The following is a 72,089-nucleotide window of genomic DNA, read 5'->3' as shown; positions in this document are numbered from 1 at the left end:
TCTTGAGAAATAATTTCCAAGGTCTTATTGAATCCAAAATGTCCCACAGTAGGAAAGTCGTATTGAGATTGGAGAACTCGGAGTCGTGTTGATCCATTTGGAATATACAACCACTCTTCAAAGTACAAAAGATCTCCTTCCACCTTGAACTTGTTATTATTGATACGTTGCATGATATCGAGGGCTACAAAATCTCCAATAGTCGCAGTACGTACCTAGTTGAGGAAATTAGCATCAATTGGCATTATAGCAGAGCAAAGCCTGAATTGTTTCGACTTCAATAATGTTGTACACTGTTGATCAAACGCTACTTCTCTAGCCTTTGGTGCTAGATACAATCTCCTTGATAATGTATCGGATAGTCTTTATTGCTTTCCTAGCCAATAAATAATAACAAATCAAACTTGGGTAGCAACATATTCTATTGAGCTTGATGACAATTCAAAACCCGAGCGGACATGAAGTACTCCAAATTCTTATGATCCGTATATATGGTCACCGGATGCACAACTCGTTCGAGAAAGTGACGCCTGTCTTGAAAAAAATCCATTATTGCAAGAAGTTCTTTATCATGGATCTCATAGTTGATCTCGACAGCAGAAAACTTTTGAGAGTAAAACACAATCGGATGAAGCTTCTCATTTATGCCTAGCTACAAAAATACAGCTCCTATAGCAAAATTTGAAGCATCGATCTCCAAATAGAAGGCCTTTGTAAAGTCCGGATGTACTAAGATTGGAGCCATAGTAAATGCCGTCTTAAGATCTTGAAATGCTTTTTTCGGTAGAGGTCTCCATTCAAGCTTGTCTTTACATGTCAACCGAGTGAGCAAAGCAATAACTTGAGAATAATTCTTGATGAAGATTCGATAGAAGTTAACAAAGCTAAGAAAGCATTGTACATCTCTAATCATCTTTCGAACTTTCCATGATACGATTGCTTCTACCTTCTTAGGGTCCATCTTCAAGCCTTTTGTAGTTGCAATGAATTCCAAAAATTCCATCTCAAGGACCAGACAAACGTGTTTCTCATGGTCTTCTATATTCATGGAAAATATCAAAATATCATTTAGATAGATGACAACAAAATTGTCAAGGTGCCCTCAAAAGATATCATTCATCATGTGTTGAAAGCCCACTGGAGCATTGGTAAGACCAAAAGATATGACATTATATTCAAAATGGCCATACCTTATACAGAAAGCTGTCTTCTATTTGTCTCCTTCCTTAATTTGTACGAGGTTGTAAGCTCTCCTTAGATCAATCTTTATAAAGATCCTTGCACGCTTAAGTTGCTATAGAAGACCTAATATCAAGAATAATAGATAATGATTCTTCTTTGTCACCTTGTTTAGACCTCGATAATCCATGCACATCCGCAGCGAGCCATCTTTCTTCTTTACAAATAAGATTGGTGCCCCAGTTGGCGACTTCAAATGACAAATGAAGTTCTTGGCTAGATTCTTGTCAATGTACTTTTGCAACTCTACTAACTCTGTCTGCGACAAATTGTAGATTGGACTCCTTCTTGCAAGTCTATGGCACAATCGTATGGTCGATGCTCTGGTAGCATGTCGACATTCTTCTTTAAAAACACGTCTTCAAAATTCTTATATTGCTCTAGTATATTTGCTGTCAAAATCTTCTCTCTGCTAGTTGGAGTTGCATAAATGACAAACGGTGTGCTTTCCTTGAACTATGTTACAAACGCTCTTGCTCCAATAAATAAGGATTTTTTGATTTGAGATCTTTTAACAAGCTTATTTTCAGAATATTCTATAGGAAATTTCTTCCTTCGTAATCTCCAATCTATGGATGGATTATGTATTTCTAACCAAGAAAGACCAAGAATAACAGGGTTTGACGGGGTTCTAATAATATTGAAAATAATATAACTACTATGGTCTTTAAACATCACCTCTATAGGTTTTGATTCATAGGTGATACTACTAGACAATAAAGGTCATCCATCTATTACTTCTACGTGAACAGATTTAGGTTTTCATACTAGAGGAATCTCATGACGCTTAACAAATTCTTTGTCTAAAAAGTAAGCAAATGCTCTTGAATCTAATAACGCTGAGGTTTTTAGTTTCTGAGGGCCAAAAGATAGAAGAATAGTAAAACAATGGGAATGCTGAGTGGAAAGAGAGGAATCTGATTGTTGTTGTGGTATTGAATTGTTTAGCTGCATGGTCCCTATTGTGGCTAGGCATCTTCGTTTTCTTGTATAAATGCACCTTTGGTCCTGACAATGCATCGATTTTGTTTCTTGGGGCAGTTTCCAGCTTTGTGGCCTTCTTCACTGTAATACAAGCATAGTCCTTCCTCCAAATGCCACATTTTTTTTTTTTTTTTTCTAGAATTAGGAATTTGACACGTATTGCATCAATTTACATGTCTTCCATCTATGAATATAAATTCAGGTTGCTTGCTAACATAGTTGGAGTGTGGTGAGTTGTATGTTGTCTTGAGTATTAGTCTTGGCGACGTTGAAATATGCGGTTATCACACTTTATAACTTGGCTAATGGCTTTGTTGAAGGTTCGCATATCAAGAAGAAATAATAACAAATCCTTCACATCATCACTCAAGCCCCAATAAAATTGACTCATCGATGCTTCCTCGTCCTAGTTGATGTCGCATACTAATTGTCTGAAATTTGATGCGTAGACTGACGTGGAGTATGCTCCTTGTCATAGCGATCGAATATTTATTGTAGCCCATCGCACCTTATTATGTTGGCCAAATGCTTCCCCAAACGCCTCCAAAAAAGTTTTGAAGTTGTTCAAAATTCACGATGTTTTTTCAAGCAAAGGAGCAAATCATGATAGAGCTTATCCCATGAGCAAAGTTCCAACCAGTCCAATATGTGACTCCTCCATTGGATAGCGTTCGGATTGTAAAGCTGTTATCAATCTAATTTGATTGACAAAACCTTGAAACTTGGAACGCATACTATTGAACTTGTTTGAAAGGCTAATTCGAGACTCCTTTCATTGTAAGATCAATGGTCCTTGTTGAACTAGAGGCAAAGCTGCTTCTCTTGGTGCTGAAGCTTGAGGCTAGTGAATCCTTGATTGTGCTATCTTGGATGCTCCATCATTATGAAGTCTTGCAATGATTCCTTCAATCTCTACAGTTCTCTGTGATAACGTAGCAAGAATATTCATAATGACGTCTAACTTAGACTCCAAACTTTCAGTCATACTAATATATTCACCTCCGGCTATTCTAAGAGAAGGAAAGAAATGACTCTACAAGAAGGCAGTATTGGTTTAGGAGAGGGTACTCCACAATCTCTAAAATGCCTTAAAACTTTCAAGAAGAGGGATAATCCACTCTCTCCAAGAAAGATAAGACTCCGATATTATAATAGAAGAAATATCAATTTAAAAGAGGGTAATCCGCAACCTATAAATTACCAGCACCTTCAAGCAGAGGGATAATCCACACTCTAATTAGAAGGAACTAGCTCTGATATGAAAGATGAGTGCAGTCTCGACAAACTGTCAGAAATTTAGAATACTAACTGGAAATCTAAACAAGAAGTTTAAGAAGAATCGACAAGAATTAGATTAATCAAATGAATAGAAGAACAATATTAGAGAGGTGAGCTAGAGCTCCAAGAGGTGTGTTGTCGAGATTGAGGATTTCCACAGTCTCGGCTTCTATATATACTACAAGCTAGGAAGCTTCTTAAGTAGCTTCTACAAACTAGGAAGCTTCTCAAGCAGCTTCTACGAGCTTAAAAACTTCTCAAGTAGCTTCTATAAACTACAAAGCTTCTCTAGAACCTTCTAGAATCTTCTACAATTTTCTAGTATATATCTTCGACATTAGGGCTAGCACTCTTTGCTAGTTTGTAAAATTGGTGTCATATCTATAATATAAAATTTGGTAGTACTTGGTTAATTAGATGTGCTAAGCATATGTGAAAGTTTGTAAAAATCTAATAGTGTAGTTGAGAAATAATTGGATTTTGATACAAGAAGGTATTGGAAGTTGGTAGTTTGGAATTGAGTAGGGTTTCTATGATCTCTAAAGATCTACCAATTGAATTAAGGTGAAATTTGGCATGATATTAGAAGGCTTAAATATCAAGCTACAAACCAATTTTGTATTGAAGTTAATAGTTGGAGAAAGAGAAATCACTATTAAAACATTTGCATCAACTTTCAAGTTGGTGGCTAAGTAATATTATTGCTATTTTTGGATGTTTTATCACAATTTGTTAATTGGATTGAAGTGAATTCTTTTCGAACATATAGAAGACTTATAGTGGCATTTTTTTGCTAAATTTTGCTCTAAGTGGATGGTTAAATTAGCAGCTACAGCTTGCTAAATCTTACTGATTAGGATTAAGATTTTTAAAGAAAATTCAAAATTACCTAATTATGAAAGTAACAAGATAATTGGAGTTTATGTATAGTTAAGATTATTAAGAAGAGTGTTTTGAGTACTTTATGTTGGATTTAAGTACTTTTTAATTAAAATTAAAATTATATTTTATTTTATAAAGATGAAACATATTAGGATTCTTGGATACTTATAAAACTCAATCTCACCTTCCACAGCCAGATGCCTAGTGCATTTTTAAACAAGATGACAAATAATATAATAATGGGTAGTAAATTTGTCAGAGTGATGGATAAATCAACTAGTAATGAAGATGAACTAAGAAGCATAAGGACTTAGAGAGACTTGAGCAGAAGTAGTAACCATCAAGTGAGGGCATGAGGATTAGATATTGCTCATATAGGTGAGATGAATTGAAGCTGAAGAATCATGGGAGATTGTGGTCTCAAGTAGATAGAGATTGTTTGTATGAGGACAATAAATCAATATTATGTCATCACAATCAAGTAAGCAATATTTTTGATTTTTAATGAATAATCCTCCATTATGCTTGTCATATTTTCTTGCAAATAATACGTTTTTGTAAAGATTTGATATATAGAGAGTGTTTTTAAGTTAGAAGACATGCCTATTTGTTAATCATATTTCAATTATACCTTTATCATAGATTAGTAATATTATTTTATGTCCAAGTTGCACTTTATTGTTGAAAAGAGAAAGGAATTCAAAGTCAAGAAAAAGATGATTTGCATGAGATTAATGGTGAGTGGCTCCCATATCAACAACTCAATTATTTTTTTTGATTTTATTAAGTTTGGAAGATCTTCCAAGCAATAAGCTTAGATGTAATAGAGATTTGCATAAAAGAAAGAAAGAAATTCTTCAACATCTTCTATTTTTTAGTTTGGTTTTGATTTTTTAGATAGATGCTATGTTAAGACAATATTTGCAACAACTTTGTTTTTATTTTTAAACAATTGGAGCCCCAATGTCCCATCTTCTTGTAATGAGAACATGAAGTTGTTGGTTTAGTTTTGACTTTAGTAAATTTGAAGTCTCTTGTGGTATTTTTTTATTGTAGGATGGAATTGCCACTTGTCTTTTACTTTGTAACCTACAAAGAGAGCTTGAGTTTCTAAAGAGGAGCCTTTCATGGCTATTTCTTCTTAGAAAAAAATTAAAAATAATATTTGAAGGATGGCAATTCTAATAGTTTTTAATATTTGTATAATAGTGCTATATTGAGATGATATAGATCTTATTAAAGTGAAAACTTCTATTTGGGATAGAATTATCATTTTTGTAGAATGACATTGTTAAAAAAGTGTTCTAAAATTATGCTAATGTTATGTGACAAATTTTCCTACTTGTATTTTTTGTGTCATAAACCTCTCTTGTAAGTGGACTTGAGTTACTATATCACTTGCTAAATATATAGTTTTGAGGGCTAACCATACTTTATTTGTAAATTGACATACTCCAACATGGAAGAAGATAGTGTTATTTATACAATTCCAACTGGTGATAAAAGAAACTTGATCTTTCTTTTTTCATGTAAGTATTATTGCTTAATTTGTTGGAGTGGACTTTATTGTAGCATTTGTGACTTGCAGTGGTATTGGTTCTTTGTCTTTGCTACACAAAATTTTTTACATGTCTTCAATTTTGAATTTTATTTGTATCTTCTTTCTCCAAATTAAGTATCAAGTGCCATTGAACTTTGACCAATTCTTAGTTGTAAGGCTATTTGTAGCCATGTTGTGCAGAAAAAAAGACTACCAATGCCATAGTTTCTGTGAAGAAGGTCTTCAATATAACCTCTTTTCTGTTTTTAATAAGCTTGTTTATTTCTTTTCTGAAATTTCAATAAAAATTTCTCAAAAAAATAAGCTGTGATATCATATTGAAACTTAGATATGTAAGGTTAATAAATGTAATATAAGTTCTATATAAGTAAATAAAACATATATTATATGTATATATTTGAAATGTGCCTGATACATGAGGCTTTATGCCATTGAAGTAGGTGCACCTAGGGCAGTTGCACCCATCCATATGAATGTAACCCTTTTATTTTGTGGACCATCAATTTAAGTGCTTTTTCTAATAGGTGCATTGTCTGAAGTGAACCAACTGTGGTAGTGGCCCCATGATAGAGTAGTTTAGATGGCCCCTTGGGAGCTAGTGAATATGCAATGGCCACATTGCTTCCAGTTCTGAATTGGGATGCTCTGTTATTTGAAACAAATTCTACATCAAGTAGCATCAAACTTAGGAGGTGGGGAGAGAGTTATGCCAGCCTTGAAATATTAGAAAACCCAGAGTTAGGTAGAGAAGTGGATTTAGTTCAAGTAGGATGTGAATCTGGGTCTAGGCCTGAACTGAACCAATCCTCCATTTGTGAAAAAAGCCACCAGTGATGTATATATTGAGATTATTAGATACCAATGAATTCCTGTATTAAGGCTTCCATGCCCCAAGACGACTATTTCATATAATTTATTATGATACATGAAAAATGGGTTATCAATTCAGTGGATGTCAATGTAAACACCATGTATGCATAAGTTGCATGTAATCATGTGTCCAATACGGGAAGATGCGATGCCAATAAAAAATAAATATGAACAGTCGATGCAAGACCAGCATGCAGTCACCTACACGACTGCCATCGGACTTGACCATGCATTCAGGGAGCATGTCTTGCACTTCTCAGAGTCTAATCCAATTCTCACCGAAGTGCAGCCTCTTCTTCGCTCGGCTTCGGCCTCACTGACATATTTCCACGGATCTTGTGTTAAGCTACCGTCATTTACTTCTCGTATTAATTGATGTTAGGTGTTGATATCCAGAGCTACCAATCGACAGAATGCTCGCTTGCTGAATAAAATATTTAATCGGATGTGCAGAAGCAGCGTTATCGGGATTGGAGCTCCTACTGCTGCGTTCAGGTTCTAGTTGATGTTGTGCCAAAGATCTTTACGAGGCAAACGGTCATGTGCGTGAATGAGAGATAGCCATCGATTATCTGTTCGGAGATTTACCATGCCTTATCACATCGTGGCCCGCACCTCGCATAACTGGGAGAGGGGAGGCGGACTTGTCCATCGCTTCCATAATGCCTACATCTGCTGCACCAAAGCGCTATGTTCCTGATGAGAGATTTTGAGTGCACTTGCAAGGTTTGTGTGAAGTTGAGATAGTTCCGCATGGTTATTCGTAAACATGACGTCCTCACCGTTATATTTTTACAATTTTATGCATTCATTATCAGCTTTACCAGGATTTGTGATACTCTTGCAAACTTTTGAGCATCTCTGGGAATGTTAAGAAATACAATTACATCGAGGGTACTGGAACAAAAACTAATTTTCAGCTTGAAAAATCAGGCTACGACTTCAACCCATAGGTCATGATTCAAGGGTCGTGTAAAAGCTAGACACTACTGCCCAGACAGATTTCGGCAACATTGTAACAAATGTTACGGTAGTGGCCATGGTGGGATATTGTAGCAGCTCTAACAGTAAAGCGCCCCATGAAGAATTCAAGGGCTTCGTGCACCTGCATTCTGATGAAATAAGCTGAAGAATGTGCAAACCACTTTAAATCGGATCAGAATAACTATTACTGCACTCCAGGATATTGATGCTCTACCTACCTTCTTGCTATCACCTTAAGTGATTGGAAGCAGCGTGGGATTCTGAACAGATGCAACACAAGCAAGAATAGTTGGAGTCTATCAAGGACACGGAGCACACAAGGAGCAGAGAAATTGGCTAAAAAGACTTGAAAGATGTACAAGATGAAACCATAATACTAAAATGTCAAGAATAGTACAAAATGTATCATGTGTGAGCTTTCGTGCCAGACTAACTCAATTACAAAGGGATGCCTGGGCCAGGAAAGTCGGGCACTCCACCCGGCACGTCGCCAGGTGTGGGAGGGCCAGGGGGGCTGCCAGGACCAGGGCCGGGGCCTGGCGTTGGCATGGGAGTCGGGGTGTCGCCTGGAAATGGAGGTGGGGCTGGCCCTGGAATTCCTGATGGCCCTGGTGATGGAGTCTGCGGAGGAGTCACTGGTGGTGGCAAGGGCGCTTCCCCTGGGGGCCTAATCTGTACATTCGGAATCGGAATAGAAGGCGCTGCGTCTGGCGGCAGCACAGGCTGGGACTGAGGGGGAGGAGTGGGCACAGGCACACCAGGTGGTGGGATAATGGCGGAATTCGGAGGTCGGATGGGTGGGCCTCGAGGGACTTCATCGCTGACGGTGAACATCGTCATCCTGGGGTTGAACTCAGGTGGCACTTGCGACGGAGAAGGAAATTCTGATGGCGATGGTGAAATACCAGGTGAAGGCGAAGGAGATGGCAGCTCTACTGGCACCGAAGGGACGGGCATCTCCGAAGGTCGGGAAGAGGGAAGCTCTGAAGGACCTGGAATTGGGAACTCTGGACCTTTGGTTGGAGGTTCCATCTCAGGAAATGGAGATGGTGGTACCTCGGTGGGGACTTCAGGAACTTTAGTGCCGGGAGAGCTTGGATCTGGAGCTTCTGAAGGGGCGGTGTCGGGACGAAACTCTGGAAATGTGACCGGAGTAGGAGACTCGGAGGGAGTAGGTAGACTTGGGTCCGGCACCGATGGCTGCGGGTCGATGGAAGGTGTCACATCTGGGTTGGGGTCGAGCTGTGGCCGAATGACTGAGGATACCTGCCTCCTTGTATCGGTATAAATCAATGCTGAAGACGGTCGTTGGGACGAGAAATGGACAGGGACGAAGGGTTGGAAGTCATATAAACAAACTGGCTTAAGCAAGGGCGCAGCTGATGATGTCCGCGGTTCGCAAGGTCTTGTAGCCACGACAGCCTTAGCCAATACGTTACCACATCTTCTTGAGCTGACCTTGTGCCTGCCAAATCTCCGCCCTGCCTTTGAGGTTGAGGTTGCAGATTTCTTAGCCGCAATAAATTCAGAACATGGAGCTGGTAGTTGCTTCCACAGAATTGTTTGGGTGGTGCATACTCTGCCAATCGCAAATATTCAATCCCGTCAATCCTACAAACCATTTCCTCCAAAAACTGCAAGAGTCTCGTTACACAAGATATTGCAAATTCATCTCTAATTGCATGTGGTGTGGGAGAGATTTGGCGAATCCCAGGGTGTAAGTAACAACAGACCATAAATTATCCGTTCAGTTTTTCGCAATGCAGGGAAGCGGTGAAAAGCACAGATATCTTTCGAGAAAATGAGGGAAAGTTCTATCAACACCTAGTTAATCCAGCAATCTTTCAATTCTTGGAAAGTACACCTCATCTGGTGGCAATTTCTAATGAAGACACATCAAGATTTCAACGGTAAAACTGAAAAATAAAAAAATAAAAAAAAAATTCCCTTGGAAAAGCTCTTGTTGTGTGAAACCCACAATGTACAACGCTAAATTCGTGACAAAGAGGCTAAATTCACGAAGTGAAGCAAAGTCACGAGCTGCCCTTTCTATTCCTTGCTATTCACTATTCTAGTTTAAGCCCCGAATTATACGAGCCGACAAGTGAGTCTGTTATTACCATCACATTCCAACTCGCTGCACAAGATTCATAAACAAAATTGACTTCGCATGCGCAAGGCGTAGGGAACAGGACCATACCTCAGGGATGCCATGGCTAAATCAAAGTCTGCAAGCAGTGGGGCACATGAGGGCTTCGTAACTTAGAATGGCGAGTGTTAATCTTGAAGCCAGAAGAATAGCCGCCTGAACAACGAAAATAATATGAAGCAGATGTAGAAGAGAAATACAACAGTCCAATTGGGCAGGAGCACAATGCGAGCGAGCACTTGCGAAGGAGAAGGAAATGGAAGGGAGTGGAGGGTGACGAGGAAACGATAAAGTGGGGTATACATGTGACAAGTGGAGCAAGCTCTTCGTATCCAAGTGGTGCTCATCCCTCATGTCTCGTATTCCCCACCGTGGCAGACGCACTGAGGGTCGCATAGCAATTCCATTCATTTCTCGATCGCAGGGTCACTCACGGTATCGACCATTAGATTCAACAACAGTTTGAACGGGTGTAAAGAGACTTTTCAGTCATCTCACAACTGACTAATGAATTCGCAGAGATAATAACCGACCTTAAACTGCTTCTGTGGTATCATAGACACCTTGAAGCTACTTGGGCGAGTCTGGTTTCTTCAAAATCATTCATTTGGATTGAAATAGACTACGCATTTTCGTTGCATGGGATCTGAACTTCGAAGGCAGATTTCATTTGTGTCAAATTCGCCAGTTTAGGCATCAAGAGGAGAGGAATGTTTGTTACGAAGGCATTACCATTTTGGAAACACCTATTCAATGGCAGTAGCCCTCTGTGCAGGTGAATGCTGGGCAGTCAACAAATTGCCAACTAACTACTATTTGTCTAGTTCAATCGTGAACGAATTAGACTGAAAAATTACTGACTATCAAAAAAACTACAGTCGCTTCGTTTGAACCAACACTCTATGTAGCATGACATTTTTTAGCCAGTTTCAGCGCATATTGATCATCTAGGATACATTTCCATATCTGTCTTCGTGCGGGTTTCGCTCAGCTGAATCAGAGGAGCCGATTCTTTTCCGCGAAAGCCACTTGAGTTTGTTAAGAACGATGAGCTGGTTGAATGTGACGGTGTTTCGGAGTGCATCAAACCCACCATAAACCCTGGGCCTGAAGTGATGGGAGGAAGTTCTATGTCGCCCAGCAACATGGCTACTACACGAGTCATGCATGGCCGGGTTGACGCTACCGCTTGTGTGCACAACAGTGCCACATGAAGAACTCTCAGAACCTCGTCTTCCACGTACGTATCCAAGAGTTTTCCATCCATCACGTATAATAAGTTATCCTCCGCTTCAAGTTTCCAAGCCTGAACACAAGAAGAAGATATTGAATCATGTCCACCACTATAATCAGTCACAATGATGACTGGTAGTGATCAGACTTGCAGTTTTATCAGCTTTCGGTAATTCACCCAGAGAATTGGCAAAATGATAGCAGTGGGAGGAGGATTGATAAACGTACCCATTCGAGAAGGTATGCTTGCTCTCCACGAATGTCAGTCCTAATGTTGAACCTTCCGCTCACTAGTTCAAGCAACACAATGCCGTAACTAAACACATCTGCCTTCTCTGTCAACTGACCCAGTAATGCGTACTCTGGTGCCACATAACCCCTTCCCAGCACGCACCAAACATATGCCAATATTAGTTCATTGGAAGTTATGTCAAAGAGCATTCCAAGAGAAAAAAGCTTACATTGAATAAACGGACTCTTTACTCTGGAAAGGCAGCAACTATGATTAAGCATTTCGAGAGCTACAGAGAGGATACGCGTGACTGTGCTTACAGTGTTCCCGCAACTCGAGTGCTGACATGACTTTGGTGATCCTCAAATAAGCGAGCCATTCCGAAGTCGGCTATCTTGGGGTTGAAGTTCCGGTCCAAGAGAATGTTGCTCGCCTTGATGTCCCGATGCACAATACGTGCCTCTGACTCCTCGTGCAGGTATGCTAACCCTCGCGCGGTTCCTAGAGCGATGATAAATCTTGTTGGCCAATCCATGGGCATCGCTCTTGCTCCTGCATTGAACGTGAAAGCGTGAGCCACATTTCTGGCATGGTCCTCAAAACCCTAATCTGAAGGATCTGACGAGGAAAACGATGGCAGCATACACGAACGCACCGAACAAAGTCTGATGGAGGCTCTTATTTTCCATGAACTCATAGACCAAGATGCGATGGTCTCGCTCCAGACAGCATCCTTTCAACTTCACGAGACTGCGGTGTTGCACAGCTGTGATTAGTGCGGCTTCGTTCAGAAACTCATGCTTCCCCTGGTAAGACTTGGCAGACAACGTCTTCACGGCAACTTCCGTCCCATCCGCTAGTACTCCCTACAGCGCACGAAACAAAGGAGCGTAAACATGAGCATTTGTGGGCACTCAAACCAGATAATTTTCCGAAACACATATGATGGGATGCAGAGCGCAATGTACTTTGTATACGACTCCATAGCCTCCTTCGCCAAGTTTGTTGCCTGGATCGAATGACCTTGTTGCTGCTTTGAGTTCAGCGTAGCTAAAGAGGTTCGGTTGCACTTGGAATTTTTGAATCTCTGCACCCAATCGAAGAAGTAAAGTGGTTTATGATCCATTATTGATTAACCAAACTCTTCAAACCAATCGCTCTGATAAACTACCTTCCAAGATGGCGAGTAGGAACAGGATTATGCAGAATTAAATCACAGCTTGGTCCAATTAGTAAACGCTACACACCAAGTTGATCCTCAAGGCGTAATGTTGTCCTGTTCTTTCTCCGTCGCACCACAAGCCCGCAAATACAGCATAAAACCAAGATCACCAAAACGATTGCTGCTACAGTGAGGCCAACAATCAAACCCACTGATGAACCCTTGCTATTCTTTCCCCCTGAAACTTGAGTTTGGCCTCCGCTCAACACATTATCAACAGAGATGGCTGACAAAAGAGGACCAAATGACCAATTCGAAGGTTGCGGGAGGCAGCAGGTGCCCTTCCCTGCGTAGAACAAATGAATGTCCAGCACTCCAGTAGTCACCGCGACTTGGAATTTCTCTTCATGCGCCACGAATGATCCTCCTGCCGTCTCACCTATGTCGAAATCTTTCTTCATCAACTGCCCCTGGAACATAATATGAACACGATCACAGTATAAGGTAATCGATCTGTTCAAAAGATATGGGCTTGTGATTGCCTAACTTCAGTAGTGAGCAACGGAAAGGAATTTTGTTACCTGCAAGTATATATCAAAAACTCGTCGTGCAAGATTGTCGTCACGTGTATACACTATCTCAGCGAAGGATAGAACCACGTTGTAGTCTCCATTTCGCAGCTGGGTAGCGTAGTACCTGAGGGACCCAAGCGACGTCCGTGCCGTTGCGTAAACTGTTTGATCCGCCGTTCCCGAAACAGGAGTACCTGATTTTACAAGGCTAGTGAAGCTAGCGCCTGGCACAAATCCTGTGCTACTCGCTGCCCAATGTTTTTTTGCAGCGAAGGCTGTTGACCCCAGTGTTGCCGTATCCTCTTCGTATTTTCCATGCACTGAACCCCCCACATTCACTGCCAAGCTGGTGACTGTAGCCAGCCCGCTTCGCACATTAGTCCCAAAAACTAAATTCCAATCACTTGCAGTTGAAAGAAACTTAGCACAGCAGTCATTCTGTCCTTTGGATAGCATCACACAGACCCATTGGTGTTCGGCATCTATATTTGCAAGCAACGAGAATCTCACCATTTCCAAGAGCAGAAATTACGCATGGAGTTTTTTGGTTCTGGCAGTTTAGCAGGGATAATCTGCACAAAGAACATTCCTGATGAATAAAGATTATGATAGATTTATCTGGGTAGTCGAGGTTCTTGTGGTGAAATTAGAATTCAATACTTTACTGCAAGCCCCGCATCAGCCTCAGGGAAAACATCAATGTTTGCGCCCAATTGCAGTCAGGTGCAGATCTAACAAGAATAATGAAAATCGTTTCATCGTAAAGGGATTTGATACCAGCTGATGAATGGAAAGAAAGATGACAATGGACTTTACAAAACATAAGCCCATCAATACGTGAAGAAAGCATTGCACCCATCCCAATGCAAATTCACAACACAGTTTTGGAAACATGAGCATCAAATTTATGAGGATGACTTTGCTTACTGAGGTTGAACTTGCGAGTTTACAGCAGTAATCGTCGAAAAATAATTAGAACCTAGTATCCTGTAATTCAAAATAACCATGCAAGGCAATCAATTGTATTTCCTTCGAAAAGGACAGCACAATCTAGCATACATTTACGCTAACACACACACACACACATATCTATATATATATATATATATATATATATTCAGCTAGATTGATACATAGATGGCTAGCTAGATTTGTGAGCTGTAAAACTACGAATATGAGGTCGGCTTTGAAACCGAGAGCCGAGTTGGTGGCGTACGTTGTAACTGTGGGTTTGTCAACCCATGATGGAAGAGTACCATTGAGAAAATTATACGACACATCCCTGAAAATTATACAAAACAACCACACAAGTTTTAGATTTCATGATCAATAGACCTCGTTGATTGGCTGACACAACTTACTCTGGTTCAATATTACTTTTTAAAACTTAGCGCCTTCAAACGGAAGTGTTCTTACACTTCTGTCAAGAAACTCAGTGCCCCAAGACCCTCGGGTAGACGACCTGTCAACGAGTTGCTTCCAAGGTACCTAGATACAGACCACACAATTTCTGAGTAAGAGCGATGAACCGCATTATAGCTTGACAACCGCGTCATTCTCGATGTGGTGCAAATGAATAAGAATTCTTTTAAGCAAGCCATTAGGATTATATACTCGTTCGAAGGCTCCGCCAAGTGATAGTGGAGTTGTGAACATCAACAATCGCAGGAGAGGTGCGGGAGTTTACAAGGTCTTCAAACTGGTGATTTCTGACAGCTGTGACGGTATTTCGCCTGATAAATTGTTGAAACTCAAATCTCTGCAGTGACGGAAAAGATTGCATCGTAAATAGACTAATCTCTTGCAGCAAGAAAAGATTGGCGATAAGGGTCATAATATACTCAAGTAGATGACTCAATCTGCTTGCGACACTAGAGGTGTTCCATGCTATATCAAGCATTAATGAAGGATGGCTGACTAACAGATATGACCGTGATGCTTACAAGTACTGCAGTTTTGACAGCATGTTTATTGTGCTGGGGATTGATCCAGTAAGTCGGCAATTTCGCAAATACCTGCACCAAGTACAGATACCAGTGAAGGAAGTAAGAAGTTATCCAATGAAGCAGTAGACATGCTTAAAAGACCAGAACAATCCTTCGCTTCACAACCTCTAAAACTGCGAGTTGTTTGTAAGTTTGAGGAACTTACAATACAGATAAATTCGACAGAGGTGTTGTAAATGTGGCTGGCAACGCTTTCCCTTCCGACAATTCGCCAATGTATCTGATGTGGAAGAAATTCCACAAAATTCTAAGATCACACAGGTTTATGACTTGCTATAGTTGAAGGACTGCTTCGATCTTCAAGCCGATCAGATCTTCGCAAATGTTGTCTCCACCATTCACAACGCTCAAGAATATAAATAACAAACAATAGAAACCATGATGGTTCAACACAGGCTTCACGAATAAGCAGTGAAAGGGCGATGGAGCTCACATTGCTTCTATGGAGGGAGAATTGAACAAACTGCTTGGAATAGGACCCTGTAGAAGTGGATTTCCATGAATTCTTCTGGAAGACAAGAACAGATAATACCATGGGTGAGGTTCGAGGGCCCAATACTGACACGAATGGGCCTGCAAGGAGATGAGTGTTTTTGGACCCTGCACTTCAAAACGGGCAAAACATCTTCACTTACACTTCAAGAAGCCCTGTGAAGTTCCCAAACACATCAGGTATTGGACCTGAAAGATTGTTGTCCGACAGCCATCTGCAGCCATGGAAATCAAACTATCAAAACAAATCAACGGATTCATGGCCACACAGCCAACTAGCCTGCCTAGCCTCTAAATGGGTTAGGTCATCCCTGCAGATTGTCGGTCTCGAACGTACTATTTTACAGATATACTATTTGGACACTTGGAGCTTGAGACTCATTTGGCGAAAGTAGTCCTACTTACAACTGTCTCACGGTTTGAATGGTGCCAATCTCGGAAGGGATTGTTCCATTCAGTTGATTACTGTCCAAATGCCTGCAAACGGGAAAACAAAAGATCCGAATTAAGAATAGGGAATCAAGCGCGTTGAACCTTCGTTTGTAAGTAAAGCTCAACGACGACAATGTCTGCCATTCAGAGAAAATTAGTGATTGTGTTCTGCTGAACAGCATCGATTCAATCATTGCACTATGTTTCAAGCTGTTCTCAACTCACAATAGTTGTAGAGCTTGCAGATTGCCAAGCTCACGAGGAATCGTCCCCGAGAAACCGTTTGTGCCGAGCGACCTGTGACAGCGGGTAGAATTAAATAGCTCTATTCAGAGATAGCAAAACAACGTCCATTTTTTTAGCTGTCACTTCTGAAAGGTACATTACCAACCATACACGCTGGTTTTAATTACAAATATAGAAAACTTCCCTACAGTTTCAACACAAATTCAATCCATTCTCCGCTCACGAAAAACGGCGAGGCTTGACTTGGAAGGGGGTAATATGGCTTACAGAGAATTCAATCTCGTGAGCAGTCCAATTTCCGGAGGAATCGGGCCAGTCATATTGTTATTGTACAATTGCCTGCGCCACAAAGTCAACAACATCATCAGAATAAGCTTCTAGCCCCAACGAAAGCCAATAAAGTAGAGGTCAGTGTCCCGCATAGATATCTACAGTAATGATAGAAGTGGAGAGTTAATGTCTCACAAAGAAGTCAAGTACGTGAGTTTCGTGAGGTCTTTTGGGAACGGCCCTTCCATTCCTGCCATGGAGAAATCTCTGCAAATAGCACAGTACAAGTGTCACACACACTGTGTGGCATGCAGCTTTGATCACTCAACTAATAGCTGCTTCGGTGGACTCGTTGTCGCGAAGTTAGGTTTTCAGGTTAGTGCAAGCGGGCAAAGAGGAGCTGAATTGCTCATGTGAGGAGAGCCCTTACATTCGCGTGATACGGCAAAGAGTGTTGGGCTGGCCAGTGTTGTCTGCAAAGTAGCAGTCGCACTTAACCTTCTGGGGGTTCCATGTCGTGCAAGGGTCCGAATCCGGAAACACCAAGTTTTCCAGATGGTAAGACAGAGCGACGTTCTTAATAAGCGCAGCTGCGCAAATCATTAGCACAAAATTAGTTTCTTCACTCTCGTCATATATAACGACCAACCCACAACGTCTTATAAAATTGTTGAGCTAGGGAAGTGGAATGGTTTGGAAGCTTGTCTCAAATATATCCCAGAATACAAAAAATCGTCTATGTAGTTCTATGATGTGTTAAGGTTTTGAAGTTACATTCAAGGCAGAATTTAAAATTTTACAAAACAAAGGTGATCCCTGAAAGCTATCGATGATACTATCCCGAGTCCATGCCTGATTTTAATCAATAATTTGGAGTAAGTTTTTCGGTGCGTCATACGTGAAATAGATTGCAATTACTCGTCATCCCCAATCATCCAGTCCCATCGAATCTTTTTGACACATTATATCGATTCCATGAAAGTGTGAACTTCGTCTTTGCATCAAATTATTCGGACGATTTCAGATTGCTGCCTAGGGTGGATAATCGCGAGGTCCACGCAAAAGAGCTGACAATTCCACACTGAACATCATAAATACCTTCCGTAGGATCGAGAATAGCGGTGCTTTGTGATTCTCCAGCGGCGCAATAATTCAACACCAGAAGCGTAATGATCGACACTGGACCAAAAAATCTGTGGCGCCTTGTTGTTCGATGCGGCTCCATATTTAACACTGCACCTGAATCCTCTGCAGACTATCCAAATTTCATTTCCCCCGCTGCCCCCAAGAGCCTGAGCAAACAGGTAATCCAATTTGCACACACGGCAGTTAAGGTACGAATCTAAGACCTGTTGAAGCAAGCTATGAGCGACTATGTAAACTGATGGGAGGTGCATAATTTTGGCATTGTTTCGTGGATCAAAGCCAGAAGAAGCCACGGTGTTCTGTGCAAAACAGCATGGACTTCATAAGCACATGAAAGTTGCGACGCAGTCACATAATTAGCTACGATCATTCGAACCAGACGACGTTCGAACCTCACGAACCACGATCCTATTCAAAGCCTAGCTGTGTAGAGAAGGCATGCAATTTCCTCTGGGGAGTACAAAGTGGTGACCGAGTGTGACGCGCACGTAGCTAGACACTCTGTAATCAAAAAGACCTTCTCGATACGCTTCGTTTCTATACCACGAACGATTACTACCTTTCGTTCTGTATCACATAGCTACCCAGTGTGACCAGTATTACATATAATTATATGTCGATTGCACCGCTATAAATGCAAGTTCATTTTATGCTCAATCATCGACATCTAGAGCACCAGTGGAGACGCTGACAGCTCTCTAAAGAAGTGGTCATTTTTCTAATCGACTGGGCAACTGCGAAGCTAGCCCACGTCGTCGATTCCCGTAGACATGAGTGTAAAGTTACCTAAGGATCCTCGAAGAATCACCAGATTGTTGATCAGATATTCATTTTCTCCAGCCTGCTCCCATCCTGTAACTCTTTCCAACACGGCAATTTTTGTTACACTTAGTACAAGAGTCCGAGAGTCATACACGGAATGGACAAGTTTGACTAACTATTCGAAGTTTCCGAGAGAGAACAGACACCGCCCCAGTCCGCATGTGCTAGTACAGTAGGTGCCCACGAAGAAGAGAGATTCACGATTTTCCCATCTAGCTTCACTGTCGTAGTAATGCCAAGCTCATGCTTATCTCACTTCCCACAACACCTTGTTTCAAGCTCAAATCTCATCATGAGCATAACTAGGAACAGTACCCATTTCATCACTACGGCAATTATACGATAGTCACAACACAGAACCACCGTTATTAAGGAAGCTGGCCCATTTCCAATAACTTAAGAATTTCATAATATTTGGAGTAAGTGTAGGATTCTAGGTGTTTTTACCCAATTTGGCTCAAAAATGGACTTTATTTAAATATTTGTTAGAATTTTATAAATATTCTTTTTGAATCAAATGCCAATCTAATTCCAACTAGTAGTGGCTTAGAAAATAAAAAATCATTCTTTTATGAAATTGAAAAGCATGGCATTTAATTATGCTATCAAGCTTCATCTAAATCCATACTACCTATGGATTTAATGAATTGAAGAAGCAACTGGAATTCAAACATCTAGTTATAAGTAATTGATGATTTTTTAGTGGGATTTTTGAAATCATTATTCTTTGTTTTTGCTCATCTTCAAACCTTGATTCACACATCTTCCATCTTTTGGCTGTGCTCTAACGGTTCCCTTAAGACCTCTCTTTGCCATTGAGTTGTATATGCTAAGGATATGGTATCAAAATATGTAGCAAACTTTTGAGGTTTGGGTAGATGGGCAACTATTATAATTGTAGCATACATTATATAGGGATAACATGATATTGAAACTATCTTCCAAACAAAAAATGAATGTCATTCATGAATTGCAAGCCATATATTGAAGGTCGCAATGAAATGTAATACTACAAGCCATATGTTGGAAGGAATAGTGAAATATAAATTGGCCTTATTATGTGTGTTAGAAATTGCAATGAAGTACTTAATTACAAGTTGTAGGGTGGAAGGTGCAATGAAATGCAAATTAGTCTTCTTATGTGTATTGGAGATTACAGTAAAGTGGCTGATTGTAAACCATTTGCTAAATCAATGCATGGCAATGATGAGGATGTATATTGCAAATCAATACATATCAAGCTTGTATCTTGTATTCAATCCAAATCTAGTGACTATGTATACTAAATAAGACGCACCAAATTTTGTCCTCTCTTTACACTCCATATTAAAATCTTAGTGCCAAATTATCCACATGGTCTCTATAACCCTCTTTCACTATTATACTTCATACCAAAATGTTGGTATTGAATCATCTTGATAGTCTTTACAACTTTCTTTGCAACCTGCTATACGTAAGCCTTTACATATAAGACTTGTAATTGTGCATGAAGAACTGAATATTGTGTCTTCACCTCTGCCTCTTTGCATGTAGCTTCTTGCTCTTGTACCTTATAAGCACATTCTTTTGTTATAGTGTCTTGTTCCCTAGCCTTGTAAGTGCGCTCTTCTATTACAACTTTTTAGTCTACAACCTTACAAACTTGTTCTTCTACCACTAAAATAGAATGAACTTCTCTTGAAATTCTCGTCTCCTTTAGATCTATCAATCTTTTTTATTTTTTTTCTTTTTGTCAAATTCACATTTTTTTTCTTTTATATTTAAGATTTAATTCTTAGATTTATTATATATTATTCATATATGCTTCTAAAATTAATATTAATAATTTTGAAAAATCTATTATAAGATCTACATTGCATTTCTTTAGGTTGGATTTTTTTATGATTATGAGTAATGTTAAGAAAGAAGGTATGGATTTTGAGATTTAATCCGCCATTTCTTTTGCCAACTCCAAATCTAACATATTTGCATCAACAAAAAAATAATCAATGGTGGAACTTGGAACCAACTCTAATTCTGCTATAATATCATGAACCAACAATGCAAGAACATCTTTATTAACCAATTCCATACTCCTACCTTCATTCTTTGCAAAATTTCCAAGCATGAAATTTCTTATCCAACTATTAAGGATAAGAACTTAAAAAAGATACATAAAAAAGTAAAAAATTAATCAAAGAGAGATCACAAACTAAAAATAATATATATATATATATATATATATATATTTATTTATTAAGAAACTAGAATGGCTATTGTTAAAGGCTAAAAAACTAAAGACTCTTGAAATTACACTAGAAGCAAGAAAAGAGTATACAAGAGTGAAAAAAGCTTCATTCTTACCTATAGATATATATATATATATATATATCTATATATTATCTATATAAGAGCTATGTGACTATATCCTATAGAATCTCCAATAGGTGTCTAATTTGTAAGACACATGTCTCAACTTGTATGGCAAGTTTTCTATATGTATGCCACTTCGTTAGCTTATACCACAAGCTATCAATACATGTAACATGTAACTACTTTATTGCTTAAGTTTCTAACCTATCAATCAGCTATAAACATGTTTAAAGATGAAACCATGTCTATGAAGTTTTTAGAAAGCTTTTCTATAATAAATTATCAAATTAACTTATTTTTATATAGTTCTATTAACTCATATTATCTAAATATCTATAAATATGTTCATGATACTACCGTCCTTTCTAAAGATGAATTCTACAAGGAATGGTGATCATATGTTGAGGAAGTCCAAGATGCGACAAACTGTATTTGCCACATATTTTGATCGTTGTTTTTTTTGAAGGTAGTTGATAGGTGTCAAGGACAAAGACTCAATGAGGGAAAATATACACAAAAAGGCTATCTCGATATAATAAGTCAAAATATAAACAAGTATGTATATTAAAAGGAAATTGGAATGGCTATTGCCACAAGACAAGAAACTAAAGACTCTTGAACTTGGACTAGGAGCAAGAAAGGAGTTGACAAGAATGAAGAAGCCTTCACTCTTGTCTCTATATATACTATCTAACTAAGGGCTATGTGGTGACATTCTATAGGACCTCCAATATGTGTTGACTTTGTAGGACACATGCCTTGATTTACAAGGCAAGTTTTTCTACGTGTGGGCCACATAGTTAGCTTGATCTTCAACCTAACAACATGTGTGGCACATGGCCAACTTGTTGACCACGTTTCTAATCCAAAAAGTCAATTAAAGACACCTATGAAGTCAAAGCAGCATCTAGGAAGTTTCTAGGAAGCTTCTATATTAAATATTATAGAATTAACTTACTTTTATCTACTTTTACTTACTTCTACCTATTTCTATATGTAATTATTAGCTTATATGATTATGGCCATGACATTACCCCCCCCCTTTTAGAGACGAGTTCCACGAGGAGCGGTCATCATATGTTGAAGAAATCTATGATGCGACGAATTGTATTCGCCACATATTCTGATCTCTGTTCTCTTCGAAGATGATTGATAGGGCCTCTCAACCATCGGTAGTGTCCCATACCAGGGCGGGAAGACCACCCAGTTATTTGATCATTGTTGAAGCCTTCGTAACTTCCTTCGAATACAATATTTGGAACACCATCAGGAGTTGTTCCTACCTCTAGCAAAATCACCAAACATCAGGAGTCCCTTCCCAAATTGTGATACCAAATGCGTTGTATCTCACCATCTATTCCAGGAAGAACATGTTATTCTTGAAGATCTTCATCTCGATTGCGTCGTCTTGAAGGTTGTGACAATCGTAATGTCTCGTCGTAAGGTCAGCAAACGAAGGTTTTTGAGTTGAATCCGGTGGTTGTTGGCTCTCCATCTAATTAGCATCACAAATGCAAAGAAGTTACAAACAAGGATAGGAAATTGAATGTTATCTTGCCTCAATCTTGTCTCTTTTATAAGAGAGATTTTCATCTTGGTTTTGATGGATGTCGTTGATGAAAAACTTTGACTTTAGCTGATGCATTTGCTAGATTCCTGGATGGCTCCCATGTGCGTTCACTAATATCATATCCGTGCCAATGAACAAGATATTTCAGCTTATTTTGGCGCCGCCTTGAGTCTAATATCTCTTCCACCTCAAATTCTTCATTATTATCTATTTCTATAGGAGGCGGTGGCATTTGTCTTCTTCCTTGTATATCCACTATCTTATATGGTTCAAGAAGAGACACGTGGAATACAGGATGGATCTTCATTGACTCTGGTAGATGTAATCGATATGCAACTGGGTTGATCTGTTCAGAAACAGAAAAGAAGCCAAGCCTACGATAGTCCAACTTGTCACAAGATCGAGTAGTCTTGATATTGCGACGAAGTAGCCATACCTTATCACCCACGTTGAGTTGTGGTTGCTCCTTACGATATAGATCTGCATTTATCTTTTGTCGTTCTTGAGCTTCCTTCAATTGCGTCTTTATTATTGCATGTAACTCTGACAACCGATTTGCCATATCTTCTGCTGCAGGATTATCAACTTTTGAAAAATCAAAAGTATCAAGTCGTGGATGATAGCCATAATTGGTAAAGAAAGGTGTTTGTTGCGTGGAGGAATGTACCGTATTATTATAAGCAAACTCTGCCAATGGCAGAAGGTTTGTCCAATCATCTTGTTGGTAGTTGATGGTACACCTTAAATACTGTTCCAAGACTTGGTTTACGCGCTCTGTTTGTCCATCAGTTTGAGGATGGAAAGCTGAAGATAGCTTTATGTCCACTTTTAAAATCTTGAAAAGGGTCCTCCAAAATCTTGACACAAATTGAGTTCTCCTATCCGATATGATATCTTTAGGTAATCCATGATAGCGATAGATATTATCAATGAAAAGCTTAGCTGTTTCTTCACCTGTGATAGATTTTGTACATGGCATAAAATGTGTGTCAAGGACAAGAACTCGATGAAAGCTAAAGAGTAAGTGAGATTTTTTTCAAAAAGAAATAGGACAAAATAGAAATATGTATATTAAGAAAGAAACTGGAATGGCTATTGCCAAAATACAAGAAAACTAGAGACCCTTGAAACTAGACTAGAAGTAAGAAAGGAGTTGACAAGAGTGAAGAGGACTTCACTCTTGCCTCTATATATACTATCTAACTAGAAGCCACGTGGCGATGTTCTATAAGACCTCCAATATATGTTGACTTTCTAGGCCACATGCCTTTGCTTGCAAGGCAAGTTTTCTATGGATGGACCACGTAGTTAGCTTGTTCTTTAAGCTTCCAACATGTGTGGCACATGGCTAACTTGTTGACCAAGTTTCTAACCTAAAAGTCAACTATAGACTCCTATAAAGTCAAAGCAGCATCTATGAAGCTTCTAAGAAGCTTCTCTAGAAGATATTACACAATTAACCTACTTTTATCTACTTTTACATACTTTTATCTATTCATATAGGTAATTATATGTATGTCTGTGACATTACCCCCCTTTCTAGGGACGAGTTCCACGAGGAGCGGTGATTATATATTGAGAAAATCTAATATGCGGCGAATTATATTTGCTACATACTCTGATCTTTGTTCTCTTCGAAGATAGTTGATGGGTCCTCTTAGCCATCGATAGTGTCCCATTCCAGGGCGAGAAGACCACCCTGTTATTTGATCACTGTTGAGGCCTTCATAACTTCCTTCAAATAATACATTTAAAACACCATCAAGAGTCGTTCCTATCTCCAATAATATCACCAAACATCGAGAATCTCTTCCAAGGTCGTGATACCAAACGCGTTGTATCTCACCATCTATTCGAGGAAGAACATGTCGTTCTTGAGGGTCTTCATCTCGGTTGCGTCGTCTTGAACGTTGTGACAATCGCAATGTCTCATCCGGTAAGTCAGCAAACGAAGGTTCTTGAGTTGAATCCGCTGGTTGTTGGCTCTCCATCTAATTAGCGTCACAAAATGCAAAGAAGTTACAAACAAGGATAGGAAATTGAATGTTATCTTGCCTCAATCTTGTCTCTTTTATAAGAGAGGTTTTCATCTTGGTTTTGATGGATGTCGTTGATGAAAAACTTTGACTTTAGCTGATGCATTTGCTAGATTCCTGGATGGCTCCCATGTGCATTCACTAATATCATATCCGCACCAATGAACAAGATATTCCAGCTTATTTCGGCGCCGCCTTGAGTCTAATATATCTTCCACCTCAAATTCTTCATTACTATCTACTTCTATAGGAGGCGGTGGCATTTGTCTTCTTCCTTGTATATCCACTGTCTTATATGGTTCAAGAAGAGACACGTGGAATACAGGATGGATCTTCATTGACTCCGGTAGATGTAACCAATATGCAACTGGGTTGATCTGTTTAGAAACAAAAAAGGGGCCAAGCCTACGATAGTCCAATTTGTCACAAGGTCGAGTGGTCTTGATATTGCGACGAAGTAGCCATACCTTATCACCCACGTTGAGTTGTAGTTGCTCTTTACGATATACATCTGCATTTATCTTTTGTCGTTCTTGAGCTTTCTTCAACTGCGCCTTCATTATTGCATGTAACTCTGACAACCGATTTGCCATATCTTCTGCTGCAGGATTATCAACTTTTGAAAAATCAAAAGTATCAAGTCGTGGATGATAGCCATAATTGGCAAAGAAAGGTGTTTGTTGCGTGGAGGAATGTACCGTATTATTATAAGCAAACTCTGCCAATGGCAGAAGGTTTGTCCAATCATCTTGTTGGTAGTTGATGGTACACCTTAAATACTGTTCCAAGACTTGGTTTACGCGCTCTGTTTGTCCATCAGTTTGAGGATGGAAAGCTGAAGATAGCTTTATGTCCACTTTTAAAATCTTGAAAAGAATCCTCTAGAATCTCGACACAAATTGAGTTCCCCTATCCGATATGATATCTTTAGGTAATCCATGATAGCAATAGATATTATCAATGAAAAGCTTAGCTGTTTCTTCACCTGTGATAGATTTTGTACATGGCATAAAATGTGCCATCTTGGTGAAACGATCTACTATCACAAATATAGAATCATAAGATCTTGAGTTTGGAAGATCTGTGATGAAATCCATAGAAACAGAAGACCATGGTTGTTCTGGTATAGGTAATGGCTGAAGAAGTCCGTAAGGTCGATGTCGAGGAATTTTTGATCTTGAACAAATATCACATGATTGTACAAAGTCTTTGACTGACTTTCACATTTGTGGCCACCAAAAATCTCTTGATATGAGTTCCAGAGTCTTATTATATCCAAAGTGCCCTACTGCTGGAAAGTCATGACGTGCTTGAAGAACACGCAAACGTGCTTTTTCTTCTGGAACATATAGGCGTCCTTCAAAATATAATAGATTATTCTTGAACTCGAACTTAGAAGAATCATGAGACTTAGAAGAATTATTCTCGATATCATGAACAAGAGGGTCTGAGGACATACTGGACTGGATTTGCTTGAGAAAAGTTGAATCAACAGTTAATGTTGATTTCACTGCTCGGAGATGAAATTGCTCCGGTTTCAAGAGGACCGTTCTTTGTTGCTCAAAAGCTGCATCTCCTTCTTTTGGTGCAAAATAAGAACGTCTAGACAGGGCATCGGACAAACCTTGTTGTTTTCCTGACCGATAAGTGATAATGAAGTCGAATCTTGACAAAGACATACTCCAACGAGCTTGACGACGATTCAACACGCGTGCTGACATGAAATACTCGAGGTTCTTGTGATCTGTATACACAATGACTGGACTAGAAGCACCTTCTAGATAATGACGCCATTCTTGAAAGGAATCCACGATTGCAAGAAGTTCTTTATCGTGGATCTCATAATTGATCTCGGCTGCTGAGAATTTTCTTGAATGAAAAGCTATCGGATGAAGTTTGTCATCTGTTCCCATTTGTGATAAAACTGCACCCAAGGCAAAATCCGATGCGTCTGTTTCCATAAAAAATACCTTGGAAAAGTCAACACGATATAAGACTGGTGCAGAGACAAACGATGTCTTCAAGGCTTCAAATGCTGCTTCCGCTTCTTGATTCCATTGGAATTTATCTTTACTAGTCAAGCGTGTAAGTAGAGCTGCAACTCGTGAGAAGTCTTTGATGAAGATCCGATAGTAATTGGCAAATCCCAAGAAACATTGGACATCTCTTACAGTCTTTGGAATCTTCCAATCCATGATTGTTTGGACTTTCTTAGAATCCATCATAAGACCATCATTTGAAATGATGTATCCTAAAAAGTCAACTTGAGTAGTGTGAAATACACACTTTTCCATCTTGGCGTACAATCCTGCATCTCTAAGTTTTTGTAATACTTGACGAACATGTATTTCATGTTCTTCAACATTCTTAGAATAAATCAGGATATCGTCTAGGTAGCAGACGACAAAATTGTCTATGAATTCACGAAATACATCATTCATGAGATGTTGAAAAGCAGCTGGTGCATTCGTGAGTCCAAAAGGCATGACATTATATTCAAAATGCCCGTACCTGGTTCGAAACGCAGTCTTCCATTCATCTCCTTCTTTGATCCGTACTAGATTATATGCTCCTCTTAGATCTATTTTTGTATAGATCTTAGCTTGATTTAACTGGTCAAGGAGTCCTGATATCAAAGGTAATGGATACCTGTTCTTGATTGTGATCTTGTTGAGTCCTCGATAGTCAACACACATTCGTAAAGATCCATCTTTTTTCTTTACGAATAAAATTGGAGCTCCTGCTGGAGATTTTGAATGGCGTATGAAATTCTTCGCTAAATTCTCGTCAATATATGTCTTGAGTTCAGCCATCTCATCTTGCGATAAACTGTAAATTGGTCCAAATGGTGGCAGAGTTCCTTCCTTGAGATCGATTGAACAATCGTATGGGCGATGCTCAGGAAGAATATCTGCATTCTTTTTCTCAAAAACGTCTTGATAATCCTGATATTGACTTGGAATGCCACTTGAAGTCTTTACGCTTTCAGAAATAGGTGCAGCATAAATAGCAAAAGTTGATCCTTCTTTTGCTGCGTGTATAAATGCTTTTGCACCTATAAGTGCGAGTTTTACTATACTAGACTCATGGTTTTTTACTTGATTAATAGAACTGTTACTAATGCTCTGAGGAAAATCAAGTTTACGAGAAATCCAATCTATTCGAGGATTATACTTTTCTAACCATGATAAGCCTAAAATTACTGGATTAGAGGGAGATCTAATTATATTAAAAATTACGCAACTACTATGACCATTTATTACTACATCTACAGGAAGTGTTTCGTGAGTTACATCTCCAGAAGACAACGGACGACCATCTATGACTTCTACGTGTACAGGTTTAGTTTTTTGTATTAATGATATTCTATGACATCTAGCAAATTCTTCATCTAAAAAACAAGATGAGGCTCCTGAATCTACCAAGGCAGAGGCTTTGTAATTATTAGGTCCTAAACGCACATCTATTATAAAACAAGGAGATGGTTCTGAGGAGAGGATAGGACCTTCATTAGAAGTTGTACAAGATTCCAGCCGCACGATCCCTATTGTAGCTGGATGTACTCGTTTTCCGACATACTGTCTTCTTTGACAGCCGTACTCCTCATTTTGTAGTTACGTCGCTTCTTTGGACAATGTTGAGCAGTGTGCTTAGGTTCTCCACAATATAAGCACAATCCTTCTTGTCGACGACGAGACTTTTCTTGCTCAGTAAGAGGTTTGAAACGTACCGCATCAATTTGCATATCCTCTACTTCCGAAGGTATGTGTTGAGGAGACGTCGGTGTTGCCATTGAATTGTAGTAACGTTGAGGCCTACTTGTGCGACTCTCGGATCGAAATTCAAAAAGTCGATTGTCGCACTTCACAGCAAAGTCAATTGCTTGACTCAATGTTTGAGGATCAGGTAAATTAAGCATCAATTTCTTTACCTCATATTGTAATCCGTAGAGAAATTGACTCACAAGTGCGGCATCATCCCACTTGATATCAGTTGCAAGTTGTCGAAATTGCGAAGCATATAATGTTACTGATCGATTGCCTTGTCGCAAAATACGGATCTTGTTGGTTGCAACACGAATTGCATCATGTTCTCCAAACATGGATCGAAACTCCGCCAAAAAAGCCTCCAGATTATCCAATATTGGATCTCGTCGTTCAAGAAAAGATGAAAACCATGACAATGCTGAACCTGAAAGGAGTGTACCAATGAATCTTACTTGTGACCCTGGAGTTGGATAGCTCTGGGGTTGAAGTTCAATCACTAGTTGGACCTGATTGATGAATCCTCGAAACTTGGATCTAGTACCATCAAACTTCTCGGGCAAGGCAACTCTCGGTTCTCTAACACTCGAAGGGTGTTCCATTCTGGGAGAAGGGACATGGTTTGGTGCAGATGTTGAAGCAGCCCCAATCATCTCTATATCTTCACTTCCTACCATTCTTGTTGCTCCTTGTGGTGGTAAATTGAGTTGATGCATCGCAAGCATTAACTCCCTCAATTGTTCTTGCATCTGTGCCATTGCACTCTTCATTTCAATAAGCTCTGCCATAGTAGCACTTAGAAAAGAGAAGATGTCTAATAACGCTCAAAACAAATAGAAGAGAGGAATTGATAACAAAGAAAATACTAAGAACAATATCAGTTTAAAAGAGGGTAATCCGCAACTTCTAATGCGCTTATGTCTTATCAAGAAAAAGGGGTAATCCACTCTTAATCAAGAAAAGACAAAGCTCTGATATTGTAAGTGTACTCTTGTCAATCTGTCAAGGACAAGAACTCGATGAAAGCTAAAGAGTAAGTGAGATTTTTCTCAAAAAGAAATAGGACAAAATAGAAATATGTATATTAAGAAAGAAACTGGAATGGCTATTGCCAAAATACAAGAAAATTAGAGACCCTTGAAACTAGACTAGAAGCAAGAAAAGAGTTGACAAGAGTGAACAGGGCTTCACTCTTCCCTCTATATATACTATCTAACTAGAAGCCACGTGGCGATGTTCTATAAGACCTCCAATATATGTTGACTTTCTAGGCCACATGCCTTTGCTTGCAAGGCAAGTTTTCTATGGATGGACCACGTAGTTAGCTTGTTCTTTAAGCTTCCAACATGTGTGGCACATGGCTAACTTGTTGACCAAGTTTCTAACCTAAAAGTCAACTATAGACTCCTATAAAGTCAAAGCAGCGTCTATGAAGCTTCTAAGAAGCTTCTCTAGAAGATATTACACAATTAACCTACTTTTATCTACTTTTACATACTTTTATCTATTCATATAGGTAATTATATGTATGTCCGTGACAATGTGCCATCTTAGTGAAACGATCTACTATCACAAATATAGAATCATAAGATCTTGAGCTTCGAAGATCTGTGATGAAATCCATAGAAACAGAAGACCATGGTTGTTCTGGTATAGGTAATGGCTGAAGAAGTCCGTAAGGTCGATGACGAGGAATTTTTGATCTTGAACAAATATCACATGATTGTACAAAGTCTTTAACTGACTTCCACATTTGTGGCCACCAAAAATCTCTTGATATGAGTTCCAAAGTCTTATTATATCCAAAGTGCCCTGTTGTTGGAAAGTCATGACTTGCTTGAAGAACACGTAAACGTGCTTCTCTTTCTAGAACATATAGGCATCCTTCAAAATATAATAGATTATTCTTGAACTCGAACTTAGAAGGATCATGAGACTTGAAAGAATTATTCTCGATATCATGAACAAGAGGGTCTGAGGACATACTGGATTGGATTTGCTTGAGAAAAGTTGAATCAACAGTCAATGTTGATTTCATTGCTCGGAGATGAAATTGCTGCAGTTTCAAGAGGACCGTTCTTTGTTGCTCAAAAGCTGCATCTCCTTCTTTTGGTGCAAAATAAGAACGTCTAGATTGGGCATCGGACAAACCTTGTTGTTTTCTTGGCCGATAAGTGATAATGAACTCGAATCTTGACAAAGACATACTCCAACGAGCTTGACGACGATTCAATACGCGTGTTGATATGAAATACTCGAGATTCTTGTGATCTGTATACACAGTGACTGGACTAGAAGCGCCTTCTAAATAATGACGCCATTCTTGAAAGGAATCCACGATCGCAAGAAGTTCTTTATCGTGGATCTCATAATTGATCTCGGCTGCTGAGAATTTTCTTGAATGAAAAGCTATCGGATGAAGTTTGTCATCTATTCCCATTTGTGATAAAACTGCACCCAAGGCAAAATCTGATGCATCTGTTTCCATAAAAAATGCCTTGGAAAAGTCAACACGATATAAGACTGGTGCAGAGACAAACGATGTCTTCAAGGCTTCAAATGCTGCTTCCGCTTCTTGATTCCATTGGAATTTATCTTTACTAGTCAAGCGTGTAAGTAGAGCTGCAACTCGTGAGAAGTCTTTGATGAAGATCCGATAGTAATTGGCAAATCCCAAGAAACATTGGACATCTCTTACTGTCCTTGGAATCTTCCAATCCATGATTGTTTGGACTTTCTTAGAATCCATCATGAGACCATCATTTGAAATGATGTATCTTAAAAAGTCAATTTGAGTAGTGTGAAATACATCCTTTTCTATCTTGGCGTACAATCCTGCATCTCTAAGTTTTTGTAATACTTAACGAACATGTATTTCATGTTCTTCAACGTTCTTAGAATAGATCAGGATATCGTCTAGATAGCAAACGACAAAATTATCTAAGAATTCACGAAATACATCATTCATAAGATGTTGAAAAGCAGCTGGTGCATTCGTGAGTCCAAAGGGCATGACATTATATTCAAAATGTCCATACCTGGTTCGAAACGCAGTCTTCCATTCATCTCCTTCTTTGATCCGTACTATATTATATGCTCCTCTTAGATCTATTTTTGTATAGATCTTAACTTGATTCAACTGGTCAAGGAGTCCTGATATCAAAGGTAATGGATACCTGTTCTTGATTGTGATCTTGTTGAGTCCTCGATAATCAACACACATTCGTAAAGATCCATCTTTTTTCTTTACGAATAGAATTGGAACTCCTGCTGGAGATTTTGAATGGCGTATGAAATTCTTCGCTAAATTCTCGTCAATATATGTCTTGAGTTCAGCCATCTCATCTTGCGATAAACTGTAAATTGGTCCAAATGGTGGCTGAGTCCTTTCCTTGAGGTCGATTGAACAATCATATGGGTGATGCTCAGGAAGAATATCTGCATTCTTTTTCTCAAAAACGTCTTGATACTCCTGATATTGACTTGGAATGCCACTTGAAGTCTTTATGTTTTCAGAAATAGGTGCAGCATAAACAGCAAAAGTTGATCTTTTTTTTGCTGCGTGTATAAATGCTTTTGCACCTATCAGTACGGGTTTTACTATACTAGACTTATAATTTTTTACTTGGTTGGTAGAACAATTAAGAACGCTCTGAGAAAAGTCAAGTTTACGTGAATTCCAATCTATTCGAGGGTTATATTTTTCTAGCCAGGATAAACCTAAAATAACTGGATTGGACGGGGATTTAATTATGTTAAAAGCTATGTAGCTATCATGACCGTCTATTGTTACTTTTATAGGATGAGTTTCATGAGTGACATCTCCAGAAGACAAGGGACGACCATCTATGACTTCTATATGTACTGGTTTAGGTTTCTGTACAAAAGGTATTTTACAACTTTTAACAAATTGTTCATCTAAAAAACATGTTGAGGCTCCCGAATCTAATAAAGTAGAGGCTTTGTAATTCTTAGGTCCTAAATATAAGTCTATTATAAAACAAGGAGAGGGTTCTGAGGAGAGGATAGGACCTTCATTAGGAATTGTACAAGGTTCTAGCTGCATGGTCCCTATTGTAGCTGGACGAATCCGTTTTTCGACATGTTGTCTTCTTTGACCGTCGTACCCCTCATTTTATAGTTACGTTGTTTCTTTGGACAATGTTGAGCAGTGTGCTTAGGTTCTCCGCAGTATAAACATAATCCTTCTTGACGACGATGAATCTTTTCTTGCTCAGTTAGGGGTTTAAAACGTACCGCGTCAATTTGCATGTCTTCTACTTTCGAATGTACGTTTGGCGAAGATGTTGATGTTGCCATTGAGTAATGACGTTGAGGTTCCCGTGTACGACTCTCAAATTGAAATTCAAAAAGTCGATTGTCACATTTTACCGCAAAATCGATTGCTTGACTCAAAGTTTGAGGATCAGGTAAGTTGAGCATCAATTTCTTTACTTCGTATTGCAATCCATAAAGAAATTGACTGATGACTGCAGCATCATCCCACTTGATGTCAATTGCAAGTTGTCGAAATTGTGAAGCATACATTGTTACTGAGCGGTTTTTTTGTCGCAGAATTTGGATCTTATTTGTTGCGACACGAGTTACATCGTGTTCACCATACATAGATCGAAACTCCGCCAAAAAAGCTTCCAAATTGTCCAATATTGGATTTCGTTGTTCAAGAAAAGACGAAAACCATGATAATGCAGAACCAGAAAGTAGAGTGCCAATAAACTTGACTTGTGATCCTGGAGTTGGATAGCTTTGCGGTTGAAGTTCAATTGCCAATTGTACTCGATTGATGAACCCTCGAAACTTAAATCTCGTACCATCAAATTTCTCGGGTAAAATAATTCTTGGTTCTCTAGTGCTTACAAGGTATTGTACAATTGGAGAAGGAACCTGATTTGTTGTAGATGTTGAAGCAGCTCCGATCATCTCTATATCCCCACTTTCTGCTATTCTTGTTCTTTCATGTATTGGTGAATTGAGTTGATGCATCGCAAGCATTAACTCCCTCATTTGCTCTTGCATTTGTGCCATTGCACTCTTCATTTCAACAAGCTCTGCCATAATGAGACTAAGAAAAATTTGTTTGATACTGCTCAAGACAAAAGAAAAGAAAGACTTGATAACAAAGAAGATACTAAGAACAATATCAGTTTAGAAGTGGGTAATCCATAAACTTCTAATACGCTTATGTCTTGTCAAGAGAAAGGGGTAATCCACTCTCACTCAAGAAAAACAAAGCTCTGATATTGTAAGTGTACTCTTGTCAATATGTCAAGGACAAAGACTCGATGAGGGAAAATATACACAAAAAGGCTATCTCGATATAATAAGTCAAAATATAAACAAGTATGTATATTAAAAGAAAACTGGAATGGCTATTGCCACAAGACAAGAAACTAAAGACTCTTGAACCTGGACTAGAAGCAAGAAAGGAGTTGAAAAGAATGAAGAAGCCTTCACTCTTGTCTCTATATATACTATCTAATTAGGAGATATGTGGCGACGTTCTATAGGACCTCCAATATGTGTTGACTTTGTAGGACACATGCCTTGACTTACAAGGCAAGTTTTTCTACGTGTGGGCCACATAATTAGCTTGATCTTCAACCTAACAACATGTGTGGCACATGGCCAACTTGTCGACCACGTTTCTAATCCAAAAAGTCAATTAAAGACACCTATGAAGTTAAAGCAGCGTTTAAGAAGTTTCTAGGAAGCTTCTATATTAAATATTATAGAATTAACTTACTTTTATCTACTTTTACTTACTTCTACCTATTTCTATATGTAATTATTAGCTTACATGATTATGGCCATGACAGACTAGTTGATTGAAAAAATGAGATTTCTTATAACTACCAATAATTTGGAAAAATAAGAAGATGATGTCTAAGGTTGCTATTAATTGGGAATCCAAACAAGTCAAATATGTAAAGTGGTTGTATGACAAATTGGTCGAGGATTTCAATTGGAACCCAAAGAAAAGAATATAGTTCTTGTTATGGTTGTTGGTAGTGCTAAGTAATAATATTATCAATATTGGTGGATTTATTATTATTATTATTATTATTATTCTAGCAACAACAAAGCTACTATGGAGAGGATCAACTACTATTGGATATACTACTTTATGGATGCCAAAAATATTATAAGAAAAGTATAAATTAGCAAGCTTATAATCAATATTATGTAAATGGTGCATATCAAACATGAGATTGCATACTATTTAGAAGTTGTTAGACATAGATTATTGAATATTCTTTAAAATTTATTTTAAGTTGATTATTCTTATTCTCATTCTATTATATTTTATAAGTAAGTTTTAATTAAGGGCATTAGATAAGAAACTGATTAAGAACATCAATAAGTTGCACTTTATTATTAAAATGGATAATAGCAAGACCTTTAATTTTTGAGGTGATAACCATGTCAATTATTTGGAGGTTGTATCTAAAGAGATGAATATAATAATGATTTTTTTTCTAATTATTGATCTAAGCTCAATAATATACACATCTTTCATGATCTTTCAAAGTAAGAATTGCTTCTTCTTGATCTAAGATATATAAAACAAAATTATTGACATATTTATTAATTGGCTGTAAGGACTTCATGACAAAAGAAGTGTGGATTGAAGAACTTTGTATTTAGCAATGCAATGCCATGGCCATTAACATACTAAAAGTACATATTATCTTTATAGACAACTATAGCAAGAATAAGAATAGTCCAAAGGTTTAGATGAGCCTAATGACACCAAAAGCCACAATTTGCAAGCTTATTCCATGCAAAACCAATACAGTCTAACCTTAAAATAAATTTAAAGATCAAAGACATATGGATGAACAATTTAAAGTGATATGAGTTTAAGGCCGTAAATGATAATAATTAAGCAAATGTGTTTGTAGCTATCAAGAATTCCAATGAGACATTTTTTTTTAACCTTGCAACAAAGATTGTCAGGCATATCAATGTAATGAGAGATGATAACAACCTCACATATACTTAGAATGCTATGATCTTAAGTAGCTTATTGCTTGACTTAACTAAAAAGTGATATATCAAAGAACTCTTACTTAAATTGTAGTCAATTGTAGCCAAGTACTAATTTTACTTTAATGGCAAAGTTGTGTTATCTTTTTGTGCATTTAAATAAATTAATAGTTAAATTAAAATAATATTGAACTTAAATTGCTTCCAAAGTGTCATTTAGACATCTTAATCTTTAAAATCACAAAGTTATTGCAAGGCTTGACTTTCTTAAAATTTGTATAGATTACTTGAGCTTTCGATATATTGGTGGCTTCTTTGATCATGAAGCCTTGCTCACCAATTGATATAAAACTTATCCAATAGGCTGTAAACTTATTTGTAAGTGGTATATAGTGTAAATTATAATCTGCACATTATTTAAGTATAAATATAAATATTAGAATATATACTATTTTAAATATATTATTATTAGTATATATTTTTAATTAATATGATACATATTATAAACCAAGCATTCATGTTTTAGAGACAGTTTGTAAATAGTAAGATACACACTAATAATAAACATAATATAATTTTGTACTTTAGAATTTATTTTATTTTATTTTTAAATGATAAGAAAATTTGCCTCTTTGCTAATTGATTTAATAAAAGAATTACAAAAAGTGTCACTTTTCATAAGTACATAGTGTCTAGTTCTATTTTATAAATGTTATTATATTAAAAAAATTCTAATTTTTCATCTTTAATCTATATGCATGTATATATATATATATATTTAGAAGCATTATTTTATTTTTGGATTTCTTTTTGAAGTGCTTTAGAAATTTATACATATCAATAAGTTATGGTGGATGCCAAAAATTGAAAATAATAAGTGACATAATTGATATGTAAAAGCAATTTTCAAATAGTTGAAAAAATATACAATTTCTTAAAATTTATTCAAATGGAATAAAAAAATATTTTATTTGTATTTATATTATAACTAGATAATAATAAGATTTTCACTTTTGACATTTGATGTCATATTAATAAAGGTGTGATTTGAAAAAGATTTCTAAATTTTTGCAATATATATATATATATATATATATATATATATAATTTATGTTTATTTTTAAATTGGTAAAATAGTTGATTTTTCTTAGGAGCATGTTAAGTTTTCGTTAGAAATAACTAATGCAAAGTAAAAAGTGCCTTTGTCTTGTAATTGTTATTTTATTAAAATAATCATAAGAAATTATATAGATGTTATGGGATTATTGTAAATTGAAAAAAAATAGAAACAATAATACCACCAAGTGAAATCAGGTTATGATATAATAACATGCAATCTTAAAATTTATGTATTGATAAAAAGAAAATCATAATTATTGTTAGAATGATGAGTTAACAGAGATGAAAAGGTAAAAAAATCTCATTCTGTTTTAAAATAGTCAAAGAAAATAAAATGTTAGATGGATAATAACTTTGCATTTTATTGGCATACATTAGAATGTTTCAGCATTTAAATATTTTATTTTTTCATAAATTAATAAATCAAAATAAGAATATTAAAAATAAATTTAATTTAAAATTACACATATACACATATTTGCACAAATATATATATATATATATATATACATATATGAACTCTCTTATTTACTTACAATATGTACTGCACAATACATAATAATGTTTTGAAGCCATTTCACAATAAATAATATAATATATGAATGAAATTAAAAAAATGATGTTTCTAAAGAATTTTAGGACTAAATTTATAAATTTGAAACTATTTGTAACAAAATTCTCATTAATTCAATGTTAAAAAAATTCCCAATTGTTGATATTAAATCCCCTTCTTAGATGAAACAACCTCATTTAGTGCTTATATAAATAAATATATATATATATGTGTGTGTGTATATGCATATATCTAGATTACATACATGTATGTAAGATGTATATTTAAATAATATGGCTTGAACATAAATAAAATTTAAAATTTCAGTGCTATACTGCGATAACTACAATTTTATAAAAATTGTTAAAACGTTGGCACATATTTGTGAAGAATATAAGCTGAAAACGGTTTACTCCTTGAGGAATCTTTGGTTTGAATTTATACATTAGATAATACTGTCCATCAATTACATCAGAAGGGACTCCAGGCATACACATGACAAGAGAAAGAGGTTCTGAGAAATTCTATTACATGAAAAGGAGAAAAGAAAATGCTTACACCACAATTTTCAAATCCATCATTATTGGATTAGTGAGCATGCTCGGCTCTGGGTTTCTGGCCACGTGTGTTGAAATCAACAATTGCTCATATGTGAGTGTCGAAAAACCACGTGTCAGAACCCGATTCGCACATGTATACCCGGTCTCAAGTGGCTTTTTTGACCTAATTCTCAATAGAGAGTTCAAGACCGGGCCGTTCGGATTTTGTACTGGGGATCGGAGTGGGTGGGAGCAATTTACATTGACGGGTGGAAAAACACACTTTTACACAGACGGACGAGGATTGGCTCGATGCTCACCTGGCTTCGTGGCGACAACTGCTGACATGGCGAGTGCTACGTGGAGGGAACTCCTTTTCATCTCCGCGGGTAGCTGAGCTTGAATCTGCAAGTGACGAGATTCTCGTCCCCACTTACAATCCTCGGAGCCCTGCCCCCTCTGCAAAATTATCGTCTGCCCGTATGAGCATATGCCTCTTTCCCTTCCACATGTCTTCACCCCATTGGTGCTATTCTTGGTAGTTGGTATGCTCGATTGCTTTTTGAGTTGAATAGATCTTTGGATGAAGAAGCGTTAAACTCACAGTTGTCGACTGTGTTGTAAATGTGATCGAAACGTAATCATTGTTTACTGTTTTATGGAATTTACTGTGGAATCCAACATTCACATTGTCAAAATTATATTGTGCGCTTGCGCTACAAAGCCGTCAAATGTGAAGCTGGAGAATGGATATGTTAGAATACCCAGCATTCGCTGTTTCTACCTGGACGCCTTCCTTTGGAGCTTAACGAAGGAGAAGCAGAGGCCGATGTTGGATCCACCATTGAAACATCCGAAATCGAGATGGCTTTTCAAGGACTGAACACATACCATGGGTTGGTTGTAGGGATGCAGACCGAGCCCTGATGGAGATCTTCGAAGCTCTTGTTTACAGTGGCGATGGACGTTTCAAGGATGGGCATGTGTTGTGAGGGTATTCAGCAGAGGATCATGCACATGCTGCTGGATTTGGGGAAGCTTGTTGACCTGTGGCCTGTTCCAGACTGCCACCATCTGGCCCTTGTGCATGAAGTACTGCAAACTGGTCAGGCTGCCGACTTTGTTTTGGGATTCATTCACACTTACAAACTTGATAGAAACTGGAGCTACATCCGGGTGTTTTTCTTTTCCTAACCAGGTTCCACTCGGATTTGCACATCTGCAGTTCTTGCTCTAAGGAACGAGAGGGCACTAGGTGAAATACTACGATCATTTTGCCAAAGTGTAAGGGTCCTACCGCACTGAGCAATAGATGATCGCCTGATTATCGTTTGTGCCTTCCACTAAGCATGCTTGTTAGTCAGCATTCATTGGTTCGATTGTTAGTACCTCATCGTAGTTTGTCAAGGTAAGAGATAATTTTAGGCGGTAAAGCCACAAGTATATATACAGTCAATGGTTGCACTCAGTCACCATCCTTCATTCAGTCTACTAACCCTAATTAGGTAAGTATAAGCCTAGTATGTATAGATGTAATGGATATATATTTTATACTAACATCCTCCTTAAACTTGAGCCTCCACTAGATATATCAGGGGCCTTCATTTAAGTACATCATGGCCACTCATGTTTATGAACCAATGGCATTCCAAGGTTTAAATAGAATGGATTCACTAATTTCCAATAAGATCCTATAAATAAATCATTTCTTTAAGATCTTCACTAAAGCTTTTGAATATTGTCCAAATAATGCTCTTGAATCTAAGCCATTGAATCTTTTGTTTTTATATCAAGTTTATTATATTTTATTGAAGGTTTGTTTTTCTTCTTTCACTTGTGAATTTGGTTGTTTTTCCTTTGTACTATTTTATTTTTACATTCAGTTTTATATTTGTAGTTAATGCTTTGTATTTATGTGGGTTATTAGAGTATAATGATAAATGTTGTTATGTCTTTTGTGGTTATTGCTGCCTTTTGTACAAAAATAATAAAGAAATGATAAGCCACTATTAAGTAGTAGTGTGATGCTAGTATTGACAAGTTATTATAGACATATATATATTTACCTAAATTAAAGGGATTAGATAGAAGTAAGTAGAGATAAATAAATTTTATAATATCTTGTGAAGAAGCTTCATAGATGCAATTTGACTTTGTACATATTTGTATGTGATTGGCAGGTTGAAAACTTAGCCAATAAGTTAGCTACATATTACACATGTTGGCCACTTGTGGTAGAATTTTGTTATATTGTGTATATATAACACTTATAAATCTAACATGTATCTTATAAGTTGGACATGTGTTGGAGGTCTTATAAAATGTCACCACTTAGTTCTTAGTTAGATAGTATATATAGAGATGCCTTTCATATTCTTAATCTTGTTTCAAGAGTTTCTAGTCTTTTTTTTTATAATAATAGCTATTATAGTTTTAATATTATATTAATTTTGAATGAATATCTATTCCTTGCAAATGACATAAGAATCTATTGAGGTTTTATTTGTCTATAATTCATATTCTTGACAAGAACATGTTGATTTATATAATTTTTCTCCCATCTTTTTTGTTTGGTGTTTCTGATATTCTTGTTATAATTGTCAATTTTTAGTATTTTTACCTAACTTATTTATAAAATATTGTTGTTGATGATATCTTAGATTGCATAGAAGAAATAAACTATTACACATCTGCCTCAAAATTATATGATGTCAAATATAATTTTTTTATAATTTTTCTATCTAATTACATTAATGAAGATAGATTCTATTTGATTTCTCTTTAGATCATAGAAAAGACATGTAAGCCTTATAACCTATCTTGAATTAAACAAAGTTTTCTATGTATTTTAATTCTATAGAGAAAAAAATTAGATAACTTTATTTTTTTGATTTTAATGTAATAGGACTTAATCTTAATAAAAAGATGTAACATGTAATTGATTTTTCTTCATCCATATATGAAGCATGATCCGCAATGGTATATCCTACTAAGATACTTCTCTCTCCTATTTTATATAAAATGCCATATTCTTGTATAGCTTTAAATACTAAAGAATTTACTTAGTTGCTTGCCAATGTGATTTTTATGGACCAAATAAAAATTAATACATCTCAATTTTCTTAAAATAGATGTAATTTTAGTTTTAATTGAGTCTTAATTCACAACTTCTAAGTCTTAAAATTACTTATAAATAATAAATTATCAACATAAAAAATTAATATGAAAATTCTTCTATCATATATTAATAGATATAAGTTAGTTTTAATTTTTTCTTTAACACAAATTTGGCTCAAAAGATATATACCAATCTTCTTATATCATTGTCATTGAGGCTATATATGGCTCTTTTTAGTCAATATATTTATATATATATATATATATATATATATTTTTTTCTTAGCGAGTTTGAACTTGCTCTTTTGATTGAAGCATATAGAGTTCTTCATCAAGGTCTTTATTGAAGAAGACAAATTTTACATCCATGTGATTGAGTTCCAAGGCATTATATGTTGCAATCACTATGAATCCAGGGATTTTTTTATGTCATGTCACAAGAGTAAAAGTCTCCTCAAAATTAATTTCTTTAGTTTTTTCAAATTCTTGTTCTACCAATTTGGCTTTCATTTATAAAATATGTGTATTAGATTTTTTTTATTGTAGTAATTAAATTTATTAAAATTAATTCATAGCTAATTAATAAGTCTATTAGATCCTAGGTATCATTTTTTTATATCACATCCATTTTTTCTTCTATAGTATCCTTCCAACTTGTATCTTGATTAGCTTCTTAGAAGGTTATATATTTAATCTTTAATATAGATGCTTTTACTAAAGTTGCATAATTTTTATAATCAATTATTTTCTAATAGCCATCAAATTTACAATTAATACTTGCAATTGTTCATTTGGATCTATTGATGCTTATATTAAAGTTTTTTTTAAATATGTAGGTGATATAGGTGATATTTTCTCTAAATTGCTTGAAAAATTCTTACTTAGTTTTTTACATGCAAACTTAATAAGTAAGTTTTCAAATATACATAATAGATTTAGGAGATTGAGTAATGCTTGTAGTTCTACCTCAATAGTAGTTGTGTTAATTGCATCTTTTGAATTTATTTTTTCAACTTTATTATCTTTGTCCATTGTTGTATTACTTGAAGTCTTGCTCAAAAATGCACTAAGCATTTGGCTATGGAAGGTAGAACGGAAATTGCAACAACAAAATCTTAATTCTAATAGAATATTAAATAAATTTAATTAAACCATTAATAATGCTAAGCAAGCTTCAATCAAATTCAAAAGAAACCTTAAAAAAATTACAAAAGAAAAAATAAGAAATCTTAAAGGAATTCAAAAGAAATCCATAATAAATCTTAAAAGAATCCTTAAGAAATTCTAAAGAAATATTAGAATAATCACAAATATATTTTAAATAAATTTTAATTAAGTCTTAATTTAATCCTAATTGAAAATCTAATGGACTTCAATCAAATTGTAGGTCAAATCTTAAATCTTAAATCAAACCATAAATTAAATCCTAGAAAAATCCTAAATCTTAGATCAAATCTTAGACAAATACTAAATATTAAATTAAATCCTAAAAAAATCTTAAATCATAAATCAAATCTTAGAAAAATACTAAATCTTAAACTAAATCCTAAATCAAATCCAAAATAAACCTTAAATCCTAAATCAAATCCTAAATAAATCCTAAACCTTAAATTAAATCCTAAACAAATTCTAAGTCCTAAAACCTAAATCAAATCCTAAACAAATACTAAACCTTAAACTAAACCTTAAAAAAATCCTAAATCTTAAATCATATCCTAAAAAAATCTTAAATCCTAAATCAAACCCTAAGGTAGATTAGAATCCTATTATTTATTAAATAAATTATTGATCTTACTTGAAAATTTACACACCTCTCAACTTCTTAGTTGAAAAATAGTACAAAAATTTTGAAGTTAATCGCACTTATCAAATGGAAGAAAAATCCTAAAACCTACTCAAGTATTGGCTAGCCTCCTACTCCAATCTAAATATTGAACTTCCAAAGCTAATATCTCCTTTTTGAACTATTCAATTTTTTTTAAATTTCAAATTTTTATAAAAAATCAATTCTTTTATCTTCACACATAAATTTCATTCCAATCCAACAAGTAGATTGCTAAAGATCTTAAAAATCCTAATTACTCATCAAATTCCAATTTTTGAGACCTCAACTACTTGAAATTCAATAACCTTCAATTTAATCGTTTGATTAAGCTCAAACTTAAAACATAAAATTTAAACAATTATTTTCATAAGTCCTCAAAATTTGAACTATATATCTACTACCAAACTCACGAAATTCTCTAAAATGTAATACCTTTTTATTTCACAAATTTTAGAATCACCCAAAACAATTGTTACTTTTCAGAGCTCTTGCAAAGTCATCACACACTTTAATCAATCAAAATCAACGCCCAAAGAAACCTTATCAAGTCTACTCTCAAATCTTACTCTTTAATTTACAAAAAAAACCCCAAAGTTTCCATAAGTGCCTAGTTTTGTGCCTTGGGGTCTGATTTCAATCTAATTTGATATCCAGTCTTCTTCGAGTATCAAATATTGCCCTTTTAAATTATTTTTTTCTAAAATTCTCTTCTAACTTCTCCCTACATATGTTCATATCCTTTATTTTTCTAATCTACCTTATTTTATCTTATTAATGGCCTTACAAAATAAATAGAAGCTTACTTTGTAAAAAGATAGCATTCACATCTTTAGTTTTACTTTCTTTTGGACTATTGTCTATTTTCTAAGATAATTTGCTACAATATTTGAAGTAAGATCTTCTATAATATAATAATTTCTTCACCCTTTTTATCTATTAATCCTATTACATCACGAAACCATGTTATACAATTGGTGCCAATAGATGTCCCTAATTATTCTTCTATTAAGACATGTATGTTATGCCAAACACTTTATTTGTGAAAGTGGAATTTTAAGAAAGTAACACATTGTTTTTTGTAGGATCAAAATATTGTAAATCATAGAATTTTACTTGCAACCTACTAATATACATACCTTAGCTTTTGGTTTTAGTTTTGGTTTATTTATTTATTTATTTTTTTGTAGAATTTTTTGTGCACATAGGCTATGCAATCAAAGATTTAAATTGTATTAAGACATGGTTTGATACCAAATATTTTTTTATGTAGAATAATCCTATTATTAGATTTTATTAGAAAAATATTGATTTGTTGTCTAAATAATTATAAGGCTTTGGTTTAAAGATAATTTGATACTTTAGCCATAAATATCATATTGCATGCTAGATGGTTGGAGTTTGGTAGTTGTTTAAACTCTCTAGATATAAATTCTCTCCTTTCTATTCTAAAAAAAATATATAGTTTATTTAAATTTATTTTTTATTTATCAAAATAATTTTTAAAAATTTATTTATGGTTTCATCTTTGATTTTTAGAAAATAAATCTAAGTATATCTAGAGAAGTCATCTATTATAGTTAGAAAGTATTACAATCCTCCTAATAATTTTACTATTGGTCCACATAAATCAGCACAAAAGATGTTGGTGCCTTAAACTAACTTTTTTTAACAATCCTTTCTTTGTACATCTTTTTAAGTTAACAACTTGAGCATATGATTTTTGTAGGTATTAGATGAAGAATATCTTCAATTCAAAATCCATGACTCAAATGAATGAGATTTTAATAATTCAAATGCTCCATTTTTTTATGAAAAAACTCATCTAGCTTCAACTTAATATTCCTTGCAAATTTGGTGCTATCTTTAATGACCAAATGGCTCATCAAAACTATAGAGTCAAATTATTCCAATTTACAAGTACTTTTGCAATATTGGCTATAAAATTTCCAACCATATGGAAGTGGTCAATAAAGACCTAGCATAAAATATTTTATGTTACAAAGTTACCAAAGCTGATAAGACTCTAAGACATAGAATAAGGTGCTTTTAACCATTGTAGAAAAGCTCTTCTACTATGGTTAAATTTTATCCTTCTAGCATGCCTCAAGGAACTATTAAATTACTATATGTGGTTTTGCCCAATGGTTGTGCTTATTAGTTCTAGCATTTTAAAAACTTGTGCCACAACACTCTATTACAATGGGATGCCTAAGTATAAAGATATATGGATTGACAATCAATTTTTTATATTTTGGATGACTTAGGCACAATTTGGTCTTATAGTCAATGAATGGAGTGTATGAATTAGGATTGTGAACATTCTATATCAATTGTAGAGATCACTAATTTGAATGGCAAGCCTCCTTATACAATCTAACAAGTAAGTGGGGTTATACCACATAGATAACAAAAACATTCCTTATGTAGTGTGTAAGACAACTACAACATTTTAGTTGGTATCAAGCAAATAAAATCTTGTATTCCTCTATATAATACAACTTACAAGGTCATTACCATAATGTTCAATCGTAAAGTAGTATGAGAAGAAGCTTGAATGGTACTCGACTACAATGTTGTCCAAGAGAGAGACATGGCATCTAAAGGTGTAGAGATATGTAGACAAGTGCAAGTGGTGGAAGTTAAGCAAGGGCTGAAAAAATTACACTTTGTTCTTTTATGAATCGATTGATTGTCTTGTATAGAACTTTAATTACTTCAAGTAGAGAAGGTCAATTTTGAATAATAATTGCATGCTTGACACAAACGGAACCACACAAATTATGGATTATGTGGCTAAGCTTAGATAATTGTTTTTACGACATCAACACAAGGTTCCACTTGTCATCAAATGTAAGTGGGCCAAAATTCTTCCTTCCACATATAAATTATGTTAGTCTAATATTTGAGAGAAATATAGGATAAATAAAAAAGTTAAGTTGTTGTAGATACTTTGGCACATAGCAATGACAATAAATGCATGGAGAAGAAAAGTAAGTGCAGAGGTCAATAAATGTTGCCTCATATGCATGAGTGGTACCAAAGAAATATTCTTCTACAAATTTTAGAAATGATCATTTATAAACCAAGCTTAGTCTTAGGAAGCCAATATCATACAATTACTAAGTTGTCTTGCTAGTGACTTGACCTCACAAGGCTCTTTGCTTAATATGGGATCACACACATCTTCTACAACAAGTGAAACATTAATTTGCCACAATACTACCTTCTTGCCTAATTGGAAATAAGGTATTTTTGCTTATTGGACGCATAGGCAATTTAAGAATGTCAATTGTCAATGATCACTTAGCATCTTTGGATGGAGGAGAGTGACGTGGCTTTTAATAGAACCCACTGGACCCCATTTGAATTTTATAACAAATGTTGGCTGATTATAATTGGCTATGGTTGTTTGGCATGGGCTAGGATCCAACCATGTCGACAGAAACAACAGACAGGATTAGCAAAGTACACTGAAGATTTTAGAAAAATCTGGTGCACTAACGAGGTCTTCACATCATGGGACATTGATAACTCCCAATTGGAAGTTAGTAAGTCCTAACCCTTGTCTCAGAAGGTCAATCCTGGTTGTACCATTTTGCTCTGTCCTGACCTGGCTAAGGCACTTGTAATTTAACCCCCCTCTGTAGTAGATTTTCCTCTATATGTTCCAAAAAAACAAGAAAAAAAAGCAAAAGCACAAACACAAACGCTCCTATTGTGCGAACTCAGTTGATGGTACTGCGCTGTATAACCACACAAGTCATGTGATAATGTATTAGGATGGGTCAATCTACGAGAGTTGGTCACGCAGCACGTTAAGTCCATACGGCCGTAAAATACACGAACCTTGTACCCTGCATACACAAATTCTGATTCTGGAGTATTATGCACAGCAGTTTTAACTCTACGGTGACTCAATGGTGCGTCTGTGATTAATGCCAACTTGACCCATCTTTCGATTGATGTAAGCCGATGATTCCTCTATTGAAAATGTTACAATATCTTCGAGAAAATTATGACCAAACTCAGAACTGCACAGGATTGTTTGGCTTCCACACGTCTGACGTCAATTTTTGGTTGCTGAATTCATGAAAAATAGGTTACATTTCGTAACTTCACTCAATAAGAGCATGTCTTAAGAAAAACCAAAATGCTGTCTGCGACATATCTACATCCCATACAAAATCTGCAGACGAAGAGTGCCGTCCCATTGTACTTTGAAAGCAATTGTACAAGAGCATTACTTCCATTGTTGTAAATTTGAAGGCTGCGCAGTCGCATCACGTCATAATCTCGTTGAAAAAAGAGCCTCAACCTCATGTATGACACCCATGTATACCATTAAAAATATATGGAAATCCAAAGGAAACGCCAAATTAATACCAAAGACCAAAGAATTTGAGATTTCGTCTTATGACATATTACTCTACTATCCCTTGGTGAAGTGGTCAGCAATAGCCTGTACATTGCAACATCACAGAGTTGGTTACTGCGGTCAGATTTGGCTCTTACACTTTCTTCCTTCTGACTTCGCCGTTTTGCCTGCTAATCTTCAGAAGATCGTCTTTCAGATTTCTCAAATTTGGAATTGAAAAGTTAGACATGTCTGCAGATCTAAGTTGCAAAAGTTCCTGCTTCTTGTACTTGATTCTCTCATCTGTCACATGGTGGCAAACTTTGGCATGTCAGTTCGAAAATTGCCAGCAGTTATGCGAATAAATCAACCATCTAACACCTAAAAGCACTTTGAAGACGTATTGATAGAATTCATCTACATTCTCGTAGAAGAGAATAAAATGACCTTTCTTGTGAATAAGATTAGCTATAAAAATACAAAAAACAGTACATTGCAATGTTTTAATGAAATTGATGGACTTAAATGGCTTCCATAAGTTGTCGACACAAAACTGGTGCGCCCACAAGTACAAATTTTAATACAAAAAGCTCTCAGATACACACCAATTACAATCAGCGGCTTTGTGGTCACTCCAACACCAATGGTGTTATTGAAAGCCTTTTTCGTCGCTTGCATCCGGCCTTTCACGGACAATTTTGAAGAGCTCTTTCGCATATCTAGCTTTGCTTGTAGCAGTTGGCGAGTAGAGCTGGTGGCCAATCCTCCATTGACCACATCTCCGTATTCTTTCTTATTAAATCTTGGTTTTGATGAACTGGTAACAGGGACGGTTTTCTCATTCCAAACCATTATCCGAGGATGAGCTTCACAAAAATCGAGTAGTGCAGGTTCAGTTAGTAACCAACAGTCTGTAAGATCTAGCTCCTCGAGAAGAGAGGGAGGTTTGTAAGATAATAAACCATCAGCTGTTATCGTCGCGCCACCAATACCGAGGCACACCAAATTGGGGAAAGATGATAACTGCTGAAGACACTCATCTGTACAATGCAGAACATTGAGTAAGACCAAGCATATTCAACCAGACTAACAGCTACCCAGCTGCTCAAACCTCATTATCACTTACAGTTATAGGGTTCCAGATGCATATGAGCAACTTCAGGCTTTGGAATAAGTTACTTCTGCAGGGTACAAATTTCTAGTATACATAGTCCTGAGAAACAGGTGCCCCAACATGAGAGACAGCTAAAATTCAGAAAAGAAGTTGACAAATCAAAAGGGATTAAGGAAACCATCTTTTAAGAAAAAGACTTCAAAAGCTACGATTGTTAGATTGATTTAGTTAACAAAAATGTTGAAGTATAGAATACAAGCAGCCGAAAACATTAAATATGAGTGAACTGAGATCTTTGAAAACAATCAGATACCTGACAAGGAATTACTGTGAATATGAAGATGTGAAAGTTGCACGAGGTTTTTAAGTCCATGTAAAGCTGCATCGCCAACTCCAGTGTACCGCATATCGAGCCTTCTCAGATGCTGAAGCTGCTCCAAATATGACAACACCGAAATTTGTTGAAACTCTTCAGATCCAACCGTCATGAATCCTGCGACACGACAAACTTGCAATCAGCCATCTTACTACAGTCAGAGAAAAGGCTCATTCCACGGTGCTCACATCCATTTAACGTCAAAGAATTTGCAGCACGAACTTCATGATCAATACATTGCAGTCCAAATACCATGAAATATTGAATGATGACTAAATGCATAATTAAGTTTCTCAACAAACGAAATTAAGCATAAGCAAACGTGTTGTGTTACATCATGTAATAATGATGCGAGAGTCCCCAATACACATAATCTGAACTTAAGGTGTAGGATTCCGCACCATTAACTTTGCTGCCACCAAGGTTAAGAGATTGTAGCACAGGGAAATGAACAAGGTAGATAAAAACATTATCGTCCACTGGAGTATGATTTAGAGAAAGTTGTTCCACATTTGGCGCATGGCCTGCAATGGCCCCTACACCCTCAGAGTCAATTTTTGTGTAACTGAGATCAATCCATCTGAGGTTGTCGCCCAATCCCTGAAACTTGAGCATAAGTTCATTAGTGAGTCCTGTTGCGCGCAAATCCAAGATGGCGAGCTTTGGTATGTGTACGAATGCATCAAGATCATTGACACGTGATGATGCAAGATCCAGAAGATGTAAATTCCTTGTATTAGAACCAGAAATTACATCTTTCAGACTGAGACTCGCTCCAGAAAGAAAAAGCTCTCTCAACAGACTATCCGAGAAAGTTCCATCCCCGTATATTGATTCCACATCACAGTTGCAAAGATTTAATGACAAGAGTGAGTTGAGCTGCGGAATGGCAGTGACCGCCGTCATAGCAAGATTCAAATACTTTAAGGTCTTGAAGGATGACAGGCAACGTGCACCCATGTTGGTGACTTTACTTCCCCACAAGTCTAGATGCTCCAACATTCCAAGCGCCTGCGTCCAAAGACCACTTGTTAATTTTAAAAACATTCGAGGCTAAACCACAATGAACACTCACCCCTGAAGACATGAAAAAGAAATGGCCATGAAAGAGCACTTTCCAAAAACTCAAACAAGATGACAAAAGGGAACAATTCCAAAAGATGTTGAAAGGTTAATGGGCAAGACCGACGGTCTCATGTAACGAAACAAATGGCAAGTGACGTCATAAGCTGGAAAATCTGGAGAACGTAACTTGCTAATCTCGAGTATTGAGAACATTTACTTCACTGTTGATATTAAAAGGGCTAACCTGGAAGGATATCAAGTCCGCATCAGTAACAGGGCATCCCCCTAAATCCAAGAGCACGAGTCTACTAAGCCCAGGCAGCAGTAAGAGCCCTTTCGTCGTTAAACCAGTTTCAGCCAATCCAAGCTTTCGTAGCATCTTAAATGATAAAATGTGAGGCACTGCATCATCGCTTATCTTCCTGCATCGAGCTAGGTCCAACTCTTCCATGGCTGTGAGCCCTGTATTCACAGAAACATGAAAAGACATTTAGATCTAATACTGATCGAACAGACGGATCAGAAAGGTGAGACATTGGACATTGTTCAATGTAGAATCGTGGTGCAAGAGCTTGATAATGTGCGGATAAAATTCGAGTTGTTTTTTTCATGTCCAAATGCAAATGAAAATCTGGATGTCATGGAAATAATATATACCTGTGAGTTGCCTGATAGCGTTGTTTGTCAATGCTTTACAATCTGTGGCACGAAGGGCTCGAAGGTGACGACAACCACCAAGGTAAGCCATCCATTCCCCATCCACAGTTGCTTCTCCACTCAAATTAACCTCTTGTAAGTTCGACTGAAATAACCTGCAAAGAAACAAAACGTGCAATTATGAAAGGAAAACAAAAAAACAAAAAAAAATCTCGTAAGTAACAGAGTGCAAGTTGGCGAAGAAGGGCAAATAAAATCGTGCATGATATCCCAAGTTGAGAGCCGCTGGGATGCTCATATGCTCCTGTACTAGCTAAATATTGTGAGGTCACATTCTTAGAATAAACAAGAGACATAACCTTGGTGCAGAGGGCTGGAAAAAATGAATTGAACACATACCCGATGAGGGTTGCAGACAGAAGGTGGGATTGCAGCAGAGAATTGAAAAGCTCGTGGGCAAGCTCCGAGGGCAACATTTCAAACGTCCTGCGCTTCTGGCGCCAGGCCTTGACACAAGATTTGTCACGGGTTGCTGCCTTTATACACAGCTCCAGCAAACTGGGCGTTCCCGGCGTACGAAGGTGAGGTGAAGCCATGGAGCTAAAGTGGGTTGAACGGGCCCAGACACCAAGAAAGGATAGAGATTCTGGAGGTCAGGAAGTAGTGAACGTATACACAACAAATATGATGGCAAGGGCCTTCACTCTGTAGTGCTACAGCAAGCAAACACCAAACAGAACTATTCACAGCTCCGTGGACAACTTTGAACCCAAATCCGCAATCACAGAGCGTGTTAAGGCGACCAGAATCCCCGAAGCTACTAACTCAAAAAAATCACCCTGCAAGATTAGTCTAATTTAACGAAAACTCCCGGAATTCCACGCACGAATTCCACTGCATCCGATCCGGCGCACTCAGCTGGTGCGATTGTTGTAATTCAACTCAATTCCGATTCAAACCCACCATCCACAATTGTTGAGAGGGAAGAGCAGAGAAGGAAGAAAAAGAAAAAGAAACAAAAAAAAACAATGTTGGTGTGGCAGTGAGAGGCTTGTCCTCCCCCCCCTAAAAGAGCACAATTGGTCGCAGCGCGGGCTGGACCTCCGTGACGACAGTGCTGCGCCTGGCTCCCCCGCCATTTCCAGGCCGCGACGCCTTGCAGAACACGACAACTAGCTACGACCCCCCCCCCCCCAACACCCTGTCCCCACCCCCCTCTTGATCCAAAGCCTGGGAACGGATTGAGGGAGCGTAGGGGAACCGGCAGGTTGGAGAGCGTGCTTTTGTGCCTAATTTATAGGTAAAACTCTCTTGTTGGATAAAAACATAAAAATTGAGGTCCCAGAGGTTCGGTTTGGATGTACAACTGTGACAATGTGGAGTTTCGATGTGGTATATATGTAGTTCTTAAATACTCCATTCATTACATAAACTAAAAACATTACACATTATTCTTAAATTTAATTATATTAAGATATGTTGTACATCTATATCATATAATTAAGGTGTCGAAGTGTCAAGGAAAAGAACTCGATGAAAAAACAATTCAGACAAGTGAGCCTTCACTCAAAGAAAGGTAACAAAATATAAATAAACAAGTATGTATATTGAAAGAAAAACTAGAATGGCTATTGCCAAAAGACAAGAAAACTAGAGACCCTTGAAACTAGACTAGAAGCAAGAAAGGAGTTGACAAGAGTGAAGAAGCCTTCACTCTTGTCTCTATATATACTATCTAACTAGGGGCTATGTGGCGACGTTCTATAGGACCTCCAATATGTGTTGACTTTGTAGGACACATGCCTTGACTTACAAGGCAAGTTCTTCTACGTGTGGGCCACATAGTTAGCTTGATCTTCAAGCTAACAACATGTGTGGCACATGGCCAACTTATTGACCACGTTTCTAATCCAAAAAGTCAATTAAAGACACCTATGAAGTCAAATCAGCATCTATGAAGCTTCTAGGAAGCTTCCATATTAAATACTATAGAATTAACTTACTTTTACCTACTTTTACTTACTTCTACCTATTTGTATATGTAATTATTAGCTTACATGATTATGTCCATGACATTACCCCCCCTTCTAGGGACGAGTTCCATGAGGAGCGGTCATCATATGTTGAAGAAATCTATGATGCGACAAATTAAATTCGCCACATACTCTGATCTTTGTTCTCTTCGAAGATGCTTGATAGGGCCTCTCAACCATTGGAAGTGTCCTATACCAGGGCGAAAAGACCACCCAGTTATTTGATCATTATTGAAGCCTTCGTAACTTCCTTCGAATAGAATATTTGGAACACCATCAGGAGTTGTTCCTACCTCTAGCACAATCACCAAACATCGAGAGTCCTTTCCCAAATCGTGATACCAAACGCGTTGTATCTCGCCATCTATTCAAGGAAGAACATGTCGTTCTTGAAGATCTTCATCTCGATTACGTCGTCTTGAAGGTTGTGACAATCATAATGTCTCGTCCGGCAGGTTAGCAAATGAAGGCTCTTGAGTTGAATCCGCTGGTTGTTGGTTCTCCATCTCCTGAGCGTCACTACTATAAAGAAGCTACGAACAAGAATTGAAAGTAAAATGTTATCTTGCTTAGATGTTGTTTCTTTTATAAAGAAGGTTTTCATCTTGATTTTGATGGATGTCATCGATGAAAAGCCTCCACCGCCTTTGCTACATTTACAAGATTCTTTATTGGCTCCCATGTGCGTTCACTAATACCATATCCGTGCCAATGGACAAGATATTCTAATTTATTTCAGCACCACCTTGAATCTAAGACTTCTTCTACTTCAAACTCTTCATTATTGTCCACTTCTATAGGAGGAGGTGGAGCTTGTAATGTTCTTGGTATGTCCACTGTCTTGTATGGTTCAAGAAGAGACACATGGAATACTAGATGGATTTTCATTGACCCCGGTAGATATAAACGATATGCAACTGGATTGATTTGTGCAGAAATAGAAAATGGTCCCAGCCTTCGATAGTCCAACTTGTCACAAGGACGAGTGGTCTTGATATTACGACGAAAGGCCATATCTTATCACCCAAGATGAGTGATGGTTGTTCCTTTTGATAGACATCCGCATTAACCTTTTGTTGTTCTTGAGCCTCTTTTAACTACGCCTTCATCGTTGCATGTAGCTCTGATAAATGAATTGCCAAATCTTTTGCAGGAGGATTATCAACTTTTGAAAAGTCAAAAGTATGAAGTCATGGATGATAACCATAATTACCAAAGAAAGGTGTTTGTTTTGTAGAAGAATGTACCGTGTTATTGTAAGCAAACTCTGCCAATGGCAAAAGAGTTATCCAATCATCTTGTTGGTAATTAATGGTACATCTTAAATATTGCTCCAAAACTTGATTAACACGCTTCGTTTGTCCATCACTTTGAAGATGGAATGCCATAGATAGTTTTATATCCACTTTAAGAATCTTGAAAAGAGTCCGCCAAAATCTTGATACAAATTGAGTTCTACTATCTGATATAATATCCTTGGATAATCCATGATAGCAATAGATATTGTCAAGAAAGAACTTAACTGTTTCTTCACCTGTGATAGATTTTGTACATGGTACAAAATGTGCCATCTTGGTAAAATGATCTACTATCACGAATATAGAGTCATGAGAACCTGAGATTCGAAGATCCATGATGAAGTCCATAGAAACAGAAGACCATGGTTGTTCTGGAATGGGTAATGGCTGAAGAAGTCCAAAAGGTCGATGACGAGGAATTTTCGATCTTGAGCAAACATCACATGATTGTACAAAATCTTTAACTACCTTCCACATTTGAGGCCACCAAAAATTCCTAGATATCAGCTCCAAAGTCTTATTATATCCAAAATGTCCTACTGCTGGGAAGTCGTGACGAGCTTGAAGAACACGTAAATGTGCTTCTCCTTCTGGAACATATATGCGTCCTTCGAAATAGAGTAGGTTTTTCTTGAATTCAAATTTAGAGGGATCATGAGATTTAGAAGAATTATTCTTAATAGCATGAACAAGAGGGTTTAAAGACATACTTAACTGGACTTGCTTAAGAAAAGTTAAATCAATAGTCAATGTTGATTTTATTGCTCGAAGATGAAATTGCTTCGGATTCAAGAAAACTGTTCTTTGTTGCTCAAAAGCTGCATCTCCTTCTTTTGGTGTAAGATAAGAACGTCTAAACAAGGCATCGGACAAACCTTGTTATTTTCTTGGCCGATAAGTGATGATGAACTCGAATCTTGATAAAGACATGCTCCAACGAGCTTGGCGACGATTTAATACGCGTGCTAACATAAAATATTCGAGGTTCTTGTGATCCGTATACATGGTGACTGGACTGGAAGTGCTTTCTAGATAATGATGCCATTCTTGAAAAGAATCCACAATTGAAAGTTCTTTGTCGTGGATCTCATAATTGATTTCTGCTGCTGAGAATTTTCTTGAATCAAAAGCTACTGGATGAAGTTTGTCATCTGTTCCCATTTGTAATAAAACCGCACGTAGAGCAAAGTCCCATACATCTGTTTCCATAAAGAATGCTTTGGAAAAATCAACACGATACAAGATTGGTGCAGAAACAAACGCTATCTTCAAAGATTCAAAAGCAACTTCCGCTTCTTGATTCCATTGGAGTTTGTCTTTACAAGTCAAATGTGTAAGTGGAGCTGTAACTCAAGAGAAGTCTTTGATAAAGATCCGATAGTAGTTGGTAAATCCCAAAAAATATTGGACATCTCTTACCGTTTTTGGGATCTTCCAGTCTATAATAGTTTAAACTTTCTTAGGATCCATCATAAGTCCATCATTTGAAATGATGTAACCTAAAAAATTGACTTGAGTAGTATAGAATACACACTTTTCTATCTTGACATAGAGTCCTGCATCTCTTAATTTTTGTAATACATGACGAACATGAAGTTCATGTTCTTCTGGATTCTTAGAATAGATCAAGATGTCATCTAGATAACAGACCACAAAATCATCCAAGAACTCTCGAAACATCATTCATTAAATGTTGAAAAGCTGCTAGTGCATTTATAAGTCCAAAAGGCATGACATTGTATTCAAAATGTCCATATCTAGTTCAAAACGCAGTCTTCGATTCATCTCCTTCTTTGATACGTACTAGATTGTATACTCCCCGAAGATCTATTTTTGTATAGATCTTAGCTTGATTCAGCTGATCAAAAAGTCCAGATATTAAAGGTAGTGGATACCTGTTCTTGATGGTAATCTTGTTGAGTCCTCGATAATCAACACACATCCGCAATGATCCATCTTTTTTCTTCACAAATAGAATTGGAGCTCCTGCCAGAGATTTAGAATGGCGTATGAAATTCTTGGCTAGATTTTCTTCAATATACACCTTGAGTTCAGCTAACTCATTTTATGATAAACTGTAGATTTGTCCGAATGGCAATTGTTCTCCTTCTTGAAGGTCAATTGAGCAATCATAGGGACGATGTTCCGGGAGTGTATCCACATTCTTTTTTTCAAATACATCTTAAAATTCTTTATATTGGCTTGAAATATCACATGAAGTCTTTGCACCATTAGAAACGGGTGTGGCATAAATAATATATGGTGATTCTTTCATAGCAGCATGCAAGAAAGCTTTTGCACCTATAAATACGGGTTTAATTGAACTGGACTTATGACTCTCTATTTGATTAATTACACTATTAGTTATACTTTTAGAGAAAGTAAGAGTTCAGAAAATCCAATCTATTTGAGGGTTGTATTTTTTTAACCACGATAAATCTAAAATGACTAGATTAGAGGGAGATCTAATGATATTAAATACTACAAAACTATTATGACCATTGATTATTACTTCTATAGGAAGGGTTTCGTGAGTAATATCTCCAGAAGATAATGGACGACCATCTATGACTTCTACATGAATAGGTTTAGTTTTCTTTACTAAAGATATGCTATGGCTCTTAGTAAATTCTTCATCTAAAAAACACGCTAAGGCTCTTGAATCTAATAAGGCAGAGACTTTGTAATATTTAGGTCCTAAAATAACATTTAATATAAAACAAGGAGAGGGCTTTGAGGAGAGAATAAGACCTTTATTATGTTGAAGAGGTGTTGGTGTTGCCATTGAATTATAGTAACGTTGAGGTCCACTTGTACGGTTCTCAGATCGAAATTCAAAAAGGTGATTGTCACACTTCACAACAAAGTCAATTGCTTGACTCAATGTTTGAAGATCAGGTAAGTTGAGCATTAATTTTTTTACCTCATATTGTAATCCGTAGAGAAATTAACTAATAAGTGTAGCATCATCCCACTTGATATCAGTTGCAAGTTGTCAAAGATGTGAAGCATATAATGTTACTGATCGATTGTCTTGTCGTAAAATACGGATCTTATTGGTTGCAACATGAATTGCATCATATTTTCCATACATGGATCGAAACTCTGCCAAAAAATCTAGATTATCCAATATTGGATCTCGTTGTTCAAGAAAAGATGAAACCATGATAGTGTTGAACTTGAAAGAAGCATACCAATGAATCTAATTTGCAATCTTGGAGTTGGATAGCTTTGGGGTTGAAGTTCAATCACAAGTTACACTTAATTAATAAATCCTCAAAACTTGGATCTCGTGCCATCGAACTTTTAGGGTAGGCCAATTCTTGGTTCTCTAACATTTGAAGGGCGTTCCACCATAAGAGAAAGGACATGGTTTGGTACAGATGTTGAAGCAGCTCCAATCATTTCTATATCTTCACTTCCTGCCAATCTTATTGCTCCTTGTAGTAGTAAATTGAGTTGATGCATCGCAAGCATTAACTCTCTCAATTGCTCTTGCATTTGTGTCATTGCACTCTACATTTCAACAAGTTCTGCCATGATAACATTTAGAAGAGAGAAGATGTCTAATATCGCTCAAGAAAAATAGAAGAGAGGACTTGAGAAAAAAGAAAATACTAAGGACAATATCAGTTTAGAAGAGGGTAATCTGCAACTTCTAATATGCTTATATCTTATGAAGAAAAAGAAGTAATCCATTCTTAATCAAGATTAGACAAAACTCTGATATTATAGGTGTACTCTTGTCAATCTGTCAAGGAAAAGAACTCGATGAAAAAACAATTCAGACAAGTGAGCCTTCACTCAAAGAAAGGTAACAAAATATAAATAAACAAGTATGTATATTGAAAGAGAAACTAGAATGGCTATTGCCAAAAGACAAGAAAACTAGAGACCCTTGAAACTAGACTAGAAGCAAGAAAGGAGTTGACAAGAGTGAAGAAGCCTTCACTCTTGTCTCTATATATACTATCTAAGTAGGGGCTACGTGGCGACATTCTATAGGACCTCCAATATGTGTTGACTTTGTAAGACACATGCCTTGACTTACAAGGCAAGTTCTTCTACGTGTGGGCCACATAGTTAGCTTGATCTTCAAGCTAACAACATGTGTGGCACATGGCCAACTTATTGACCACGTTTCTAATCCAAAAAGTCAATTAAAGACACCTATGAAGTCAAAGCAGCATCTATGAAGCTTCTAGGAAGCTTCCATATTAAATACTATAGAATTAACTTACTTTTACCTTCTTTTACTTACTTCTACTTATTTGTATATGTAATTACTAGCTTACATGATTATGTCCATGACACAAAGTTAACATTCTATTTTTTATATCAATATGATATCTAAGAAAGTTCTTAAGAATATATTATAAAATTTATTTGAATGAATTGAATTATTGTTATATTGTAATATAGCTATTGAATGAAAGGTAAACATAAGAATTATATTATAAAAAATTATAATAGAAAATTACTTTAGAAATATAGATAAAAATTAGGAAGATAGTAAAAATACATAAATACTTCAAATATATTAGTGGAGGTCATATTGGTTCAAAACTTAATAAGGAAGTGTGATCAACTGATTTCTTATGCTTGTAGACTATTGAATTCTATCAAGAGAAATTATATTAATATGAAAAGAGAGGCTTTTGCAATGATATACACATTGAATAAGTATAGGCATTATGTATTAACAAATAAATATATTTTATAAGTTGATTACATGGCATTGATTTATCTAATAAATAAATCTCAAGTATTTGATTATATTGCGAGATGTTTGCTATTGTTCCTAACGTATGACTTTACGGTGGTCTTTAAATTTGGAAGAATCATGGCATAGAAGATTTATTGTCCAAGATATGTAATAGAAAGCTGGCAATTAATGTAGAAGATCAAACAAAAAATGATAGTCTCTTCTATGTGCAATAAAATTAGCTAATTAATATCATTAAATACCTAAAAATATATATTATTTAATTTGAACTAACTAAACAAGACTATCAAAAGTTAGTCTTAAAATCATTACCATATATATTACTTAATATTGTGTTACATAAAAAAGGCCAAAATTTGGTCATTAGGTAGGTCTTTGATCCTATTCATATAGAAACAATAATAAAGGAGGTGCATGATGGAGCAATTGATAGTCAATTTTTGTAAAAAATCACCACTAAAAAAATCTTAGATATGGCATATTGATGGCTTATTTTATATAAGGATGTATTGGATTATTTTTGAGCATTTGATTAATACCAAAGAATTGGAGATATGGCCAATATTGTCTTAACTTGATTGGTAATAAATATGCTAGTGGAGCCATTTATTATGAAGGACATAAATTTCAAAGAAAGAAAATCTTTAATACATTCTTGTTTCACTAAAAAAAAACTAGAAAGTCTTTTAAAGATATTATAATATTAAATTAGAATAGCTATTGCTAAAAACAAAAAGATTAGAAAGTCTTGAAATAAGACTAAGGACTAGAAAGGCATTGACAAGAGTAAAGAAGGCTTCACTCTTACCTCCATATATACTCTTAACTAGGAGCTACATGACGATGTCCTATAAGACCTTCAAAATATGTTGAAATTGCAAAATATGTATCTTGACTTGCAAGTCAAGTTTTTTATATGTATGCCTCATAGTTAGCTTGTTCCACAAGCTATCACCCCGTGGTTAACTTTTTGACCAAGTTTCTAATCTACCAATCAACTACACATATATGTAAAATCAAAGTACCATCTATGAAGCTTCAAGGAATCTTCTCTAGAAGATCTTATGAAATTAATCTACTATTGTTTTTTTTTATTTATTCTTATTTAATCATATAAGTATTTACTAGAATATATATATATATATATATATATATATATATATATATATATATATATATATATCCATGATATAACCCCCCTTTTAGGAACGAATTCCACGAGGAGCAATCTTCATATATTGCGGAAATCTAAGATACGACAAATTATATTTGCCACATACTCTGATCTTTGTTCTCTTTGAAGATAGTTGATAGGTCTTCTCAGCCATCAATAGTATTCTTATTTCTTTTATAGCAAAGATTTGCTATTCTTCATCTTGATTTTAATAGATATCATCAATAAAAAGTTTTAATTCTCTTTGCTGTATTTGTAATATTCTTTATTGGCTTCTATATACGTTCACTATTATCATATCCATACCGATAAACAAGTTATTATAACCTATTTGAGTGCCACCTTGAATCTGAGATTTTTTCCACCTTGAACTCTTGATTATTATCTATTTCTATAGGAGGAAGTGGCATTTGTCTTCTCCCCAAGATATTCACTATCTTATATGGCTCAAGAAAAAATGCATGAAATACTAGATGAATCTTCATAGACTCCGATAGATATAATTGATAAGTAAGATAATTGATTTATTCACTAATAGGAAAAGGTCTAAGCTTGTGATAGTTCAACTTATCACAAAGATAAGTAGTCTTGATATTATGATGAAATAACCATACATTATTACCTATGTTGAATTGTGGTTGTTCCTTACAATAGATATCTACATTAATTTTTTATTATTTTTGAGCTTCCTTTAAGTACACTTTTATTGTTGCATGCACCTTTAATAAAAAATATGTTAAATCTTCTACTAAAAAATTATCAACTTTTGAAAAGTCAAAAGCATTAAGTCATAGATGATAACTATAATTAGTAAATAAAGATATTTATTGAATAGAAGAATGTATCAAATTATTGTACGTAAACTCTGTCAATAGTAAAGGAGTTATTCAATCATCTTGATGATAGTTGATGGTACATCTTAAGTACTACTTCAAAACTTGATTCATCTATTTTTTTTGCCTATTAATTTGTAGATATATAAAGTCTAGGCTTTCAAAACCTCTTCACTTTATATAAAATACCCAAACTATAGAAAAATCCCTCAAAAATATATTTTACAAACAAATGATTTTTTTTTCTCGAACTTTAAAAATTCATATCTTTTGATCCAATTATTCAATTTCTTTCAAATTTTAATATAATGTAGCTATTATTGTTAAGCTTTACTTCAAAAAAATGAATTATAAAATTACTACTAATCTTTTGATATCTTAGAAATCTTAGAAGGTGTTCTAAACCCTAACTTACAAGCACATGAGCACTATTTTCTTTATATCTCAAAAATCCAAAATTCAAATACCACAAAATTTATATGCAAAGTTTACTAATATGACTATATATATTTTTAGAAATTTTGAGCCAAAATCTCATCAAAATATTCAAGATATAGCTCAAATATAACTACTAGTAAATTAAATCACTTACTACCTTTAGATTTACAAGCATTGATTTCAACTTCCAATATCTTCTTTATGTTACGGACATAGTCTTTAGAGCCTTCTAAAAACAAGTTTCTAGAACCTTCTAGAAGTAAGTCTCTAGAACCTTCTAGAAGCTTCTTAGTTGATAGAAGTTGCTTGAGAAGCTTCCTAAATAGGAGTATATATTAGAATCGAAGCTGAAGAGTTCTTCAGTCTCGACAACACATCTCTTGGAATTCTAACTCACCTCTCTGGTATTGTTCTCGTATTCATTTGATTAATCTAGTTTCTTGCCAGTTCTTCTTGAACTTCTTGTTAGATCTCGAGCCTGTATTTCTATATCCGTGACAGTTTGTTGAGACTCAACTCACCTCAGATATCAGAGCTAGTTTCTTCCTTGTTAGAGTGTAGATTACTCCTCTACTTGAAGATGTACTAGTATTTTAGAGGTTGCGGATTATCCTCCTCTAAATTGATACTTCTTTTGTTACAATATTGGAGTCTTATTCTTCTTGGAGAGAGTGGATTACTCCTTTTCTTGAAGCTCTTAAGGCATTTTAGAGGTTACGAAGTACCCTCCTCTAAACCAATATTGTCTTCTTGTAGAGTCATTTCTGTCCATCTCTTAGAATGGCCGGAGGCCAAGATATTAGTATGACGGAAAGTTTGGAGTCCAAATTAGATGCTATCATGAATGCCCTCCCTACGTTGTTGCAAAGAAGTGCAGAGATTGAAGGAGTCATGGCAAGGCTTCATAATGATGGAGCATCTGAGATGGCACAATCTAGGTTGCACCAGCCTCAAACTTTTGTACTTAGAGAAGCAACTTTGCCTCAGGTTCAACAAGCACTGCTGGTTCTACAACATAAGGAGCTCCAAGTTAGCCTTCCGGATAAGTTCTTCAATCTCGCCACGATTTTCCAACTGCAGGATATTTTAGATTCAACAAGACCTTAGAGCTTATTTCTCAAGATTTTTGGTGGCCCCAAATGTAGAAGGATGTGAAAGTTTTTGTCCTCTCATGCGACATTTATTCAAGATCTAAGAATCTTTGGCACCGCCCTTATGGACTTTTACAGCCATTGCCGATTCCACGTCGACCATGGTCTTTAGTTTCCATAGACTTCATCACGGACCTACCATCATCGAACTCATTTGACAACATCTTTGTCTTGGTAGATTAGCTTACAAAGATGGCGCACTTTGTCCCTTGCAAGAAGATATTGTCCAATGAAGTCACAGCAAGGCTCTTTCTCGGTAATATGTATCAATATCATGGACTATCAGATGATATCGTATCAGATCGAGGAATCGAGTTCGTGTCAAAGTTTTGGAGATCTCTCTTTGAGATACTAAAGGTGGATATCAAGCTTTCTTCGGCTTTTCATCTTCAAATTGACGGCCAAACGGAACGGGTGAACCAAATCTTGGAACAATACTTACGATGCAGTATTAACTATCAACAAGATGATTGGACCGCATATCTGCTGCTCGTCGAGTTTGCATGTAACAACATCGTCCATGCATCAACTCAATATACACCATTCTTTTTTAACTATGGATATCATCCGAAGCTTGATTTATTGAGTCCGTCAACAAATAACAATCGAGCAGCTGAAGGATTTGCGAAGCAACTATCAGAGCTTCAAACTACATTGAAGCTTCAATTACAATCCGCTCAAGAATCTTACAAGGCGTCTGCAGATAGATTTCGAAATCAAGCACCTACTTTCAAAATTGGAGATAAAGCATGGCTTCTTTGTCAGAATATCAAGACCAAGCGACCATGTAATAAGTTGGACTATCGAAGATTGGGACCATTTATCATCCAGAAGCAAATCAATCTAGTGGCATACCATCTGGAATTATCGGCTTCTGTGAAGGTACATCCAGTCTTTCATGTTTCTCTGTTGGAGCCTTATCGAGAGTCATCTTTTTCTAGAAGAGTACAATGTCTGCCACCTAGTATTGAGATCAAGAACCACGAAGAATACGAGGTCGAAAAGGTACTGGATTCACGACGAAGGTGGGACAAGTTGGAGTATCTTGTTCATTAGTGCAGCTACGACATTAATGAGCGAACGTGAGAGCCAATTGAAAATCTCACCAATGTGCCACAAAAGGTACAGGAGTTTCATCAACAACATCTTCATAAACTTAAGTCGGTTTGACGATAGCTTCCTTCTGAAGCTTGCTCACCGAAGAATATAAGAAAGGGGGAGAGCACCACCAAAATTCGTAGTTGATGTAGTTATTTTCTCCAAGATAAAGTAGAATTTTTTCAATAGCCATAGTTTGGTCTTTTGATATGGATAGCCAAGAGATAGATACTATGCCAGTCAGATTATCTCAACCAACTAGCTCACGAAGGTGACTCCGAGATGAAGAACTGCGTACACCATGACGACGACGAAAGATATTGAATAATCGATCACTGGTGATTGTATTTGAGATCGAGCCTGCTTACGATGGTCAGCCAGAAGGCGTGTTTGCAGGACAATTTCATAATGAGGACACGGAAGTTCATGCTTGGTGAGAAGTCGAAGGTATGGGCCACTACTATTGGCTTCAAGGGCCGATGAACCACTTACCTTGTAAACAATAGTTGGAGTTCATAACAAACATTATACGATAGATCTTCATTTTCTTGCGTTGGTATTGATTAACAATAACATTGCTTCTCAGAGACCTTTAAACTAAAAGAGGAGGTGATGTTAGGGACATAGTCCTTAGAACCTTCTAGAGACAAGTTTCTAGAACCTTCTAGAAGCAAGTCTCTGAAACCTTCTAGAAGCTTCCTATTTGATAGAAGTTGCTTGAGAAGCTTCCTAAATAGGAGTATATATTGGAATCGAGGCTGAAAAGTTCTTTAGTCTCGACAACACATCTCTTGGAGCTCTAGCTCACCTCTCTCATGTTGTTCTTGTATTCATCTGATTAATCTAGTTTCTTACCAGTTCTTCTTGGACTTCTTGTTAGATCTCGAGCATGTATTTCTGTGTCCGTGATACTTTATCCAAACTTAAAATTGATCAAATAATATGCCAAAAGTATAGTCAAAAAAGAGTTCTCTCCAATTCTAGTCATTGATCTTTTATTGCTTTATATATCTTCGTGTTTTGTCCAAAAGAGTGATAGTAGATACAAAATCAACATCTTAACTTTGAACAGCCATATTTCTTTGATATAAATTCCAAATTATATAAAATTTGTACCAAAACTATAGCCAAAAATCCAAATTTATTGACTTTAGCCTCCAAAGTTCAAATGGTCTCAAAAGAATAATCCTAATCCCTAATAAGGCCTCAAGCAGCTTCCTTGAAGCTCATTGGGCATGATTTTTGATCAATAAGAATGGAGATTTTTATCATTCATTTCCATTCGTCCATATATATATGTCCTAACTTCTCTTTTTGCTTCCAAGACACCTCTCTAATCCTTTTTCTAATAATATTTATATAATATATATCCTAAATATTAGATAAAAGAATCAAAATAAAACTTCAAGGATCACCAATGTCTAATAAAGGTGACTCTAAATGTTTAAAATTTACTACTAATAACATCAACTTCAAAAGTCACTATCAAAATAAATAAATAAATAAATAAATAAGTAAATATATATATATATATATATATATATATATATATATACATATTCTAATAATAATCTTTTTAAATAATTTCTTTTTTAGATAGTAATCTAATTCTATTTTACAAGCAAGTAAAATTCATGAACATGACTCTTACCATATTACTTAGTAAATCATATATCAAACATATAAACACAATATTTTTACATGGTAGCCAAATCATAATACAATGCCATTATAAATTCTATAAAAATAGAAAATCACAATTGTTTAGGAATAGGTAATGACTAAAAAAGTCCATAAGATTAATAGCAAGGAATTTTGGATCTTGAACAAATATCACATGATTGTATAAAGTCTTTGACTGCCTTCTACATTTGAAGCTATTAAAAATATCTCAATATTAGTACCAATAACTTATTGTATCCAAAATGTCCAGTTGTTGAGAAGCCATGATGAGTTTGAAGAATACATAATTATCCTCCACCTTCTAGAATGTAGAATTGCCCTTTAAAATATAATTAGTTATTTTTAAATTTAAACTTAGAAATATCATAAATCATAGAAGAATTATTCTTGATATCTTGAACAAGAGGATTAGAAGACATATTTGATTGAATTTGCTTAAAAAATATTGAATCAACAATCAATGTTGATTTTGTAGCTCAAAGGTGAAAATATTTTGGCTTCAAGAGAATTATTCTTTGTTGATGAAAAGATGCATCTCTTTCTTTTGGTGCAAGATAAGAATGTCTAATAAGGGTGTTTAACAAACCTTGTTGTTTTTTGGATTGATAAGTGATCTTAAAAACAAGTCTTGATAAGGACATGCTCCAATAAACTTGGCAATAATTTAAAACACGTATTGATATGAAATATTTGAGGTTCTTGTGATCTATACATATAGTGACTAGACTTGAGGCATCTTCTAAATAATGATGCAATTCTTGAAATGAATCTATGATTGCAAAGAATTTTTTGTCGTAAATCTTATAATTAATCTTGGTTGTTGAAATGTTTTTGGAATAGAAAGATATTTGATGGAGTTTGTTATTTGCTCCTATTTATGATAATATTGCACCCAAGACAAAGTTTGATGCATTTGTTTCAATAAAAAATGACTTGGAGAAGTCAACACAATATAAGATTGGTACAGAAGTAAACTCTCTTTTTAAAGCATCAAATGATGTTTTAGCTTTTTTAGTCTACTGAAGTTTGTTTTTATAAGTCAAACGTGTAAGTGGAGCTCCAACTTGAGAAAAACTCTTCTTGAAGTTTTGATAATAATTGGCAAAGCTCAAAAATTATTGCACGTCTTTTATTATTCTTAGCATGAAATTCTTATTTATGATAATTTGGACCTTCTTTGGATTCATATTCAGTCTTTCATTGGAATTGATATATCCTAAAAATTTAACTTGAGTAGTGTGGAATACAAACTTTTTTAACTTTGCATATAATCTTGCATGTCTAAGTTTTTGTAACACATGATGAATATGGACTTCATACTCTAATGTGTTCTTAGAGCAGATTAAGATGTCTTTTAAATGACAGACAATAAAATCATCAAGAAACTCATAAAAGATATCATTCATTAGGTCTTGAAAAGTAGCTGGTGCATTTGTGAGTCCAAAAGGCATGACATTATATTCAAAATATCTGTTGTTCTTATTGCATTCAAGCTTCAATATACCAAAGCAATTGAACTAATAGAGGAGGGTTCGAATATGAGAAAAGACTGGTTATATGAATTGGATCTATTAGTGTCACAATTGTCTGTACTCTGCCTATCTGAAATCAATTATCAAACTACAAAACACCAAGGCTTACTACTTCCATCTTGATTCAACACATAATCCATTCTTTGACTATCAATTCAATAATACTTCTTTCAATCACAATTCTTCATAAGCAAATAATAAAAACAAAGAGGTAGCACTAAGTTTATCCCAACTTATGACTCTCACAGTCTGGCCCTGATCTCTCTTTCCTCAACCTATTTATCCTACCAAAAAGATGATCCGTCGACCAACGGATTCCAAAGGTTATGATCCTTTGAATTCTTAACTATTTATTCCACTAACAACCTATTGTTACCAATTAAACTGCCTAATCATCAGTCTAATTCTCAAGGTTATCAATAATCAACCAGTAACTTATCACAAAGTTTATTTATCTATTCTACATAGTTCCACTCTTAATTATGTAGTGTCCTCGCAAACATTATTTAGTCCCAACTTGTAAAGACATAGCAGCGTATATCTCCAAAGGTGTTTTCATTGAAACTGATGTCTTGTTCTGCACTAAATTATTGGCCTCCTTTGCTAATGCGGCTAGTTTAGTCTGCAACATCGCAATCTCTACCTGCAGCCGTTCTTGCCATTCCTTCAAATCAATCTCCATCCTTACTTTCTCAGACATCATGTTTGCCATCTTCTCTTTAACCACAAAAGAAAATACGATGCTTATTAAGAGCCCCCCTTCTACTTCTTACTATGGTCCAATCAATTGGATTGACTCCTCTTTTTTGTAACAGAAAACCCGTCCCGGATTTATGTATAGTAAAGTTTAAGCCGATTGCCATTCATCCATGTCATAAATTTAGTATCCATAAAATCTTCTAATTGTACTAAACCATTTGGAAATCCATCAATAACTCGATATGGCCCATGCCATCAAACTTGAAATTTTTCCGAAAATTTTTTAAATCGACTATCATAAAGAAGTACCAAATCATTTGGCATAAAAGCCTTTGGTCTAAGCTTACTATCATAATAAGTCTTCTTTCATTTTTGTATAGTTTCCATGATCATTAATGCATTGGCTCTAGTTTCATCCAATTTTTCTAATTCTTCTAAACAATGCGATAATGAATCCTGATCTCCCAATCTAGTATCTATAGCAATTCGAAAACTTTGGACTTCCAATTCAATAGGTAATATTATTTTTTGGCCATAAATCAATTGAAAAGAGGTAACATTGGTAATAAATTTATACGGTATACCCATAAAGCTGCAAACAACTTAGTGTCCCAATCTGTTCCCGTTCTTGAAACTATTTTTGTTAAGATTTTACATGAAATGCCATTAGTCTTTTTTGTTTGTCCATTGACTCTAGGGTGATACGGTATAGTCTTATGATGTTTTATGTCATATTTAGCCGTAAGTGCTATGATTGTACTATTTATAAAATGAGTTCCTCGATTACTAACCAATTCTCATGGACAACCAAACCATGTAATAATATTGTCATACAAAAAAGTTGCTATTATACTTGTACTATCGATTTTTGTAGCTACGACTTTAGTCCATTTTGTTACGTAATCTGTTGTTATCAGTATATACCATTTTTATCCATTTCTTAAGGTTGGTGCAATCGATCCCATAAAATTAATTCCTCATTTTTTAAAAGGCGCTTGAGTCAGAATTGGTACTAATGGCATTGCTGAAGTTCCAGTAAGTCAACTTGTTCTCTCACATGGGTCACAATGACGGACAAAGTGGTGGGCATCTGCAAACATTGTTGGCCACCAATAACCAGCTTATAAAGCTTTACGAGCCATGCTGTCTTCCACTAAATGTCCACCACAACTATCCAAGTAGCAACCTTCTAATATAGTACGTACTTCAGTCTAATAAATACAGCATCGCAAAACTCCATCCTTGCCTTGTTTATATAAAGCTTTGCCAATCATTGTATAATGTTCACATTTTAATATTAAGCGTTGTTTAAGCTTTTCATTAAAATTGGGTGAGAAGATTTGAAATGTCAGGTATTGAATTATTTCACTATATTCTAGAGTAATTACATCTACCACAAATAGTTCCACATCGAGTAGTGCATCGTTAATGGGTTCATTACCCAATATATTGGATAACCGAGATAAATGGTCTGCATTGAAATATGATATTCCTTGTCTTATCTGAATAGTAAAGTTAAATTCCTACAAGAGTAAAATCCATCGTACAATATGACCATTCAATTGAGGCTTATTAATCATATATTTTAAAGCATCATGGTCGACATGAAAAACAAATTTATAATCAAGAAGATGATGTCGAAACTTTTGTACGGAATAAATCATCTCCAATGCTTCTCTTTTGGTTGTTGTATAATTTCTTTCCGCTACTATCAATTGATGACTTGCATAATAAATAGGGTGATCAAAACCCCAGTCATCTTTCTGGCTTAGTACAAAATCAATTACGACATTAGATCCATCCACATAAACTTGGATTGGTTTTGTCCAACAAGGTGCCACCAATATTGGTGCTGAAATCAATTTTTGTTTCAATGTTTCGAATGCAATTGTATATTCTTTTGTCCAAAATGGACTGGTCCCATCAGTTGGTGGTTTGTTTAAGAGATTTGTCAAGGAAAAACATATAACTGTAAATAGATAGATAAATCGTTGATAATAATTGACATCACCGACAAATGCTCGAATACCCATAACAGTGTCAGGTTGCTTTAATTATACTATAATCTTTATTTTATCCGGATCTGTAGCAATGCCTGCCATCAAAACTATATGATCCAATAGTTTATGATAATGCATACCAAATTGGTACTTTTTTGAATTTAAAGAAATTTCATATTTGGCACATTGATTCAAACATTGACCTAGACATTCTAAATGCTTGGCTCTTGTACTAAATGTACAAAAATCATCTAGAAATATTTCCATTGAAATTCGTAGATAATCTTGGAACGCTTGCGTCATTATCCTTTGAAATGAATATGTTCCATTGTTGTATGCCTTTTTGACAATATAAGGTCTAAACCATCTCTTTGTAAACTTCTTCATAGTGTTATGTTGATTGTTTAAGCTAATATCATAAACTAATATCCAATCACCATCTTCAATAGCCTTGGATTGTAGTCGATGTTTTTTATCAAATCTTTCTTTATTCTTTTTCCTTGCTTCTTTCAATTTTTCTATTGCTATTTCAATATCGTTGGGTCTTTTTTCTAGTTGTTGAATCCGTAATGCTAAAAGTTCTTCTCTGTTGAGATCATTCTTCCAAGACAATACACTCCATGTAGGTACTACATCTTCTATTGGCATTACTGGTTTTTAACCATATACTAATTCATATAACCTGTTACCGAACTATGAGTTGTACGATCTGCCCATAGTGTAAATGGTAGTAGTCTAGGCCATTCATGTGCTTTGCCATTGCATGCCTTTACTAATGCCTTAACAATAGGTGAATGCCCATGCTCACTTTTACCATTACCTTCTGGATTATATGCTGTTGTTAAAGAAAGTTTAATTCCTATCCTACTAAAGAATTCTCATGCTTCCTTTGCATCCAATTCACTCCTATCTGTTGTAATTTTTCCAATACAACCATAGCAACAAATAACTTCTTCTAATAGAAATCAACATACACCTTTAGTGTTATTTGTTCTTAATGCTCGTCCTTCAACCATATTTGATAAATCTTCTCATGCAAGTATTAAATACTTCATTTGTCCAAGTCCCATAGGCATTGCCACTAAATCCACCACCTATTTCTAATGTAAAGCCAAAGGGTATGTTAGATGTAATCCATCTCGATGCCGAATATTTGAATATACTTAGCAAGTCTCACAAGATTCTATAAATTTTGCCATGTCTTTGTACATTTTCTTCCACCAATATTTTTTTCTTAACTTATTGAATGTTGCTCAAATACCTCGATGCCCTGTCCATAAATTTTCATGAAATTCTTTAATAATCTTTTGTTGAGCTTTTAAACCACATATTATCCTTTGTGATACTTCTCCTCTCTTTTTTGGATGCTTCTATGAATATCCATCATGTAAAAAATATCCATAGGCTTTCTTATGGATTTTCTTAAATTCTTGATCCGTCCAACCTTTTTGTCGCTTTAATGTATTCAAATACTCCCCAACATCTTTCCATTCATTTTCATATAAATCTCTTAAAAATGTTTCCATTGGTATATTAAAACATACACCCTTCTCCTTTGATAACGCATTGGTATAAAAATTTGTACCCACATCATCTTCTAAATCAATCATCTTTTTTTCATCATTATACCTCGCTCTTGATAACATATCTACAACTGAATTTTCTTTCCTTGCAATATGTTTAAATTTTGAATTCATAGATTTAATATATACTATCTACCTTAACATAGTAATATCAGGAGTTGAACAACTTATAATCATGCCTAACAAAGATAGACAATCTATTTCTATAACTAATAATGCCCCAATCAAGTACTCTTTTTCATTTTTTATAGCTATTACTACATCTTATAATTCTCTTTTGATTTGCGCATATGCCCTTTGCCTAGAATTCAATACCTTTGCTCCAAATCTTATTACATCTTATTATCTATTCCCTTGTTCATCATCTTGTCCAACCACCCAACCTATTCCAATTGGACTTGCATCAACTATTAATACCACTGGCCTTCTACCTTCATAATTTACTTTCTTCAAAGTTGGAGATGAAGAAAGAAGTTCTTTTAATTTTTCGATAGCTTTCCGTTGTTTTTCTTTCCATTGAAATTTTTGATTCTTTCTTAACAAATAATACCATGGATCTGCTATATGTACAGAGTGAAGTATCCATATATGATAGAAAATACATGCTCTTAAAAATCTTCTCACTTTCGTTATATTTGTACATTCTTTCATCTTTTTAATAATATCAATCTTTTCTATACTTGGCTTACATCCATATGAACCACACATGTGTCTTACCACCAAAATTTCTTTTATTCCAAACATTGATTTTGCCTTTGATAAGGTTAAATGAACTTCTTCCAATCTTTTCAAAATCTTCTCACAATCTTCAATATGATCTGCCACAAACTTCCTACATCCCTTTGAATCCAAAGTCTCATCTTTTCTTTCTTCTTCACATCCTTTAATTGGCACATCATCTAGAAAAGGTATTGTTATTCTTGGAATAAAATCTCATAGTACCTTATGCATTCCATTCATCATGTGTGCCACAGAATTTGTAGTCCTTTGTGGTAATTTACACATTTTGACCAATCCCAATGGTGTCTTCATAATTGTCAAATCTCTACTTTGCATTGCCAATTGGAATTGATCGTATCTTGAGTAAAGATCTCCCATAGAATAAATTGATCTCCCTGCAAATGCCTCTACAAACTCATCTACAATTGGACTTGAGCCCATGTTTGTAATAGTCATTTTATTTACCGGTTGCATATCTTGAATAAACCTCAATGTTCCATTTTTCTTAGGTACTGTGAACCACTGATTGGAATATGGTGCAATAGATGGTTTTAAAATTTCCATCTTAATTTTTTCATTGAGTAATTCAACTAGCTTTGGCAAATGGGCCTTTAGAACTGGAATTGGCCTCAAATTCCATGGTTCATGCGGAATTGTAAAAATAACCATAGGAGCTATAATATTTGGATCAATGCACCCTATTTCATGTGATTCAAATGCAAATGCTTTACCATGTCGTAAAAATATTTCTTTAAAACATCTTTCTTCATCTCTTGTCAAAAATTTATCACATCCAATTTTCAAACCATCTAACGTCAAATTATCCTTGAATTCATGACCTATTTCCTTGGATCCCTTAAGTTAGGTTGCATAGAAGCCCCTTTAATTCTTTCTTCAAAATCCGATGATAGTGGCAATGCCACTAGTTTAACCTTCCTTGCAACAGTCTTGTATTTTGTGTTCACCTTCACTTCATACCTATCCATATATTCTTTTATTCCATCATAAAATTGCTTAGAATGGACATTTATTACTTTATCACCTCTTTCAAAATCTCCATTCAATAATATTTGTAAATCATTCATAGTATCACGAAAACAAGATTCTTCAAA

General features: G+C 35.8%; 3 protein-coding genes across 4 annotated transcripts; all 3 read right to left on the bottom strand.

Annotated features, from left to right (window-relative positions):
• Positions 1-8,154: 8,154 nt before the first annotated feature.
• Positions 8,155-10,164, bottom strand: LOC112275091 (uncharacterized). Its single transcript, XM_024505093.3, has 2 exons — positions 9,999-10,164; positions 8,155-9,377 (listed from the first exon to the last, which is right to left on the bottom strand). Exons 1-2 carry the CDS (start codon positions 10,010-10,012, stop codon positions 8,237-8,239), a joined length of 1,155 nt encoding a protein of 384 aa, XP_024360861.1. The 5' UTR covers positions 10,013-10,164; the 3' UTR covers positions 8,155-8,236.
• Positions 10,165-10,589: 425 nt separating this feature from the next.
• Positions 10,590-18,418, bottom strand: LOC112275089 (putative LRR receptor-like serine/threonine-protein kinase At1g56140). 2 transcript variants are annotated; one of them, XM_024505092.3, is made up of 22 exons: positions 17,691-18,418; positions 17,023-17,182; positions 16,788-16,859; positions 16,590-16,661; positions 16,302-16,373; positions 16,050-16,121; positions 15,788-15,859; positions 15,586-15,660; positions 15,298-15,372; positions 15,090-15,161; positions 14,834-14,905; positions 14,563-14,634; positions 14,363-14,428; positions 14,074-14,133; positions 13,657-13,718; positions 13,156-13,499; positions 12,660-13,044; positions 12,381-12,499; positions 12,068-12,278; positions 11,733-11,964; positions 11,409-11,559; positions 10,590-11,253 (listed from the first exon to the last, which is right to left on the bottom strand). In XM_024505092.3, exons 1-22 carry the CDS (start codon positions 17,815-17,817, stop codon positions 10,891-10,893), a joined length of 3,006 nt encoding a protein of 1,001 aa, XP_024360860.1. In that variant the 5' UTR covers positions 17,818-18,418; the 3' UTR covers positions 10,590-10,890. The 2 variants fall into 2 exon arrangements, with proteins under 2 accessions (XP_024360860.1, XP_024360859.1); XM_024505091.3 differs by having other exon boundaries at positions 15,298-15,399; positions 17,691-18,415.
• Positions 18,419-46,504: 28,086 nt separating this feature from the next.
• LOC112275352 (uncharacterized) lies at positions 46,505-51,141 on the bottom strand. Its single transcript, XM_024505657.3, has 7 exons — positions 50,409-51,141; positions 50,010-50,164; positions 49,597-49,814; positions 48,689-49,298; positions 48,225-48,404; positions 47,403-47,837; positions 46,505-47,100 (listed from the first exon to the last, which is right to left on the bottom strand). Exons 1-7 carry the CDS (start codon positions 50,603-50,605, stop codon positions 46,952-46,954), a joined length of 1,944 nt encoding a protein of 647 aa, XP_024361425.1. The 5' UTR covers positions 50,606-51,141; the 3' UTR covers positions 46,505-46,951.
• Between the last annotated feature and the right edge of the window lie 20,948 nt (positions 51,142-72,089).

This window comes from Physcomitrium patens, chromosome 22 (assembly GCF_059467195.1).
Source record: "Physcomitrium patens ecotype Gransden chromosome 22, ASM5946719v1, whole genome shotgun sequence".
Lineage (NCBI taxonomy): Eukaryota > Viridiplantae > Streptophyta > Bryopsida > Funariales > Funariaceae > Physcomitrium > Physcomitrium patens.
Note: the sequence above shows the minus strand (reverse complement) of the source record. Positions and strands in the feature narration are given on the sequence as shown.

Bases quoted from the DNA above. Each gene is read 5' to 3' on its own strand.
- LOC112275089 (XM_024505091.3), bottom strand. From the start codon at position 17,817: ATGGAGCCGCATCGAACAACAAGGCGCCACAGATTTTTTGGTCCAGTG. The intron at 17,183-17,690 runs GTATTTATGATG...TGATTTGCGCAG, and splicing joins TATTCTCGATCCTACGGAAG to CTGCGCTTATTAAGAACGTC. The intron at 11,965-12,067 runs GTGCGTTCGTGT...CGTTCAATGCAG, and splicing joins CCTCCATCAGACTTTGTTCG to GAGCAAGAGCGATGCCCATG.
- LOC112275352 (XM_024505657.3), bottom strand. From the start codon at position 50,605: ATGGCTTCACCTCACCTTCGTACGCCGGGAACGCCCAGTTTGCTGGAG. The intron at 49,299-49,596 runs GTTAGCCCTTTT...CTTTGGACGCAG, and splicing joins CGGACTTGATATCCTTCCAG to GCGCTTGGAATGTTGGAGCA. The intron at 47,838-48,224 runs GTATCTGATTGT...TGCATTGTACAG, and splicing joins TCACAGTAATTCCTTGTCAG to ATGAGTGTCTTCAGCAGTTA.